At 40.9% G+C, this 72089-nt stretch overlaps 1 long non-coding RNA gene across 1 annotated transcript; it reads left to right on the plus strand.

Annotated features, from left to right (window-relative positions):
- The first annotated feature begins 13527 nt into the window (after positions 1-13527).
- LOC141571925 (uncharacterized) lies at positions 13528-59189 on the plus strand. Its single transcript, XR_012496969.1, has 3 exons — positions 13528-13650; positions 25341-25473; positions 57472-59189. It is a non-coding gene; the product is annotated as an uncharacterized LOC141571925 (long non-coding RNA).
- The last annotated feature ends 12900 nt before the right edge of the window (positions 59190-72089 follow it).

Consider the following 72089-nt stretch of genomic DNA (forward strand, 5'->3'; position numbering starts at 1 on the left):
AAAAAAGTTCTTCTGTATTCAAGGATTTTTGTCTTAGCATGTTGACTTAATGAGTTTAATAGTCAGTGTCTATAAGTTGGATGACTACTCAAAACCTCCCCATATTTTATTATTATAAAAACTGTCTTAACATAAGCAGAAGCTTAAATTTTCATTTGTTAAGGAGGATGGACAAGCAGAAATCAACCCAAATTGTATGAAATTATTCAGGTTTAAGTAAAATGCGAAGGAGCAAAGGCACAGTCTTTCACTATGACATTCGAAACTGGACTTTGCTCTGCCCAAAGGGTGCTCAGGCTGATACTTCCAGAAACCTGGGTTATGATGAAGCCCCAGCGGCCATGATTTATGGCACAGCCTTAAACACGTAGCCCAGACATATGTCTCTTCACATCTTGGCAGACTGATAAATACTACAAAGGTAATTTAGGTATTATTTAAAGTGATTAAAAAATAACTTGGAAAATTTCAAATTGGCTCTACATAGAATTTGGAATTTTCCACGCTGGTTTTCTGTGTCTTTTGTGTGCTGGAGAAGGGGCATTCCAGCCTGGGTGTGATGGAGGATGCAGCAGAAGGAAGACAGAATGGGAAGTCCTGCCGTAAAATGCCGGCAGAGCCAGTGTTTGTTCTGAAGGCCAAAAGAAACGTCCCCAGCTTTTTAAAATTGAAATGATTCTTTTCCAATCATTGAGTATCTATCAAATGCTAAAATGAGGACTCATTAGACTTTCTCAACTTTAACATTTTGGTTTTCCGATCGCTAAAGGAAGAAAAAAAGGAAAGAAAAGGATTTGTAGCAGTTTAAAAGCAACATAAAAATGGATACTATACCATTTTAGTGCTAGATTCAACCTACAAACGTTATCTTTGCCAAAAGTGCGTTTCATTATATGTCATTATGAGATGAATAAAAAGAGAGTCCTTGCCCGTCTTGGCACGGGGTGGTAGTCTGCGTGGAGGAGTAATGACACCAGTAACAGTATCAATAACAGTGAGGTCATTGAGGCCTTTCTCTATGCAACTTAAGAGTTTTACGGGTATTACTTATTTAATGCTTCCAAAGACTGGGGAAGGTAAATGTTATCATGGGGTGTGAAGAGGTACGCAGCACGGCTAATTAGTGTGTTGTTTGGTTAAAGATCAGAAGCAGGGGGTCTTGCTTGGATCAGTAACAGTGGCAGACAGGTGGAGCTCTGTGTAGATGCTTTATACCTGAAATCCTAGGTGAGGAAGCACTATGAGCTTTGAAGCACGCATTACTTGGAGGCAAACTGTGGAAGTCTTCATTCCAGGTGAAGGCTGACATTGCTGTACTGGGTGCTCAAGCATTGCAAAAGCCTTCAGATAAGAAACACGATTTTAAGTCAAAGCTATTCTCTCACAGATGCTGAGAGAGTGTATTGAAGTATTATAAAACCAACTGCTCCTATTTCAGACTGGTATTTAAAGACATATCGAAAATAACTCTGAATTATATTTTCAGTCTTGGTAATGATGGAGAATTAGTCATAAGAGTCAAATTTAAACAATAAGGAATTAATTTTCTTTCGATGCACAGATCCAAACGGGAAGGCTGGCATCGGCCTATGCTGTCAGGGATCAAAATTTGTCAGCTGGGGGTGACTTAGAAGACGTGTAGGCACATGACACTGCAGCGAAGAAATAATTACCCTTGAACCTTTCCCAGGTACCACATGTAAAACTGCAGCTACGATCAGAGTGAGCAAAACTTGATTTGACAGGAGAAATGCTTGCTGTTACTCATAACAGTACCCTGCAGCGAGCAGGACGAAGTGAGTAAGTGCCTGGAGTATTTTGCACAGGTCCTGGCCCACTGTGTGCCTTAAATTCTAAGGCGGTGTTGGTACTAGTCTACTCTGGCTTTAAACAAATAAAATAAGATGTAAAACCCCGGAAGGAAAAGAAGGAGTGCCTTGAAGACAAAGCAGTTCCTGTAGTTTTTTCCCAGGGCTGTCTAGTGGCCGTGAGACGGGGACGGGTAGGAAAGAGCACGGCTGACCTTGAGATCAGCAGCTGAGGGCCTGGGAGAACACACTGCTGCTTCCTTCTCTCATCAGACTTCTCACTTCATGGAAAGCCTTTCAACCAAGTCTTGATTCCTTCCTTTTGCAGAAATAAGTTAATTAAGCTTTTAAAAAATAGGCCAGAATTTGCTTCTTTCTTTTTTTTTTTTTTTTTTTTTGGAAGCACCTCAAGTTTAACTCCAGACCCTACCTCAGTGATCCCAAAATTTCTATCATTTGTATATTTCAGTCTTTCTCCAAATTTATTCCCATTTTCCAACTTTTTCAAATGTAGTATTTTGTACAGCTGTGTCACAACGTATAATGTCATTTGCCCTAAATAAAACCGGAAAACAAAACAAGGTAAATGAATATTTTTTCATCTCCAAATGTAAAATGTCAATATAGATACTCAAAAAAGCTGTTTCTCCTTCGACCAATCGCACTAATGAGAAGACTGTCACAAAGCCACTGTCATTTGGAACTCTCTTAACTCTGTGACCTTAAATAGTACAGAATTATCCCGGTGCCCGTGAACTCACTGGTGATCTTGGTATATCCTTCTTACTTGGTCAGTCCTTCAGAGGGCCTGTAGCGAAATTAAAATAAAACATTTATATTCTATGGCCACATTCTAAAAATAATTTTAAAACAATATACTTAAACCCTCAAACCTAGTTTAATTGTAATTTTAAAAATATAACTTCTTAAAAATAATGAATGAGTACTTTAATTATGAGTTAAATCATATTTCTAAAGGCTCACAAAACATTAAAAAAACACACCTTAAAATAATTTGTTCCAAGGGTATATGATATTGACTCAAAAATGTAGTGAGGAGAAACGAAGTTATATAAAATTTAACATTAAAATATTAGATTTCATACAGGTTATTAATATGACAATATAATTGAACATTGTATATGCATTTCATACAATTTATTATGTATTTCACAGCAAAAGTGGTCTAAATTTATAACATGCTTAATTGGTGAGAATTTCAGACTCACAAGAGATACTGAAATATCTAAAATTTGCTTGTTTAAAATGTATTCATGTGGTTCTATTTAAATTGGCACATCTTTTTCTGATGTGCATTTTATTTTTCATGAACTTTCTTTTTAGTAATTATTTTAATTTCAGATGGTGGGCTGTTTGGCATTTGCTTCTGAAAAATGAGATTCCATCCTGATCCTTCGAAGTTTTATAAAATGTTACTAAGATAATATGATAACGGATTCCATGTCCAATAGTAATATTTTGATTTTTCTTGCATTATCACTGGAAAGCAATTTTCACAATTGGTGTGTACCCATCTTAGTAATCTGCATTCCTACGTATTTCCCTTTTTTCATGATTCTTCTTTGTTTCTGTTTTTCTGTTTGACATTTCTGCTTTGAATGGTTTAAAATGGTGTCTAGTGGCCAGGTGTCACACAGCCTGTGCCATATCCATGAAAATACAGGAGAACCTCCCAGTGGTCCTGGAACAGTGCCATACAGTGTGCTGCCAGAATCTGTGAAAACTCCCACCCCCCGTCGGGCTGCTGACACCCCACTGAAGGATGTCACCCCTGGCTGACTCATGCACACCTCTTCAGAGCAGGTCCTGAGACCTGAGTCTTCTCCAGCAGAGAAGGCTTATCAGCACCAACCAGCAAACTAGATGGCTGACGCTCTAATAACAGCAACTAGGGGTTTGCAATGAGTCACCTTAGGTCATGCTCGTGACAGCAATGCCATAAAGGTGCAAATATTATTCCTGTTTTGTGGATTAAAAACCCTGAGATGTAGAACTTTAAGTGATTTTTCCAAGGTCTCAGAAGGTGGAGTTGGTAGCACTAGCCCTTAAACCACGAGTGTCATACAACTTGACTCTGGCCCCATTGTTCTCAGAAGAGCAGGTCTGGGAGGCAGCCGGACGGAGTCCTCTTTTCCTCAGACACAGAACTTACACTCAGAGTCTATCTAGATGTCAACAACGTAGGAATCCTTTCACATTCCTGCCATGTTTCCTGCTTTATTGAGGGGATTTCACCTGGGGATGTCCAGGGTCGCCTGTTCTTATGCATTGATGCTTCCAAAGGAAAGTTGGCCGTGCCTTTTCCCCAATGACTTCTTTTTTGTGTTCTCAATTTTTATACTTTTTTCTTGATTACCTGGAGCTTAACCTCAATAGGTTATCCAGGAAGGGCATCTTTATTTACTATTTCTGACCCCAAGCATATCCCAAGAAAACTTTTCAGTGACCTCACCTGTATGATAACAGAGTAGGTGAGAAACATTCCTACTTCGTGTACTTTTCATCTTGCACAGAAGTACAAGGCAGTCTTTCTTTTCCATTTGGAAAGAAGCTCAGTGTTTGTTTGTTTGTTTGTTTTTTAGGGTGTCTAACACTTGTTCCTTTACCCTTGTAAATCATAAACTATGCCAGAATGGAAGGGAATACAGCTTTCTTTTCCATTCAGATAAACATTGAACCCTAATTCCATTTTTTTCATAGTTTCTCATCTCTGAAGAATGTTCTTCCATAATTTATGTGATTATTGCTTGTGTCTAAGTCGCTCTGAATCCCCTGGGAAACCTCTTATCTTTATGTGGACTCTCCCTCCTCTTCTGTCCTGAATGGCAAGGGAGGTTTACAAGTTCTCTCACAACATCTGCTGGGTTTCCCAAAGTCTATTTTCCTCCTCACTATCTTTTAGGAGTTAATTCACATTTGGACTGTAATTCACATTTTAGTTTCTTATCTAATTTCCTTCTTCATCTTGGGTATTACTCCATACTGTTTTGACGTCTGGTTAGGCTTTGAGTATAAATAAATGAATTTTTAGTTTTCAATCTTGGTTATTTAATTTGAGTTCCTTCCAGAAGCAAATCCCGAGACCAGGATTGGTGTACAAGAAGTGGCTTTGTGAAGCGACGTGGGGAAGAGAGATGGGGTGGTGTTGGTGGTGGCGACAGCCCTGTGGGCAGCTAACCCTAGCTGCAGGCAGTGGGCCACAGGCCTGAGTTGTCACATGACAGATGAAGGACTGGGTCATTCCTCTGGAGGACTGCTCCCGGGAGAGTTGTGCCCTGGCATTTTGATCTGTCACAGAGATGGGCAAAGTGACATTAGCTTCAGAGAAGGCTGGCACAGACGGATGCCCATGCTGCTTCGGGGAGGCTGGCATGCGCTGAGATGGCAAGGGTGAGGAGGTGACAATAAATACTGCAACCCCCATCGGAAGGAAACCTCTCCACTTGGGCCCATAAGAAATTTGTGTGGAAATGCAACCCCTTCATGTAAATTTATTCTGAAGTTAAAAAGCATAATGAAATATAATTATAGTTAAGTTAAAGCTCTGAAAATAATGGGGTTCATTACTGATGTTACTCTTCTTTTTCCTGTATATCCCACTGGGCGTATATTACATTTTAAAAGCATCATATACATAATGAAAGTGCACATACCAGTGAATTTCTATCAATTAGACACACCCGTGTGACTTGCGTCCAGATAAGTAAAATGACCATTAGCTGAATTCCAGAAACTTCTCTGTCCTCCCTTCCACACCCTACCTCCCTTCTCCAGGGGCAACTAGCATGATTCTTACTCCTGTCAGCATAGATTAGTCATGCCTGGTTGACATTACTTTCTATCAATAGTCATACAGTAAGTACTCTTTGGTGCCTGGCTTCTTTCTCTGACGTCATGTTTTATTCATACAGTTGCAAGTAGTTGCATATTGTTTATTTCCAATCCTGCATAATGTTCCAATAAATGTATACATCACAATTGCTTTACCTATTCTATGGTTGATGACCCCTTGGACAGTTGCCAGTTTGGGGCTATTATGAGAGGTATTGCTATGAACATTCTAGTTCATGACTTTTGGTGAATGTAATGTGTGCATGTGTTTCTGCTGGATACAGAGAACCTTGGAGTAGAAGTGCTGGGTTATTATGTACTTGTGAGTGTACACGAAAATGCTGGGTGCTCCAAAGGCTGTGCCAGCTTACTCTCTCACAAGTGGTGTACGGGAGTTCCAGTCACTTCACATCTTTGCCAACTCTATTATTTATACCGTTTCATCTTAACCATTCTGTTGGGTATGTAGTGGGAATGCATTATGGCTTTAATTGTCATTTCCAAGCTGACTGAGAAGCTGAACATCTTTTCATTTGCTTATTGGTCTTTTAACTATCGTTTTCTGTGCAGAATTTGTTCAATGCTCTTATGCAGCTTTTTTTTTTGGTGGGGGGGGTGGGGAGCTGCATGCATTTTTAATTTTTTAAATTAATTTGTAGTTCTTTATATGTTCTGGAGGCCAGTCCTTTGCCAGACATATGGCTGGTGACTATGACTTGCCTTTCACTCTCTTAGTGGTGTCTTTTGTGGAACAGAGCTTCTTAATTTTAACATAGAACAATTTATCAATTTTTCTTCTATTGTTAGTACTTATTTGTATACTTTTGAAGAAATTTTTTCTTAGTTCAAGGTCACAAAAACCTCCCTCTATATTTTCATCTGGCAGCTTTATTGTTTACCTTCCCCAATCAGATCTGAAATCTATCAGCATTTGATTTTTGTGTATGTGTTCAAATATATTTGTTTGCCATGTGGATAGCCCATCGACCCGGCACTATTTGCTAAAGAGACCATTCCTCCCCTCGAGGCACAAAGAGGTGCCTTTTTTTTGAAATCAGACACCTGTGCATAACATCTGTTTCTAAATTCTAGTCTGTTCCATTATTCAATTTGTCTATCTAACCTTTCCGAATTAAAAATGAATTTCTCTTTGTTGTCCCACTCATTGCACATATACTAGGCTGGGGAGAAAGAGGAATTTCCTGGAATTGAAAAGGAATGGAAGTGAACTTGAGGTCTGTTGGTGGTGCTTTGCATATTCTGAAAAAAATGAAAATATTTTGGTTTTAAGAAATGAGCATCTGGTGACAATTTCAGAATGACAATAAAGAAGTGCGTAGAGGGATGCATCTGTTTGTCTGTCTGTATATGTATTTTGGAAAGAGAACTGGTATCAGTTCAGGAAGGAGTATGACTTTTCCTCAGATTACATCGGTTTCTTCTCTAGTCTAGGACAGTTAGATGTCGTTATTCGTCTAGCTGATGGATAGCAGTAATTGAAAGAACATACGCTCTGGTTAAATTTTAGCAAATATATACCAGTCCTGATTACAGCAGGGAAATAAAAAACAGTACAGCCAGGGCCTGTGTTTGCTGTCGGGGGTGGGGGAGGGGAGACATCATTTGGGGCAATATAAGAGTTCATAAAATTTTTATCCAAACTGCTAAAAATTTCCTCCCAAATGTCCATCTTAACTTAATGACCCGGCTGAAGGCATCGCTTATCGTATGTTTTGTTTGACTAAAAGCAATGCAGAAATTCCTAAGGAGAAAGGTTAGAACTTTCTCAAAGTAGTCACTGAGAGTGTAGAAAATTCTGAGTCTACTATATATGGCTTTTAAATGGCATTTTCATAAATTGATTTGCTTATTTAAAAATAAATGTAAAACATAGGATTCTTACTTTACAGCCTGTGAACCTGTTCTGTCGATTTAATTAGATCTGGTATCGCTGATCATTTGGCAAACAGTGATCATTTGGAGGAAGGTTAAGCTGTTAGGACTATGATTATTTTTATAGAAAGCTATACCACTCCAGCAGGCTCTTTATCCGTCTATCTCCACATGTATGTATGTATGTGATATATGTTGGGTTTTTTCGATGGAGTCGGGAAATGGAAAAGGAGCTAGGGGCTGTAAGAAGGCTGAGCAGAACCTTTGTGTTTCGGGTTCTGACCCCGGAGCAGATAAGTAGATGCTGGGAGCTACGTAAGGAGCGCAGGGCTGAGCGGAACCGGAAGCCTTTCGACCTCATTTTTAACCGAGGCTCTGCACAGAATGCATGGGGCGCATGTTTTCTTCTGGAAGATGGAGCCTGGGGTGAGTGCAGTGGTGCGGGAGGGGTCTCCATCAGGAGCTGGGTAACCGCTGGGTGACCGGCAGTGACAGTCGCCCCTTGGTAGGGAAGACCTGGTGCACACATGGTTTCCGAAAAGCCTCTGCTCCGGTGCTAACCGGTAACGAGTGGATATGTAGAAAACAGTTCAGCACAGGGAGACACTTGCATGCTCCTTCTCTTAAGAAGTCTTATAGTCCTTTCTGCCTTCGACACAGGAGAGAGGAAACCAAGAAAACCCGGCCTGTGCATGTCCAAGCCATCTTCCCAGGGGGGGTGCAGGGTGCGTTGTCCAGGTCCCGGTCCCTTTGGAGGTCGGAGGGTCTCCCGGGTTTCTCTAACTCAGAAGGAAGGATGCCACGCAGTCTCCTTCGAGGACACAGATAACAAGCCGGAGGGGACCTGGACAGCTTGAGGCCGCCAAATCATCTCATCAGTTTCCGCATTCTACATTTGTAAAAAAGATGGGAAACTGTGGAGATTGATAACCAGGGCACTGGCGGTGGCTCGGGGCAAAGTGAGCGCTCCCGTTGACGAGACCCTCACTGCACAGTTACGGCCTGGGGTTTCGTGTGCGTTGCTTTCCGCCCAGGCCGCCTTCTCCACCCGCACACCGGGCGAGGCGATCCCATTCCGGGTCCGCCCCTTCTCTGTGAGCCATAAAGAAGCCACGGGAGGTGGGCAGAGCCGCTGCTCGGCCTGGCACAGTGCAGGGGACAAAGGAGGCGGCTGTTTCTGTAGCCCAGTCGGATAATTCAAGCAAGAAGGCACTGAATTGAGAAAGGGGGCTTTGATGGCACTTCCTGCCTGTGGCGCCCGGCCCGGCCCCGGGACAGGGGACAGATGGATGGTTTGCTGGGCTCTGAGAACAGGACGCCCTGGTGCCAAATTGCCTGCCACGGTTTGGAGATGCTGCCAGAGCCCTGTCCCCTTCATAATAGGGATGTTTGTCTTTGGGAAACACTTTTAAGTTCTACTGCTGGGGTTTCCAGGGCATGAGAATTTCCAGTCCTGGAAAAGGAATAAAACATACAGTCCTTTTCTTTGCGAGGCTGGCTGCCCCCAGCGCAGTGTGGCTTTGTTCTAGCTCAGAGGTTGTCTTTGATCCAAGCCCACGGGACAAAAGCTGATTATCTCACCTTTAAATAGAGGGGTTTCAGCAGACACAGGGAAGCCTTAGGGGGAGAGGGGGGGCAGCCAGGGTGACCCTCCAAGTGTCCCGGGGCACCCAGCCAGGGAGGAAGCCCGGGAAAGAACGTCCTGGCACACAGAGGGCCCACACTGAAGACATTCTCCACAGCTGCGTGTATTTGTAGACAAGGAGATGAATTAAACCGCCGGATTAACTCACTTGTGAGGAGCAATGCCTCTCGCTCCACTAATGGCTTCTGTGTTCTGCGTTGGTAACGTCCTCCAGACAGTCAGGTGTGCTCGAGGTGTTTTTCTCCCCTGGAATCACAGTCTGCCGCCGAATGGTGCACTTTCTGTCACGAATGAGCATGCGAGACTGGGTGTGGTTCTCAGCAAATCAGAAGGATGCCATGTCACCAAAAGAGAGGGCCCACCGACCCTTAGGGTGAGGCGGGAACCCCAGGGCACCTGCCCTGCGGCAATACAACTTGACGGTTTCTCTGACTTCAATCTTGGACCTCATTTTATTAGTCAAACCATTAAAAGAAAACTTTGTTTTGTGTTATTGAGAAAGTCAGGTTTTCTATCTGGAAAATGAAATCAGCAAACTTCTTACTTAGAAAGATTAGACTATCCTGTAGATATCGATAGGTATATAGACATAGATAATAGATATAGATAAGTATATAGATATAGATAGGTAGGTAGGTAGATGTACTTGGCTTCCGAGTTATGATTGAAAATATATAAAATTTTCCTATGTGTATTTGAATAATAATAATGGTTCACCGCTCATTGAGAATTATATCTTAGGCATAGTGCTAGTTCCTTTAACTGCATCTTCTCCTTTCGTCTGCGAAGCATTCCTAACAGGGAGGTACTATAAACCTCATTTTATAGGTAAGGATTTGAAGCTCTGAAAGTCTATATACCCTACCCATGTCCATACAGTAAGTTGTGGTCTTGAGATTCAAATCCGAAGAGTCCAAAGCCTGCCCCCATTCTCAACGTACTGTAATGACAGTAAGAATCCCGGTACCTCATTGCACCCACTGTTTGCATGACTTGCCTCTGTGAGGGGTCCATACATGTCCACAATAGCAGGCACAATTCTAAAAGTCCATAATGTTTTTTCCTGCCAGTATTGCAGCAAAAAACACGATGCATCTCTAGCTTGGCCCAAGAGTGCAATTTCCACACAGTGATGGGGAACCAACAGGCTGTGTACATCACCTAAGCAAACAGAGAGGGGTGAGGACTTTTCCTGTACACACATGGCACCTAAAGTGGTCTTGAGGAATCTCTGTCTTCGGTAATCAAGCCCCTTCTTCTGAAATTACAGGCTTTGTGCCCACAGTGGGTAGATCACTAATAAACGTGAAAGTGTCAACTTTGAAGCATGGATACTTGGTACAGTGATTTAAAAACTGACAAGTAAAGCAATCCAAAATCACTCAGCAATTTCAGAAAACATCCATGTGTGATGATACACGGAAATGTGATGAGCTCAGCTCTCTGACGACACATTGCAGTAAATAGAGGAAAACTCTTGTGAGGTTTAAACAGTTTTTTGACATTTTCAGCGTTTTCTTGAGTGACTGTACCATCAAACTGGGTAATCATGTTTTGTTTATTTTATGGACAAGGCATTAAATTCAAATAACATCTTGGATAAGATCTACTCGATTCACATCTTAATGTGGGAAGATCTCATTATCTAGGCTCACCTTTCTAATGTAGATGAATGACCCCAACCTTAGTGGCAGGTTAGAAACAGATTCAGTTGGTTCTCTCACCTCAAAATATCCTGTGTCAAAGTTACTTTTGATCTTATGTATTTCTCATCGCTGGACACTTTCAAAAAAGGACCTGAAAAATATTAGTGTGTGTGTGTACATTTCCCAAAGTAATAAAATTGATAAACAGTTCCTGTTCAGCCCCAGGCCATAATTTAATGTTTCACTGTTGATTACGGACATTACACTTTCAGTAAAACTTGTACTTGTGTCACACAGTGTACAAATGGTGTTTCCAGGCTCTGCCAGAAATTCTTGCAAACCCCGACTTGCACAGAATCTCATATTGGGTTGTCCGTAATTCACACCCTTGTTTCTTTGGTAGATGGTTATGGGTTTTCAAGAAGTCAAATCTGGATGGTAGTAGGAAGTCTTTATTTGCCATTAATTTGAAAGGAGATTATATCACTCCACTTTCTTCTTTCAACTTCAGATAAGCATTTTCCAGCATTTTTATAAGTGCAAAGGGTATCTTCTTAATGGAAGGTCTACAATTCTTACAGGCATTTTACATGAGCAGAAGATTTTATTTTTATTGTTTTAATTGTCATACTCCTGGTTCCTCTCTATTTGAGGTTAGGGTCTACCATTTCTAAGAGCGTAATGTTCTAGCAGATAAAATTGAAAGGCACTATTTTTAAAAATAATAAGTAGAATTTTTTAATCTGAATGAATTAAAATAATTTGGGTTTAAAAAAAGTTAAAAATTATAACTTAAACCTCATATTCTAATATTAGCATTAGTAGTATCTTAGATGACCTGCACATGTTTTTCATTACATATACAAAATAAAACCCTGTTAAATTCCTTAGGTCTATTCCATTCCACACTTAGCACATGGTAATAATTTTGTACCTAAAATTGCTCACTCCACATATTACCAATAACAACATGACAATTTTGAATAAAAAGAATGTAGTTTTTCGTTTTATATATCAAATTTTCAGAGGGCCTTTTAGGGTAAGTTCTGGAAGGGTTCATACAAGGGTGAATGGTAATCCTCTGCCTTACAAATCCTGAAAGTACACTGGGGTGAGGAGCAAATGAAAACAGGAAGAGAAATGAGTGAATGTAGATTGAGCGTAATAATTGCTATTTTGAATGATTCCAGGTATAAACCTGGGTCATGCCTTATCTTTTCATTCATTCATTCGTTCATTCATTCATTTATTCATTTCTTCATCCCACACCTATTGATGCCTGCCTGTGGGATGCCAAGCACAGGTCTCAGTGTCGGTACCCAGCGTTAGTCAGAATGTGAGGTTAAGGGCACAACCCTCAGATGGCCACGTCCCGCCAGGATTTCTGATCCCAAATGCAGGCAGTTCGTGTCCAACTGAAAAATTACAGGGAAGTGTCCACATAAATCCACCCTCACTTCTGACACCAATGGCAAGTTTGAGGGTTTCCCAAAACTACTCTCAGGTTCAATAATTTGGTAGAAAGAGTCAGAGAACTCACTAAAACCTGTTATGCTCATGGTTATGCTTATTACAGGGAAAGGATATATTATAATCAGCCCAGGGAAGGAACACAGGCGACAGAGTTGGGGAGGGTTCTAGACACAAAGCTAACATTGTTGTCAGGCTGCATAAACGTCCTGGCATGGAAGTGTCACAATACACATGGAGTGTTGCCAACCGGGAAGATTTCCTGAGCTTGGGGGTCTAGTTTTTAATAGGCACGATGTAGGCACGATTGATTGATTGCCCACATGGTTAAACTCTGTCTCTAGCATCCCCCGTCCCTGGAGGTGGCCTGAGGGCCCACCCTGAATCACCTTACTAGCTTAGACTATCAGGTGTGATATTAAGAGTCCACCAGAAATGACTAAGACATGCCTATCATTTGAGGAATTGGAAGGGTTGAGATTACTTCCAAGGAACTGGGCAGTAAGGCCAGACCTCTCTTTGGGCCAAAGTGCTTACCACTTAGCTGTGGAAACAGCAGTAACAAATCAAAGTCTCAGCCCACATGTGGTTCATACTGTGCGGGGGAGGGAAATTCCCCCTCTTCTTCCTCTAACTTCTTTTGGTTGGTCTAATAATCAAGTCGACATGAGACATTAACAAGAGAAAATAACCAAATTTAATTACATATGTACATACAGGTGTTTCATAAGACAGTCTTCAGGGAGGGGATGATATATAAACAACTAAGTACCTGATGGGGGTGAGGGAAAGGGCCAGGTGGACATCAAGCCCCATGGGAAAAGCATTCCAGGCAGAGGACAGCAAGTGCAAAAGCCCTGAGCCAGACACATGGCTGAGATGTTCTGGAGCAGTACGGCAGATGCGCCATGAGCGAGGGGTGGAAAACCAGGCCTGATGTGAAGAAATGGGCTTCCTGGGGCCTCGTGTGCTACTTCATTTGACTTTGGATCTAAGTGATGCAGAAAACGACCAGAGGTGGTTTGGCACACTCTAAATTCCAGGGGATCGTGACCCCTTTGGAACTCTGTTGAAAATAGACTGACAGGAAGCCGGGGTCACCCCAGGGCCCCCACTGAGGTGGACATTGCAATCCCCAGATGAGAAGTTCTGAGCTCTTGGACTAAAGAGGAAGGAGTGAAGGGGGTGAGAACTGGCCAGATTCTGAGTGTTTTGCATGTAAAACTGCCTGGGCTTTCTGATGAACAGGCTGAGGCAGAAGTCAGTGTTGGCATCGACGTTTCAGTCTGAGAACCTGAGAGGCAAGGATTGCTGGGCGCTGAGGTGCTGAGAACTGGTGAGAAGTGGGTTTGGGGGGGCAGTGAGAACCTCTATTCAGGGTCGGGAAAGTCTGAGTGGAGCTGAGGGGTGCTGGGCACTTGGATTTTAAGAAGATTGGAAAAAAATCCAGACTGAACTTCAACGTAGATGGTACTTAAAGCCAGGAGACTGGAAGAGATCAGTGAGGGGCTGAGAGCAGATAGAAGAGCGCCAGACACTGAGCCCCACGGTCCCCACATGTCAGGTTCTGGGAAAAGAGGATGAGCTAGCAAAGCAGTCCAAGAAACAGTAGCCAGAATGGTAGGAGGGGACGCAAGAGGTTGTGGTGTGCTGAAAGCCAAGTGAAGAATGTATTTCAAGGGACGCCAGTGCCTTGACAAAGCAGTTTTGGTGGCATGATATAAGGGCTAAAGTTTGCTTGGGGTGAGTATTGCTTGGGAGAGGAATAGGAGACCAGAGACAGACAGTTCTTTTAGGTCTGCTGGCTGTAAGTGGAAGAGAGAATAGTGCAGCAGCTGCATATGTAGGGGTCGAGAGAAATTTGAAGAGAGGAAAAATAGCAGCATTTTATATATATATTTTTTGGGAAAATGCAGCAACATGGGGTGACTTGTTGGAGCAAATGTCCTTGCTTCAGTGAGAGGGGGTGAATCCACTGCTTAGATGCTGGGGTCCCCCTTTGCTAGCAGTGAAGCCATTTCTCATCCATAAGAACAGCCGGAAAGACAATGTAAATAGCATAGAAGGTATGATTGCAGCAAATACATATGGTGTGGGCTGTGTGCCAGACACTGTTTGTATGCTTTACATGTATTAGCTCCTTTAATTCTCAACAATTATCCAAAAAGGTAGATATTGTTATCCCTGTTTTACAAATGAGAGTTAGGTACAGACTCATTTGACCGAGACTTCCCCATCTAGTGGAGGCAAGATTTGAATAGGCAGTTATGCTTGAGTCTAGACCTCTAAACCTCTGCAACTGCTGCCTATGAAGAGAGGTGGGCAGATGTGAGGGTGGGGGCATGTGGAAGGCTTCCTCTAGTAAATTCTGTACTTTAACTGAAATAAGAATCAGACTATTGGATGAGAGGGAGGGTGGGAGAGCAGGTGAAGGAGATTTGAGGGGAGAGAATAAAGTATGAATGTTAACCTGGAACAGTGGGAAGAGAATGGGTGGGGGATACAATATCTTTGCCAGCTATTATTAAGGGGCCACCTGAGGTTGATGATCATGGCTTTGACATATCAGTCAGCATGGAGATGTTCAACTGCAGGAGTGCAGGTGCAGTAGGGACAATTGGGCTTAATCACAGTTTTGGTTTAATCTAGAGTTGAAGGAAATTGAGGGTGAATTCAAGGGAGTGATTATAATAATTGCTTATGGAATTAAACCTGTGTAAGTAAGCATGCAGGGTGTGGAGACAGAGCCAGGAGTGCAGTTTCCAGGCTCTCGGCCTCACATGGAAAGGTGCTGGCTCAGGTAGTAAATGGCCGTCAGCTGTGATTGGATGGCCATCAGCTGTGGCTAGTTGGCCGTCAGCTGTATCCAGTGAGCCATTGGCCACTAATATAACTGCTGTGGCTACGCTAACAGAAAAATGGGGGCTAGCAAGAAGATGGTGGCTGAGCTAGCAAGAGCGGATTGCAGTCAGCAAGTGAGGTGGGTTGGCAGAGAAGTGGACGGCAGATTGCGGATCGTGTGGCTCCTGCTTCCTGTGTCTCCAACCCAGCTGCCAGCAAGACTATAGTGGTATGACTCCCCTACCTATGGCTCAGTGGGTGTTCTTTTTTGGCCTCACCATGTCCTGCGTTCTTATGTGGGGAGCGGGACCAGAGACCCTACAAGCCGCCTCACACAACACAGGGACATGAGACAGAAGAAAGACAGGATCTTTGGATTGTAGGTCCTCGTTGGTGAAAACTAACACACCATCTAGCTGGTATTCCCTTTAGTGTAGAGATTGATCTGAAAAACTAGAGGGTGGGAAGTGGAGAGCAGGATGCTTCAAAGTCAGATTGTAGGATGGTTGCTGTTGCAGTCATGAAAATATCTGTGGTTTGGCAAAGCGAACTAGTTAGCCAAAGAGCAACAATGAAGGTCATTGGAGAAGGGAGTCAGGGAAAGGAGAGGATGAGCTATTGCAAGGATGGATCATCTAAGTGATTATCGAAATCACCAAGAATCACAGCAGGAGCAGCTCCAGGGGAGTGGAAGAGACAGGAGCCAAGTTTTCAAGGAAAGGGAGGGTGTGTCCCTGGGGTGTGATAGATGACTGCCGCAGACGTGAGAGGTGGTGTCCTCTGATAACTCGAGATCCAAAAGCTGGACCCTGGGGATCAGAAGTCACATTTTTCATCTTGGTGCAGCTCCTCTGTAGCCTTTATCTGGTAAAATCCAACTCAGCTAGAAAGGGAAAGTTCTTTACCTGGGTTTGCAGACCTCTTGGGACAGGGCAGTTTTACAGGAGTCTGCTCAATACAATTTGACTCTGCTTTCCATACTGATTAAGTGTTGTAGTCACATATGATTTCCTCTCCCAATTCTACCATCGTTTCTGTCACCGGACCCACTAAGAGAGCTTCTTTTTCAAAACTTTTTCATGGCATCTTTCTAGAATACTCCATTACCACATTAGTCACAATTGTCTGTATAGGGATAGTCCTATAAGGAAACTATGATTAGGTACATGTAGTAAGGAATAAACACCAGCAGTTAATTTTCCAATATAAGCCATAAGAATAAATCATATTATCTGAGAATTAGAGCACAGGTTAATATATAGATGGCAGATAGGTTTCATTTTGTATAATTGCTCATTGATAGTGTCTGTTGAGCACTGTGTTGAAAAAGAGTCTAAAGTCAAGTCTGACCTCAACGGGATTGTGCTATGATGGATGAGCAATGACCATTATGAGCAACTTTATCTAGTCTAATCCAAGGCTCATTTTGGACTGGGTGAACTAAAGAGGAAATTGAAGAGAAAACTGACCCAAAGACATTAAGAGAACTGCCAAAGTCACACTATAAGTTAGTGGTTTAGTCAGGACAAAGGTCTGCCCAGAGCTTTATAAGAGTCATAAGGCCGCATATTCTCAAAGCCATGTCAGTGAACAAAAGAAATTATAGTATAAGTAACCTTACATGTGATCAGAGGAACTGTACTTCTCCCCATGTTCTGCCACTATTTAAGATGCATGACAATTCAGGGTTAATCTCACAGAATTTAAGTTTTCACATCGATAAAATGAGACATTTGTGCTAGGTCACCTCTGTGATAATTTCCAGCTCTAAAAAAAGTAAACCAAAACAAAGCAAACGGGCAAACCATTCAATGAATTCATCAAGGACGCCACTGTTGAATGAATTCAAAGAGAGTCTGGAGGCTTTGCTGGAAATAAATAATAGGAATTTAGTTCTTCAAGGGTCTTGGAGTTTGCAGATTGGGAACACAGGGAGGCAAACACCCAGAAGTGTTCTTAAGAAGAAAGAAAAGTTAAAAGTTCTTTTAGTAAAAAGTATATTCTTGACAATTATCTCAGCCATAGGACTGGTCCAGGATAGGTATCAGTCCAATGTCAGGCAGATCGATGTCAGGTGGTCTGGAAGATGGGTGCTGTTGGTCTGGATAATAAATGTCAGATGGATGTATATGTGAGTCCTTCCAGAGGTAATTAGAGGGTTACGTGGCTGTCGAGATGTAGTTCCAGTTATGGAGACAGGACTGGAAAGTTCAAAAAATTTGTTTCCAGGCTAGTCAGAACAGGAATCGAGTCTTTCTTCTTGACTCAACGTTCGCAATGTTAATAATTTTAGCCGCTTGGTTACTATGATTCTGTTTTACATATTCTCTATCTTTACTCTTTACTCAGGTTATATTCTAAGGCGAAGGTAGATTTGTTCCTTCCCATGCCCCCATTACCTATAGATCAATATGATCATGTTGCTTAGTTTTTCTGTCCCACTTTTCTGTTTTCTAGAATTAAAAATGATTATGGAGAGGTCCAGGGGTGGAGAGCAAAGGGAACTTCCTCTGAGACCACACTGTTTAAGAAACTTTCGGGCCAGTCCAGTGGCTCAGCTGGTTGGAGCGCTGTGCTCCTAACACTGAGGTCACTGGTTCAATTCTGACATGGGCCAATGAGCTGTGCCCTCTACAGCTAAGATTGTGAACAACAGCTCTCCCTGGAACTGGGCTGCTGTGAGCAGCCAGAGGTTGGCGTGAGCTGCTGCAGGCTGCTGAGTGCTGCCATGGGCTACTGTGTGCCACCATGAGCGGCCGGTGGCCACCGTGAGCAGCCTCAGCCAGGAGGAATGCAAGGCTCATAACACCAGCATGGGCCAGGGAGCTGTGTCCTACACAACTAGACTGAGAAACAATGGCTTGAACCAGGGTGGAGTGGGGTGAAGGCGGAAGAAGGGGGGGAAAAAAAGAAACTTTCATTTTGTATTGCATTTAATCATCTCAGTGAAATCGACATTATAGATATTATTATCCCTGTCTTACATATGATGTTACAGAGCCTGATAGAGGCCAGATGGCTTTTGTAAGGATACAATACTGGAAAATGATAGAGCATAGAGTAAGTTTCAACTCTGATCTCTGATTGCAATAGGAAATATTCTTTCTATGGTATTGTGATGTTCACCAAAACATGAGCTGTCACCCTGAAAGACCTGAGTTCCAAAGCTGTTAGGGTAACTCTAGAAAATTGTGTTATTTCCCCCTTAAATTACAAGTTCAGCCTTGCGTCATGTCCTTAGGTGATTTCCCATGACTGCGTTGTATTTTGCATACTGAAATGGAAGAATTTGTAACACCCGTCACTGAAATGCAATTCCTCTTCATATGAGAATGGCTACTGCTCTAATTATCACGTTTAAGACTTTTTAGGTAGGCCTTGAGCTTTTGCAAGTCACTGTGTGCAAACATTTTCTAAGCAGACTCCTGGAGAGTGCAGCCATTAGCTCCTGCACCATGCCAGGGTCTTTTGAAGCTCTCCTGCAGGAAACTCTGAGCGTGACTCAGTGAGCAAATGCAAATGGCATTTGCTGCAAAACTGCAGAGTTCTTCTGGGGTTCCTCGGGCTATCACAAAACAACTTTGGATTTAAGCAAAGTAAGTTGTAAGTTGTAGCTGAATGGCTGTTTATCTCTCCACACTTTGGTTTGCTCCATCCAGCAGGACAGATCTTTGACGTCCTCATTTCCTCCCATTAAGAAAATCATTGAGGCTAATTTTATTCTTACACGTAAACTGCATTGCTGTTTGGTTCTCTCTCTGAGCTCTGGGACACAGGTAGTGCTAGGAGCTTCTGAGGCCGTGAACAAGACATTCTCTGACGCTCAGTGAAAGACTGCGATGGGACTGAGCTGAGGAAGAAGATTGTAAGGAGCTCCACCCCAAAGCTGAGCTTCCGAGAAATCTAATTTTAAGTATTATTTCTGGGTTCCACTTTTCAGAATTGGTCTCTGGTTTCAGTCTTCTTAACATATATGCTAGAATATAGAGGCATAGACCTTAGGAGATGCAAGTTATTTATTTTTTTAATTCATTTATTATTTTTAGATTCCACATGTAAGTGAAATCGTATGGTACTTGTCTTTCTCAGGCTATTTCACTTAGCATAATACCCTGTAGATCCATCTATGTTATCGCAAATGGTAAGACAAAACAGAAGCAGACTCATAGATACAGAGAGCAAACTGATGGTTTGCAGAGGGAAGGAGGGTTGGGGTGAAGGAGGAGGGATTAAGAAATACAAATTGGTAGTTACAAAATAGTCATGGGGATGTAAAGAACAGCATAGGGAATATAGTCAACTATACTGCAACAACTATGTATAGTGCCAAGTGGGTACTAGGCTTATTGGGGACTGCATAAATTATATAAATGTCTAACCACTATGCTGCACACCTGAAACTAATGCAAAATGATATTGAATGTCAACTGTAATTGAAAAAAGAATTAAAAGAAGAGAGATGCTGGTTATATATAGTTTTGTCAATTTCATTTCTTAATTTACAAATGATTTAAAAAGACAATTTAGGTGATACACACAAACTTTGTTTAACACCTCATGAAGCGGGCAGTTTCCATTTTCAAGAGTTTGGAGAACTGCAAAGCAAGGGAAAAGGGCTACAAGCTTTTGTGGAAAGAGGCAAGCACAGGACAAGGGAGAAGTAGTGTGGTTTTTGGTCAAAGGGGAAATTTACGGGGATATAAAAATGATCTAAGTTTCGGTTTGCTGACATGGCACCGTGGGCGGGAGCGGCTCCATCTTGGGCTTAGAAATTTATATCAGCATTAACTGTCATACCACAAAGTAGTATACCTTCAAATGCCAGAAAGACCACAACTCTTTATTTACCTGGCTTCGGGGGGCATGTGATGCTCACACCTCAAAACAAACACCTAATCAACATCATCTGAGCAGAACTGAGAGGTAAATCCTCTGTGAGAATGTGCTGGAAACACCGCATCTACTTGGAAATGTAGTTCACCCTTGTATGGAAGGCCTGTGCTGTGCCCCACGCTCTCAGGTGCTGAAGAAATCTTTTCAGGAGATTTCATAGCAGGCCCTGGCCAATTAGTTAGTACTTTGGGGAAAAACAAGTGGGTCGTTTTTGGCCCTTGGACAATGCATACAGAGCATTTTAGTGCAGTGTCTGGCACCAGGTAAACACTTCATGCTAACTACTATTTTTTCATGTGGTCAATGTTTTTTGGTCCCACTGCATTCTCTGGGTGACACTACACCTGTGGGGGAAACAGAAAGAAAAGTTGTGTGGCTGCCTTTGAGGAGCCCATACCTTAATTTCTCTCTCAGCAATGAGCAGTGTTTCACGCTCCTATGTATGGAGGATACATCAATGCTAGAAAGTGGATAAATGACGAAATGAATTGACCTCTGGCCCCCACTCCTACAGGCCACTCCCAGCCTGCCTGAAAAGTCTGCACATTCGGGTGTGTTCCTTGAGCACCCGCCCCACCCGCACATCTTGATCACGGATGAATGGCTCATCGCACATGCCATACAGCACTGTTTCTCCAGCCAGCGTAGGCTAGAGTGAAGCAGTTGTGGGCTGTGAACAAACTATTAAACACCGGGCCATCAGTCCCTGTGCGGGGTTGCTGAGTGTTCTGGCTTGTGGCTGCTTCTGCTGCTTTTTCTGTGCTTTCAGAACAAAACCTAGTTTGCTGCCAATACCTTCCCTAGTGAAAGTCCGTGCCAGGTCTCTCCGCCCATGCTCTCATTTCTCAGGTGGACTAACAGTCACTGCCCTGTCCTTACTGTGTCCCGGTCCCTCTTGGGGCCCCTGGACACTGGCCCACCTGAGTGGGTGCCCTCTACAGCTCTCCACAGCACTCCCAACTATGTTGCTTTTGCTTCTTATTGTCGCTAAATTCAGGAGAATTTGCTTTTGGGTTTAACAACAAATTCCAACTTTGCATTCTGTTTAGAGCCAGGCCAATGACCAAAGCAGAGTGCAGAGGGAAGGCAAAGCCAGTGGCTTGCTGCTCCACACCTTTGTTCTCAGAAATTTCACTTTCCTGCTGAAAATTTCATCTAGTGCTCCCTGAGCCACGGGGCTATCGGGGAGCAGCTCTTCCCTGATGACACATGACCGTGAACTGCGTGTGAGGAGTGTGTTGACTGGGAAAAGTTCTTGAGATTTGGGGGTGGAAAGGTGCAGGCAACCTAGCTTTTAGCCACAACAAGGGTGTGTGCCCACCCATAGCAGGAGCCACCTTGATGCTATTAAAAATGCAGAGCCTCAGGCCTCGACCTAGACAGACTGAGTGAGAATCTGCATGCTATCGGGGGTCCATGCACGTTGAACTTGACAAGCACTGAGTCATCTTTCACTGGTAGCCGAGGAGGAACCTAGCAGCCTTTACAGCTTCGAGATTATTTTCTAAAATGTCCTTTTTCTTTGTCTCTGTGTGTGTGCCATTACCCATTACAGGAGTCCCGCCTATCTGTGGTTTTGCTTTCTGAGGTTTCAGTTAACTAAGGTCAGTGGTCTTCCAAAAATATTAAATGGAAATTAATAAATTTTAAATTGTGTACCATTCTGAGTAGCATGACAAAATGTGACAGCATCCTGCTCCATCCTGCCTGGGATGTGAATCACCCCTGTGTCCAGCATCTCAATGCTACATATGACCCCCACCTGTTGGTCACTTAGTGGTTATCTCCTTTATCAGATTGACTGTTGGGTATACAGGGCTCATGTTCAAGTCCCCCTGATTTTACTTCATAATGACCTCAAAGCCATTCACATACTTTTTATTATAGTATATTGTTATAATTGTTCTATTTTATTATTGGTTATTGTTCATCTCTGACTGTTCCTAATTTAGAAATTAAACTTTATTATAGGTATGTATATGTAGGACAAAACATAGTATTACAGGGTTTGGTACTATCTGTGGTTTTGGCCATCCACTAGGGGTCTTGGAACGTATCCCCCAAAGATGGGGGTGGGGGTGACTGTACTATCATTATATACATGTTGTGAAAAACTGAAGTTTGCCAGCAAAATTCACCGAATCCCATGGAGGAAAGGTCTGCATCTAAAAATAGTAAATATCAAGTACAAGTCTCATTAAAAATTGGCATCTCTCATAAGTGCCCTGAGGAAGTTCACCTCTAATACCACAAACAAGATGAAGCAGATTGATTCTCTGCCTCCACAAAGCAGGACTCACAGGAGATGGTTAGTTCTTCTCAAGTGCTGCCCTAGGGGCGTCCAATGGACTCGCAGAAAGGGGGAGGCTCCAGACAGCATCCAGACATCTGAGGAGGCGACTTTGATAAGAACCACAGATATTTTCCAGGTGCTGCTGGTGAGGCAGCTCCCGGACAAGGTAGGAGCATGACAGGTTCTGCACAGAAACAAAATGGTTCGAGTTTTGGGATCCGGCAAGAAATACCAACCCTGGCTTCACCGAAGAGAGCACTGGAACACAGGCTGTCTGGGTCCTGATGGATGTGTGAGCAGAAGAAGGTCATTTTGTTGTATCATCTGAGCACAGGATCCCTTCTCCCAGGCCAGCACTGCATCCTTGGCAAGACCCAGAAACACCGGGAAGCCCGTGACGTGACTTGCTTTATCTCCTTCCAGAAGATAAAAACGGGGGCTAGTCCTTCAGCAGCACTGCCATCTGGAATCTCGATTCATTAACCTCAGACCCCAATCCCGGAGGCCACTTTGCCCTTGTAACCAGGGGAAGGAAGTTCCCTTTGCTTACCTAATATTCCCTATGGCTTCAAGCAAATAAGTCATTCTTCATGGTTGGTCTTAAACTTGGCTTAGTGTTTTTCTGATTTATATAGAACTTCCCGTGTTTCCCCTTGAGGTGACTGTACTTTGGAGCTGTGTGAAGTGATCCATATCTACGCTGTTTCTAATGCATTTCTAAAACCATTTATACGCTGATTGGGGAGGAAAGGTGGTCTATAAGTGCCTGGAAATAATAATGATTGTGATGCTTATGAGTGATGAAAGATAACTAGCATCCCAGCGGGGAGAGCGCTGCCTGCTCACAGATGCTTTTTCTCCTTCTCTCAAGTGCTTTCGGACCAACTGATACTTAATAACAAAACTCCCTCTGGAAAGCTTGACATCTGATTGCTAAAACTAATCAGCATAGGAAAACCATGCGAGTCTAAACGGGATTGCAATTAATGTTACAGTTGTGTATGTGTGATGTACTTGTTTTAAAATAGCGATTGTTTTAATGCCTGTGGATGTGAGTTTGGAGTGCGTTCTGATTACGTCCTAATTGTGACTACAGTTCCATTTAGACCTTTAGGAAGAGAGGCCATTGTGCACGTGGCTCTTACAAGGAACACTTATGGTATCACAGGCATTTAAAAAGATTTTCGCTTCCTTTCTGAAACGTCACTCTTCTGGTATTCACTTTGCTTTCCGGTACAGCTGGGGGTCAAAACCAGGTTGAAGCAGAAGGCTTGAAAGTGGATAGGATTGCAGGGCGGGGACCTATGATCTCCGGTCATTTTGCCAATCGTTTGTGCACTTGGGGGAGAGCTCGTCCTCTCCTATGGGTCCTTCATTCTGCGTCTCCCCTATCACTTCCCTTCATGCATAGGCCCTCTCTCTTCGTGGGGGTGGAACGTTGTAGGGGGGAGGGATGGCTGGTGCACACATATTGCTGAAATCTCATTGGAACAACTCAGAGGAAGTGATGTGAAAAGAACAGACGTGCTTCGATGTTATAAGTAGGACGGTGTAGTTTTCTTTGTCTACAGCCCCATAATATATGACTTTTATTCTTACAACCTGTTAGCCAAAAATATGCGTTGTTCAAGGCAATGAGTTTTTCTAAGTTATATTTTTACCACTGTATGTTATATTTGTGTGTACATATTTCACAAAATTTATAATCTTCCATAAATATTTTATCCAGTATCCATTAAACCAGAATACATATCCTCCTCATTGTGGCTTCAAAGAAACCACTTTTGAGTTTTATAAATAAAATGTATTCCTAAGGCTCTAGTGTACACACACACACACACACACACACCCCAATATCGTTCTTATACTTTTTAGCTATAAATAAAGCAGAATTCAGCATTTGGGATTTTATTACATTACAGGCATTTGAAAATTTCACATAGTGTTTGCATGCTGCTGCCTTCTCAAGGAAACATAACTACAATATAGAAAGCTGGCAGCCATAGGAAATATCTCCCTCCACCCTTAACCTTTGTGAAACTCATGAGCTCATCCCTTTCTTTCCTTCTTTAACAACAGCTATTGCATATCTCTGTCCTTTCTACTCCAACAACTGAAATCATGAACAGCAATGCCCTGATTTTTTACTGTGTCATTGGCTGTCAGATTGACTAAAGTAAAAGAATAGCTATTCATTTTCTGTTCTATCCATATGGGTACCACCGCTCACAGCAACATCCTGTGTCACAGAAGGAAGAAACATGGGATGGGTCTACATAGATGGTGAGGAAAGTGGCTCCCCCTACAGAGTGTAAGGCAGTTGATGTTTCCTGAGCATTCCTTATGCTCAGAATATTTATGCAGTGAGGTTTTAGTGAGTCATTTCATTTTAAATGTCATTATTATTATTTAAAAATTAATACAAGTTCATGGGAAAAAACTCAAACAGTACAAAAGACAGACAATGGAGTGTCACCCTCCCTGTCACTCCCAGATCTTTTCCCCAGAGGAGTGTTGCTATCTTTTCCATGTGTCCTTCCAGGGGTGGTTCAGGGTATGCAAGTGGGTATATGGCTTAGTGTGCAGTGCAGGAGGATGCATTTCTGTGCCCCCCCACTTTTTTAACCTCAAAGGTAGCAAACCGACATACATTTTTCTGAACCTCACTCTTTTCACTTAATGATATTATCTTGGACATTGCTTCCTGCTCATCTATAGAGCTCCTCCATTACTTTTGGTGGTTATATAATCCTCATGGTTTATTTAATGATTGGTCAGGAAAGCAGCTCCAACCTAAGTGGTCCAGAAGAATTGGACTCTGCTGTCTGGGGGTCGGTTAAGCAGCCTCTGTGAGTCTGTGGATTCCCCAAATGGTGCGTGGTCTGAAGTCAGCAGGGTTGGTGCTTGGACATAAAGGAGGGGGCCAAGGACAAACTGCAACTGTGAGGAGAAAGTGAAACCGTGTCTTTCTTTCACTGCCTCTCTCGTTGACCATTCAGGAGATCTGCATGGTAAGCTGGAACCCCGGACCATGGTGTTGGACTCGCACCTGGCCAGGTCGTAGAGGATCTGCGAGAGGCCGTGCAGCAGGAGCTACAGGAGCTGCACACCTGGCTGCTGCCGTGCCCACAGGTGAGTGAGATGCAGGAGCACCGGCCGGACGCCCACCTAATTCAGTAAGTGCTGTCCCTCTGCCCTGTCACCCTGCACATTTCTCCCGGTGAGCCCTAATCCAGAGACATGCTAGGGAGGCATCAGGAAACCTGGTCCCAGCCCAGGTGGGCTCTGGGCTCCAAGCTCTACAGTCGTCCCACATTGATGGACACGGAGGGTGTTTCCCATCTTTTGAGGATGCTGTAATGCATAGCTCTGTACTGGCGTCTTTGTTCACTTGTGTTAGGAGAGCTAGAAAATTAGTTCCTGGAAGTGGAACTGCTGGCCCAGAGGGTGTGGGCATTTTTAATTTTATTAGGTATTGTTTAATTTTGCTCCGAAGAGGTTGTGCCAATTTATATTCCTGCCAATGATGTATGAGAATTCATATTTCCCGACATCCTCATCAACAGAATGTATTATCCTAGTTTTTGACCATTTTCATTTCATTACATAAAAAAACATATCTCACTGTGGTTTTAATTTGCGTTTCTTTTTTTTCACTTGATGTGTGGTTAAGCATCTTTGAAATTGTTAAGCCCATTTGCATGTTTTTCCATTCTTACTGACCTACATTCAGCCGTTTTAATATTGGATTCATTTCTACCTTTTAACATTGACTTATAAGAGCTCATATTATTTATATTTATATATATGTATGTTTTAGATATATGTTATATATGTTTATTATAATATATATTCGTGTTTATTGTATATATATATGGCAAACATTTCCTCCAATTTGTCTTTTCCATTTTATCTATGCAAATATCTACTTTTATAATGCTGTGCTTATATTTTGATTATATGGAGTTTGAGTTTCCTGTTTTAGAAAGGATTATCTCTTTTGTTTTTCACAAAAATTCTGAAAGATGGGTAATATGGTTCCTAGTCTACCCGTGAGAAACCTAAGGTTTATAGAAAGTAAATAAGTGGCATAAAGTCAGAGTAAGTGATTGAATCCATCTGGATTCCCACAAGAAGAATATCGCACAATCAGATTTGGTATTTGAGGAATGATTAGCGAAGGGGCTATTTTCAAACTTGGAGAGAGTGTTGGAAAATCACAAGGAATAGACTATTCCCCAGGACTAGTGACAGTGGGGAGAGCCATAATCACCCCAGGACCAGGCTGGAGGTGCAAACGGAAAGAGTGGTTATTAGAACCTGGAGGGAGGGAGATAATGAGGGGAAGTGGGCCACACACAGAGGAGCTGTCCTCTTCAGCGGAGGGACATAGACAGCCTGTGGGCAGCCCTGCCACTCTGTGAGGAGCGGGAGAAATAAATACCCTTACATCTTTTCTTCCCTCCAGCAGACCCCAAGGAGAAGCCAAGGGCACACATATTATTTGAGATTTAGTTGGCAAAAAATAATATTTACTTTCTTCTTATGACTTTAGATGAAATAAAATTACCTGACCCTTCAGGGTTGTGACAGGAAGAGGAGATCAATGAAATTCACTGGGCACATATAAAAATCTCTGGTCAGTGCCATCATATATGAAGAAAAAACACAGAGCTCAAAGTGAAGATGAAATTAACATACTGCTTAGTCACTAGAGTCAATGCACTTGAGTGGGTGGGAGGTGCCATTTTTAATGGCAGTAGATATGTCACTAGAATTGTGACATATTCCCCCTACCTAAGTTCGTTTCAGAGAAAGTTGCCTGTCACCAACTTTCATTGCACAGTAGAGCCACAGGAAACTAGTCATTCAAAGGTAAACTCTGAAGCTTAATCTAAGTTAAAAAAAACAATGAGGATGGCAGAAATCAGATACTAGAATATGGGCATGATCCAGACAAAAGCATGTTTGAATGATGTAATCCAGCTGTACAAAACTCCCCTTAGATTCTGAAAACTTATCTTCTCTCTAGCTCTGGGACTTGTGTGCTTGGTGAAATTGTGCAAGGAGAACCAGGAAGTAGGAAGACATTTTAAGAAACTTTTGAATTAGTCCAATGAGAGTAAAAATGCTGAGCCAGGAGCAATAGAGAAAAAAAATAGGGTAGAGTTGAGGATCATTAGAAAGAATCAATTTTCAAGATTTACAAAAATCTGAGATAAAAGGTAGTGTAACATTATCTGACATTTTAGGCTTTCATGATGGAGAACAATGCAACAATGAACATTAAGCAGAATATGGACTCCTGAGGATGTCCTTGGGACTTGAGGGGAAGACAGATAATGAGTCCAGTTTACAGATTCTTAGGTTGAGGCAGTTGTGGATAATGTTTGTAGAAGTATCCTTTAGGAAGCTGGTATATAAACTGGGTGTTTGGATACTGGAGACATAGATGTTTGAAGACATGTTTTCTTCATGGAGTGGATCATTAAAATTTTGGTAGTGTGGTAAGTAAGCTTGTTTTTAAAGAGAAAAAAAACACCTGAGGATGGAACCTTGGAAAAACTCATTCATTTGAGAAACACATAAACGTACCTCACCAAATGGTAGGCACTCAGCTAAGTGTTAGAAAATCTACATTTCTTAGATGTAGAGTGAGGAAGAGGACTCAGCATATGGGGTAGGAGAAAGCCAGAGCGAAACAGACACCCTTGTGGTATCACTTCATCTGGGGAAATGTGCTGTCTTTCAAGGTATTGGTTCATTTCATCTAAGTTATACCAAATTTGTGGCGGTAAAGTTTCCCTTCTTTATTTTCCTTTTAGTGACTATTGGGTCTGTAGTTATGGACCCTGTTTCATTTCTAATGTTAGTCATTTGTGTCTTCCTTCTTTTTTCCTTTGTTCACCTAGATAGAGGCTTCTTATTTTATTGATCTTTTTTCAAGAAACAGCTTTTGGTTTCATTGATTTTCTTTATTGTTTTCCTGTTTTCATTTTATTGATTTCTACTCTAATTTTTATTATTTATTTTCTTTGGCTTACTTTGGGTTTAATTTGCTCTTCTTTTTCTAGTTTCCTAAGGTGGAAGTTTACATTATTGATTTAAGATCTTTCTTCTTCTCTAATATATGCATTCGATGTTATTAATATCCCTCTAAGCACTGTTTTTGCTGCGTATCACAAATTTTGACATGATGTATTTCCATTTTTATTTACTTCAAAATAGTTTTTAATTTCTCTTGGGTGCATTGTGGTATCAAATGCCAAATCTGGAGTCGTGACGTTGGCGTAAAGGTTGGCTCTGTGACTTACTAACTCTATGGCTCCTCCCACAATCGCAATCATCACAGTCACATATCCCAAAGCACTGCCCTACCAGCACCAAGGCAACCTCCAAACTGCCCCCTGTGTGCCACACACTGTGCTACTGATACTTCATACTTGCCCCACACATGTCTCATTCCATCTCTTTGCAGTAGATATAATTACCTCTACTCTACATGCAGTAACTTACCCAAGAGCATAGCTACTGGGAGATGAAGTTAGGAATTGAATGCATGTTTGACTCTCTGGAACATCCGATTCTTTTGTTGTTGTTTGTTTGGTTGGTTGGTTGGTTGGTGAAGTGGAGGTAATAACTGTGTTCCCATTTTGCAAATTTCATGGCTAAGCCCTCTATCTCTGATCCCATTTCTTGCATCTTCTCAAAGGATCTGAGTCTCTGGATCAATCTTATGTTCCCCTGTCTTTGTAACAAGCAGCTTTGAACCCCCCTTAGTCACCACATTCTCTCAAACATCTGCTCTATCTCTTTCTTCCTCGTCACAGGCAGAAGCCTCAAAAGAGCTGTTTCCACCTCTTATTTCCACTTTCCCCTTCCTCAGTCTCTGCCTATGCCAGAGTGTAGCTTTGCTTTCACCAACTAATTTACCATAAATTGTCTTTTCTTGATTTCAGTGGTTAGTCTTCAAAGTTCATGGTATTCATCTTCCCGGTAGCTTAGCCACAGTGGGATATTTTTCCTATTTGATACTATAGTTTCCCTTGACACTATGGCACAGCTGTTTGCTTCTCATTGTCCTTTTCCAGCTTCTCCATCTGACCCCCTCAACTATGACGTTGTTACGCAGGTCCTCATGTCTCCCCTGTTTATATATATGTGCTTGGCGGTCCCATCCCTCTTATGGTTTTAGTCACCTCCAGTGCCCAGCACTCCCGAGCCCACACATGTACCCTGAGCTGCTCCTCTGCACCTCACACCAGACCAGACGATCGCCCGGCACCCATGTCTACTTGAATGCCTCAGAGGCATCTCAAATCTGCCTGACAAAATGGAATCCATTGATTCTCCCTAAAAGTGTTTCTCCCTTGGTGTCCTTTACATACATATATTCCAAGGAAGGGAGAAAGTCACTTATATCTCTGAGACTAAATCAAGGAAGATATCAACCTTGAGGTTTTATCTGGCAATCATAATTTACGAAGCAGCAAGTTGATGAAGCAACAACAAAAATATATTCATTGAGCCTGGACTTCATGCTTCTGACTGCCATTTCATGGTTAATAATAATAATAATAATCATAATCATATTACTGGTAACTTTAATTCTTTTTTTATTTCAACAATTTGAATTTCCCTTATAATGACATAAAGCAGAAAATTCAGGACAAAGCTGTTGTGAAAGCATGTCAAGATTGCCTCAGATTTGGGAGCTACAGACTGACCTGTGTTTTTGGCATAGGATGCTCATAAAGGAATTTTTATTTGATGATGAAACTCTTACAAATACATTTTGTAGTTTAGGGAGTTGCGTGTTAGAGGAAATAAAAATAGGAAGGGGTAAATGTTGAAATGAATCTGAATTTTATCTTTCTTTTCTGCAGAAGGGTGAATTTTTAATAAGATTGTTCTTTTTTTTTTGGAGAGACTAACTAATTATTTCCAAACTCTTGTTCATTCAAACCTCTTAGGCTCTGATATTCTATTGCAACTATGTTGGTATATGGGAATAGTTTATCAACTTTCATTTACAGTTAATAAAGTTGTTTGTGTAGGAATAGCTCCAGATAAAATTGGCAAGGGAAGTTTCTCAGGTTAAATTTACTTAGAAATACTGCCTGTTAGAAAACATATCAGAAATGTGTTCAGTGAAAGCTTGCTTTTCTTTTCTTTTTCTTCCATCAAAAAAAAAAAAAAAAAAAAAAAAAAAAAAGGACATTGTAGGGCCAAGCACATTCTATCAATTCATCCATTTACTAGAGTGGTTGATTATATTGATTTTTTTGTCCTACAAATTTCAATAGAAATAATATATATTTTTAACGTAGTGCTTCACAGTTCCGGCACTGTTCTTAGAATCCAGCGTCTTCCTTTTATCTCCTTGACATGTGTCAGCTACAGCTGTATTAAAACTCAACATTAATCTTTCTGAATTCAATTCTCTTGACGAATTTCTTCTTCCTCCACGCCTGGAATTCTGACTTCAAAAGAAGTTTTTCATACACACGAGAGATAAATGCCAGGAGAATTGAAGTAAGGATTGGGTCAAATAACATTGGAAGCCCTTTCTTCTTGCATTTTGAGATGTGAAATGTAAACCCAAACTAAATGGTAAAGGAAGCCCAGCTCTTATTCTATTCTCTGTAGGTTCTACGCAAAGAAATTGTGTCTCTTAAAAAGAAGAGTTCATAAACTGTCTGACTTTGCTGTGATATCCAATTTCTTCCAATAGCTATCCTGCAAATGGAAAATGTTGCAGATTACATATTGTAGACTGTGCCAGACTGGTGGTTACATTGTCAGGATATTACACGAAGCATAAAATCTGGGAATCTCAGTCTTAGGAAGAGAAGATATTTATAGTATCTGGGGCCACTGACCATTAGAGGGAAGTGTGAGGGAGAAAGCTATTAGTGCAAACGAGAGCATTTTAGGGACACTCTGCTTTCCTTCCTAAGTGTGTGGCCTTTCTATGCTGCACAGACAGAGCACACACACAGATGCGTGCATGCAAGAAAATGGAAGTGCACACATGGGGGAAAAATCTAAACTGAAAAAAAAAAAAACCTGGTGAAGTTTTTCTTTTTTTTTCCCTGCTAACATCACATAGTGCTTGAAAGCTCAGGTGGCATGCTCAGGTGGAGACAGCAGGCATCTCTGCAGTGGAGACGGTCTGCTTTAAGAAAAGGGCTGTCACCCTCTCGTAGGCGCCTAGCACAGTGAACAGTATTTTGTTCAGATTCTTGTAACTAGAAGGCTGCTGAGCAGCTGTCATCTGACCACAGAAGGGGGAGACACACAGGGGTGGAGCGCAGCGCAATCGGAGAACAGGATATGGTCAGAAGCAGACTTTCAGAAGCTTGGGCTGGTTACTGAAATTTGGGCCTGGGACCTTGATCCCACCAAGAGAAGAGCTAATGGTCACGATGTTGGGCAGCTGTCTGGAAGCAGCTGGCCAAGCAGTTTACCTCATCAGCCAGATACGGGCTGTGTCCTTCCTGAGTGGAGGCGCGATGGTCTTGGCAGCAGAATGAGGCACAGCATGTAAATTTGAACTTTTTGAGTTTAATTCCACTAAAATTACAATAAGATATTGGGTCAATATAACGACTCACTGACCAACGTAAACTGTGATTGCAGCTTCCATTTCAATGGAATTGAACCCTTTTTTTGTGTGACAGGTCCAAAACTCATGCCCAGCATGCTTCCTTTTAACTCACCTCTATTGTTCATAAAATCCAAGTTATTCCACTTTCCACCTCATGCTTTCAGGTAATGGGTAAGCAGGTAGGCTTTTAATGTCCACCAGGCGTGGACTCAGTCCTGCTCTTGAAACAAACGAATATTTGTGACCCCCTCTGTGCCTGAGTTTATTCACTTACTAAATGGGTAAACTACCCCTTTTGTACCATTTTCCTCCCCCTGAGGACTATGGATGCTGAAGAAGTGGCCTGGACAGCATGAGATGCTCAGTGGCTAAGAGCTGGTGTTACTGTTGTTTCCATTGTTGCCAGGCTAATGTGGCCCGCTAGCGAGGACATGTGAATGCCCTTAATCTGAGGGAGCCTGGGTGGGCTCCGCCGTGTTCTGTGGGATGAAGGGGACCCTTTGCCCAAAGCTAAGGCTCTGAAGAGAGGCCTCAGAGAGGAGATGAAAGAGGTTGAGAGGTCATCCCTGATCCACCTGACATGCCTCTTTGGTCTACTCCTTTTGGCGGGTCTTTCCTTCTCTGTTTGTTTTGTATTCCTTCTCTTCAAAATGCAGTTCAAGCGGAAACTTTGAGAACTTCGCTCTTCCGGCTGCTCCCTTTCCTGGGGGTATTTTCAGTGAACCAGCACCTGCAGCTACCAGCTCAGGTGAGATAGCTGTCTGGGTGCCCAGCAGGATGGGAAAGGGACCCTACGGCTCCCCACTCCCGAGCCCCCCCACACACACACACCGTCAATGTAGCACGCATGGGTCAGGAAATAGGGCTATCTTCTTTAGAAAGGGCCTGTCTAATTATTATCCCTCTGGTCAAGAGATTCTAGTGGCCGTCTAAGGATCGGAAATTAAAAGCCTTGATTGTGATGTGAAGAGGAAAAGGCAAGACACAGCGTGTGGAGCTCTTCTCGAGGTGTGGGAGCACAAATGCTTGTTAGGAGGGACCAGCATCTGGGTTGCCACTTTGAAACCATGGCAAGGATGGCCATGATCAAGACGAGATACAGAGGCATTTGATTTCTATGGAGGGGACAGGAAAGTATGCAGCCCAGGCCCCTGCCCGGGTCCCTGTGTATCACCCAGAGGCCGTCTTAGGATTTGTGAGGATATGACTTATTTGCTTATTACTCACAATTTAAGCTAAATTTCTTCAGTGTGGCCTAAGTGCCACTCAGGGCCACTGACGAAAATGCACATTCCTGGCTCCATCCCCAAGCTCCGGAATGAGTATGTGCAGGGCAGAGTCCTGGAAACGAGCATTTTGATGTGCCCTCCGGGCGATGGTCCGTGATGCAAGTGTGGGCTGCTTTAGCCCAGACCTCACCTTCGCCAGCCAGCTGGCTGGGGCCCCTCCACACAGGCTGTGCTCCTCACTCTCCCAGCTGTGGATTCTCTCTTCTCAATGTCTCTGATGCCATCACTGCCTTTACACGCGCTTGCCATGAACTTGGTTTTGCTGTCATCGACTCACATTTGGATTATCATAATGATTCTGTAACCATCTTCTTCACTTTAGTATGACTCCTTCTGACTCATTTTGCACATTAATGCTAATTTTATTCAAATCACTCCCTTCCTTTAAAACTCTGCAGTGATGACATGTTTTTTACTAATTTATAAATCTAAGTGCCTCAGCCTGAGAGCTGAGGCCCTCTTCAATCTGACCTGAGTTTAGACTTCTTTATTCCTTTCTCTGATTATTTCTCTGTGCTAAATCAGCTGATATTCCCCCCCTCTCTTTATCTAAGGTGACATTCACATTTTATTCATCATTTATATTGCTTCTCGCCCCAATTAGAATTCCATCCCTTTCTTCTCAATGTGGCGTAATCATTAAATACCCAACTAATAACACCATACACATCTCAGGTCACTGCAGTCAAACACAAAACACACAAAATGGTTGCCCTGCTCTGGCTGTCCCTAGTGCAGGTTCTGTAACGAATCTTCAGGCTGTCATGTATCGGGGAGGTCTCTCCCTGCCTAAACCGTAGCATCTTGGCAGCAGAACTGTGTGCTGTGGGTCAACAACGACTAGCTGAGTTTGGGGGTTCCTGAGGGGGCCGCATTCTCTGCTCTGAGCTCTTCTCCATGACAGCAATGTCCTCTCCCCAGGTTATGAAATGGTTTAGTATCAGATAAAGTCTCCTGACCTTGGTCCCATGCGCTTTCCTCTTACTTATTACGTGCCTGAAGTCACAACAAAGGAGGTCCAGTTACAGCACATTAGGTGAGCCTGGGAGGTCGTTCTTGGCGATCCTGAGAAATTCTCTTCAGCTGTCCCTGTGGCCAGCTCTCTGCTCAGTGTCCCCACAGAGAATGCTATATGCCCATTCTGACTTTCTGTTCATGCACCATGCCTCGAGCACCAGCACTGGCGAAGCCCAAGGAAGTTTCTGTGGGAAACACGAGATGAACGAGATGTGGAGCTTGTCCTCATGGAACTAAGAGTGTGATGGAAGGGAGAAAAGATGGGTATGATGAACTCTCAGCAAGCCTGGCCACATCGGGCCCAGCGCACCTCCCAGAACAGTCTCCTTACCAAGCAAGGAAGATCTGCTGATCTGACCGGGCAGAAGCTTACATGCCAATGGTGCCCAGTCCAAGTGTGGGAGAGTCATGGAGGCTCAGCTCTCCTGTCCTTGGACTTCCGGCTCAGACCCATCTGCTGGGCACACCTCGGAGGCTAGGATGGCTGGTCATCTCTCCTCTCCTCGTCTCTCCATCTACTTCATCCTAAATAACAGAGTGGGTGGGCTTTGCGCCTTCCACTTTCTCCTACTGCAGTCCAGAGACTGTGAGATTTAGGCTCTGGGGACTGGGGCAGAGGTCATGCTAGTCCTCGTGAGTGAGCTCCACTCCACTAGCAGTGTTTTCAGTGGATCCGCTCCGCTCTGGAGCAGTGAAGTGTTGATAATGACTAATACAATGGCACTTCTCCCATGATGCTGGTTCTTGCTCACACTTCTTTGACAATCATGGGGTAGAGGTGATCATTGGGAGAAGTCGAGAAACCCTTGGTTCTTGAAGGTTGGCTAGAATTCTAATTGGGGCAAGAAGCAATATAAATGAATAAAATGTGAATGTCACATTAGATAAAGAGAGAGAATGGGGGAATATCAGCTGGGGTAGCACAGAGAAATGATCAGAGAAAGGAATAAAGAAGTCTAAACTCAGGTCAGATTGAAAAGGGCCTCAGCTCTCAGGCTGAGTCACTTGAAGTCTGGCTAGGGCCACCGACAGTGTAATCTAACCCTTATTAGAAAATACAGTTTCGTGGAGAAATTACAATGAAAAAGAACCAATACACTTTGTCTTGCCTGTAGTTTACAGTTTATAAAGTACTTCCACACGCATAAGAATCAAAGGAAATTGATGTAGAGGTGACTATTTTTCCAGTGGCATAAATATGATACACATTAGTTCCCTTTATCAGTTTGAGGGCATTTGATGAACTATAAAAAAAGTCAGAAAACATTTAATGGTTTTAGAAGTGTCTGCAATTGGACCCCAAATGAATGTTTTACACACACACACACACACACACGTGTATGTAACAGACTTGTACATTCTCATGAAAGTAAAATCATTAGATTAATTTTGTCCAAATTTGTGTACCCTAAGCATACCGATGCCTCTGACGATGAAATGGGACAGTTAAGGGTCACATTTAAGAGTGTGAAACATTTCCTCCTTTGTTTTTCCCAATTCAGATGATTTGTAAACTTGCATCTGATATAACTTTAGTCAAGTGCAGCAGACATGTCATCTTCCCTGTGACGTGCGGCTGGTGTCCCTGGGGAAGGAGCTTTGTTAACTGATGAAGACGTCAAATTATTCCACAAGTGTCAACAGCTGCATATTTATCACTGCCCCATAGGCCCTCGCAGACTGAAGGCTTTCACTGTTTCTTCGCAGCAAAGACACTTAATTAATGAGTGGGTCTAATCGGGCTGTCTTATTATTTACAAGGTTACCAGTGAAGCTTAGCTCAACCGATGTGCAAACAAACCAGCCTTGAGGAAGCTTTAATTAATAATTCTGAGCCAGGCGTTCTGAGAGGCCCCATCACCACGCTCTCAGGTGATTTACAGCGTCTCTTTTGCCGTGTTCTCATGTCCCTGCATGCAAATGAGTGACCACCCCAGCAGATCTTCCTGTTTCAACTGCACTGGGCCTTGTTTATGACAGAAACACTCTTATCTTTGCATAGGACTTAATGGAGATGGATGCCTGAATGGGAAAATTCCTCGTCTCTTTCTTGAATGTGGTGCTATTCAAAAGCATTTCCATACATTTGCTGAGCACCAGCTATGCTAAAATATTGAGGGGATGCATTCACCTTAGTAAACCTAAAATGCATGAACCTTAATATTGCCCCTTTGGGGTTCACTCTAGTTGGGATTCAAGTATGATAATACAAGCTGAAATTATGCTCAGTGTTAACCCAGAAGTAGAAAGTCCACTGGAAGAATAAGAGATAAATTTCTGCTATTGGGGTTCGGAGACAATTTAGAGTGTGTGTAGCACTAATTAGCATAGTGAAGAATAAAGGAAGGCAATTCGAATTGTTTGAGAGAAAGACAATTCTGAGAACAATTTAGAGGATGTATTGGAAGAGCATGAGGCTGGATCAGTTAGAAGACCTTTGCGATTGATTGGTGTAAGGATTCATGATCTGGGTATAAAATAAAGTCCGAGCACTGGAAATAGAACAGAAAAATTATATTTAAGAGATTTCCTGGAGGCAGAATCAAGAGATTTCACAAGGGATTGGATGTGGGGGGTGGAGGAGAGAGCAAGACCTTGATGGATTGGGAAGGTGTGCCCTCACTAACTCAAAGTAGTCTCCATGTTTTTCTACCTACAACTTTTTGAATATACTACTTTATTGCCTTCTTGCATTTAGTGCAGCCAAGGGCAATTGTCAAACAGGTTTTTCTGTTCTTTTGTAAGTGTATGTGTATGTATGTGTGTGTGTGTGTATGTGTGTGTGTGTGTGTGTGTGTGCATATATATGTACATATATATAGTGTGTATATACAATTGTCTGTCCATCTATCACATCCATCTATAGACTGATCAATTGATCAATCTGTATCTATGAAGTCTCACAATTAAGTTCGCAAACTTATTGCAATGCTGTTGCTAACCTTTTTTGATATCGAAGGGATTATTCATGATGAATTTGTACCAACTGGACAGGTAACCAAGTTTACCTTTTGGAAGTGCTGAAAAGTCTGAGTGAAAAAGTTAGATGACCTGAACTTTTCATTAACAATTCATGGTTCTTACATCACAACAATGCACGAGCTCGCACAACACTGTGTATGAGGGAGTTTTTGGCCAATAAACAAATAATTGTATTGGAACACCTTCCCTACTCACCTGATCTGGCCCCTAATGACTTCTTTCTTTACCCGAAGATAAAGGAAATATTGAAAGGAAGACATTTAGATGGCATTCAGGACATTAAGGGTAATATGATGCTCTGATGGCCATTCCAGGAAAAGAGTTCCAAAATTGCTTTGAAGAGTGGACTAGATGCTGGCATTGGTGCATAGCTTCCCAAGGGGAGTACTGTGAAGGTGACCCTAGTGACATTCAACAATGATGTATTACCACTTTTTCTAGGATGAGTTCATGAACTTAATTGTCAGACCTCATATGTCTGTCTCTATCATCATCATCATCATCATCAATCTATTATTACTTATCTGATTTTCTTCCAGACACCTTCAAATTTTAAAAAATCCTATTACTCTTAAATTTCAATGTAATATCTCAATGTGAACCTTTACTGGCCGTCCTGTTTTGAACTTGACAAGTGTTGAAGTCTAAATTTTTATTTTTAATTCTGAGAAAAACTTTAGTCATTTTTTTCATATATATTTCCTTCCTCTATTTTTCTCTCCTCAGCTCTTATTATCTTAATGTGGCAAACCTATTTCTATCCTCCACATGTCTTAGCTTTTCTCCATGGTCCTCTACACCCTGGTACAGTTTTTTCATCTGATATTCAGTCCTCTGGTTCATTATCGGTTCTCCCCATCTGCTACTTTCCCCCTCAATATGTTCTCTATTTGGCTTATTATATTTTTCATACCAGTTATTTTCCCATGCAGTCTCTTATTTCTGTTTTATAATATAACTTTTCATTTATGCCTTTGAGGATATTTATTATCTTATTTTAAATTCTTTTTTTAATTAAAGTTTATTGGGGTGACAGTTGTTAGTAAACTTATATAGATTTCAGTTGTATAATTCTATAATACATCATCTATATATCACATTGTGTGTTCACCACTCAGAGTCACTTCTCTTTCCATCACCGTATATCGAATCCCTTTTACCCTCATCTACCACACCCCCTCCACCCTCTGGTAACCACTAAACTATTGTCTGTGTCTATGAGATTTTGTTTCTTCATTTCTTTGTCTTGTTCTTTTGTTGTTTTCAGTTTTATATACTATATATCAGTGAAATCACATGGTTCTTGACTTTTTCTGTCTGATTTATTTCGCTTAGCATAATAATCTCAAGATCCATCCATGTTGTTGCAAATGGTACTATTTCATCTTTTCTTATGGCCAAATACTATTCCATTGTGTATATACACCGTGTTTCCCTGAAAATAAGACCTAGCCAGACAACCAGCTCTAATGCATCTTTTGGAGCAAAAATTAATATAAGATCCAGTCTTATATTATATAACAGTGAGTCTTATGTTATAGTAAAATAAGATTGGGTCTTATATTAATTTTTGCTCCAAAAGACGCTTTAGAGCTGATTGTCTGGCTAGGTCTTATTTTTGGGGAAACACTACACCACAACGTCCTTATCCAATCATCTATCGGAGGATGCTTTGGTTGTTTTGTTTCCATGTCTTGGCCATCGTAAATAAAGCTGCAATGAACATTGGAGCACATTTATTTTAAATTCTTGATATATCTCTTCCATGAGTCCTACTTCAGGTGGTGTTTGGTGTTTGTTGTGTTATCTTTCCTTTACAGTGGTTGCAAGAACTCAGACTTTCCTTTAGAGAAGTTGCAGAAACAACCTCTGTTTTTCTGGGTGGAATTTCCCAAGGAATTCCAAACTCCCCAATGTAAAAATGTTTCACTTCAGAACTAGAGCATTATGTTGCCTCAAACTCTACCCTCCATTTCTCTCAGGCCCTGGAAGCCGTGGGCATACAGAGACCACTTTCTTTATGGAGTAATTTTGGGAACTGGTATCAAAAGCTATTGACACCAACTGTTCAATTTACACAGGAAGAGAAGGGTATATGAGGGAATGGATTTTCTGTTTTATCTATTATTTATGTCTCAATTTGAGTCTGTCTACTTTATAATAACTAGATAGTACCCCAAGTTTCTGGCCCAAAATTGGCATACTTACCTATTCGAAATGCCTTAATGTTTGCTTTAAAAAAAAAAAATGTCACGAAGACACATGAAGTGAAAAGTGCCATTTCAAATTGAAATTCCAGAATTCTCATTATAAATGAATTCCTCAAGTATTTGGATGGATTTCTGATTTTGAAACCTGTTAATCCCTCTGACTGCATTAAACTGTAGATATAATCCCTTTTTAAAATATAAATACGTGAAAAATGCAATGAAAACAGTTTGAGTTCTGTTGCATACTTGTTGAGTTGATGTCTGCCTGTGGAACTGTGCAGACTGACTTCTGATGGCTATGACTAGAAACGGACAACTGTCAATATCAGCTGCTAACTATGTCATTACCCAACTTCTCACAGATCTGCTGATCCCTTTTACACTTGTTACTAGTTGCTGAACGCAGCTTTAAGTAGGGGTAATTCAGATTTGTTATGATTTTAGCACTTAATTCCCTAATTTATTCTCAAAAAAATCATTAAATGTTTAATATTAGGTCAGAATCTATAGAAAGAATTATGCAGAGTTGGTTCACACTTTGTAGTAGCTTATGATTTTAAGGAAATTTTGACAGTGACACAGCAGATATACAGAAGAAGGTACAATCCTTGTTTTCTAAGTGATACTCTTCGGGTTCTGGGACATTCACATACTAATATAGAAGAGTAATGCGTTTGTGACAGTTAGCTCACAGCTAGCTCTCCAACAGGTATTTTAGACCATGCAGCAGTCGCTGATTATTTTAATCAGTTATAGAAGTTATGGTTTCACTATACGGTACTATGTCTTGTTTTTTAAAAGTTTCCTAGAGTTGTCACATCCAACTGTTTTTTGAAGTTTGAGATAATTGGCGTCAAGGTAGGCAGAACGATTTTGTTTCAGTGTGGCTTACCTTTGATTTTGAGTTTAAAAAACTTACCATCATCTTCAGCTTTGGAGATTATATGCTTTCATTCTTTGTAGATTGTAGGAAACTTTAAATCTTCCTTCTTCCCTAGTCCTTGAGAAATTCCTTAGTGAGATATATTTTTTTCCTTTTAATTGTGGTTCACCAACTTTTTCCTTTGAAATCTGAAACTTGGGGATACTTAAAAAATGTACAGTGTAAATGTACAGAAGTCATTTGCTTGTAAACCAGATTCCCCGCTTCATAGCTGAACCACTGAACACCCGCCGTGCCTTCCCTCCACTCCGGCCCCAGCAGTCTCATTCCTATGTGTGCCATGCTTTGTGTGGGCATCCGCACATCCACTTCCCTCTGATAGAAATAGTCTTTCTTGCCCTTTAATGTGTGAGTACTGTTCCTACGGGTCTCTGCTTAATTGTCACCGCTTAACTAGCTCTGGAACTAAATGTCCAGTGGGTTAACCTTCTTAGCTTTGTGGAAAGTGAATTCTAAGATTTGGTTATGATGTGAAACCATTTTCCCTCCAAGTCACCCAATGCACCTGCACCAACTTTGCACATGCCATGTTGGCCACCAAGCAAATGAAGTTTGTGCTGTAAAAGCATGAATACAGGCTTCTACCTGAAATTGGCATGTATCACGTCTAGTCACATTCCACTGGGAAAAGTAAGTTTTACAGCCACCACTAACTTCACAGGGAGGCTGTGTTGAATTGTGCTACTCATATGTGCCCCAGGAAGCAAGGGAAGCTAGAGATATTGGTGAGCGCCAGTGAAATCTACACTGGCAAGTCCCTGCGGAACAAACAGTGGAAGCCGCCACCCCCCACATCAGGCTGACAGCTGTGGGCAGATGCCATCAACTGTGAGACATACCTTGGTGACAAAGATCTTAAAATTTGAAAGATGAAAGTGCATCTTAGAGTAACAAAATACAGTATCTGAAAACTGCATTCCTTTACTAGAAAGTGTTGAATGGAGAAAGTCAAAGGCCAGTTTCTTTAACCAGTTAAAACATTCAGATTATTTGGGAGAAGGTAGCCTTTAAAATATTTTACAACATTCTGGGATGCTTAGTGATCTTTTTTTTTTTAAAGAATCACAGATACCTATATTTTAATATGCCTTGATAGTTTAAATAATTCACAATTATTTGATTTGGCATGCAAGTTAAGTTTTAGTTTCATTACTAACACTTGAGCTGAATTTCCAAGTGTGCTAATAATTTAACAAACTAAATGAATGCTATTTAGTTCATTAAAAAGCCTACTTGAAGCATCCCCATTTATTCTAAGTTCTAAAATTTTCAACATGGTGTGCATGTTGTATTTGCTGGTTATTACACAATTTGTTATTGCACCATGATGAGTGTGGACCAGAGCCCACCATCCCATAGTTTCTGGCACACGTGAGAATATAGTACGTGTCTGTGCATTTTTATTTAAGGACTGAAATAACAAAGAGGAGAGAAAAAGGACTAGTGGAAGAATATAGGCTTTCTAATAATGATATGATTACAAGAAGTTCAAAACTATTTATAGGAAAATACTTGGAAAAACTGTATTCCCAATCCCTATAAAAACTGAGTGATTTGGCCAGTACAAGTTGATGTATTAGTGGCCTTCAGTGTCTTAAATGATAACATGTAGCACTGTTTTGTATGTATGGACTATTTGTTGAGATGAAACATTTTTAAAAAGCTTTAAGCATCTGGATGAAACTGTTGGGTTTGAAAATTGTTGACTTAGTTCCTACCTGCATGTTTACAAATATGGAAACTGAAGCATGTGAAAGGTCCAAAACACATCTAAGGAATGAGGATTTAGAGGTCTGTGGTCCTGCTTTTTGGACCAGTGGTTTCCATGCATGCAACCTCTCTGTATGTGTGCCATGCATGCAACCTTTGTATGTGTGCCTCTCTGTATTTGTGCATTCATCAACATCTGCAGACATACATGTCTGTGTGTGTATGTACACGTGTGTGGCTTGCCTGTGTATGCATGGATGTGTACATGTGCATGCATTTGCATTATGTCCGTTGGTGTATGTGTCTGTGTGCATGCCTGTGCATGTGTACATGCATGGATGGATTATTACACATGTCTCTGCACATGCATATGCATGTATGGATGATTGCATGCATGCCTTATATGTACACATGCCTGGATGGATGTTTGCATATATGCCTGTGTATGTGTACATGCATAGAAGCATGGATACATGCATGTTTGTGCATGCATGCATTTTGCTGCTGCTTTTACAGAAACCCATGCACATGTACAAACACATGTTCCGTCTTACATATTTTTGGTTCTGTTGTAAACATCAGTTTGACCCTTGCTTAATGAACAAAATAATTGGAGCTTATGTATCTATATTAGCTACGTTTCATGGAAAAGCCCTGTGCTATAACAGCTAAATATGCAGAAAGCTTTCTTTTTTTCGTTTAGACTACAGACGTGGCTATTTTGGGCTTTAGAATGCTTTTCTATTTTCACATATTTGATCATGTATTATGTTTATAAGGATAAACACAACAGAATTTTGCTAAAAGCATATTTATTCTATTATTTCTATCACAGTGTAATATACTTTATTTTAAAATAAAAAATGCATACTCATTTAAAAATATAGAAAAACACAAAAACACAAACACATCCCCTGAGTATTTACCACCTTAGGACAGCTACCATTGCTATTTTGGCAAATATGTTTTCAGACATCTTTTTATGCACGTATGCATGCTTTTACAATTTTACCCAAATGATATTCTTCATGTATGGTCCCGTGGGTTTTGCACCTTCCTCTTCGTCTGTACTTTCTTTTGGCTCCTTCCTCTCTTCATCCACTGAGCCACTGTCCTCATCCCCTGCTCACGTCCTCCATGCAAACGTGGGAATGCGTGTCTGGCCGAGGATCAGTGCCTCACTAAAACGGGGTGCATTCCATCTCCTTTCAGAGCTCCCATTAAAGAATTTCTCACATTAACGGATGGAGATTTAGTTCTATTCTTCGAATAGCTGCATAATAGCTACATTTAGTTATTGTAGAACGGTTGCTTTGTTTTCATTTATTTCTTTTTGCAGTTACGTCAGTTTGACAGGGCAACCAGCGACATTCTTGCTTTTCAATTTAAAAGGGTCCTTTAACCTCCTCCTGTGCACCTAATCTTAACATATAGAAATATTTACTTTATCAGAGTCTAAATACTGGTGAATTAAAAGATCAAATTCCTAAGGAAAAGAGGTAGTAACCCTTAAATGCAGACCCAGCCAACCTACCTAATCGCAGACATAGCTGACTTGGAAAACAACACCAATGTTAGACTTTCACCGGAGACAAACTCACCAGCATTTTACGAATACTTCCTATTTATTCTAATAGTTTCAGCTGTCTTACCATGTAGTGAGATTAATAAACTTTTTAATGAGAAGGTATATTTCTGGGTGAAGCATTACAAGATGAACAAAGTTTATTTGTGACTGGTCGTAAGGGTTAAATTATTAAATTAGTGCAGGAGCACTCTCTCAATTTAACTACCCTCCCCCCCCACACACACACACACCGAGTTCACCCCCTTATAAAGAATTTGGCAGCAACCCTGAATCTCAGCAGCCCCCGGGTCAAAGGCAGTAAAATAATAACTTCTCTTTTTAGTGCCTTTGCAAATTCAAGGCCAGAGGCTAATGCTTTTGTGAGCACATCACTTTTTGGAGGATTGTTGCCGTGGAGCCTTCGTTTCCAGGTGACACAGAGACCCCCGGTTTGGACACAAAGATAGAATTGTGACTCATAAAATTCATAAAGAAATGCTCAAGCCTTGGAAACCTGGCAGGGATAAAAGGGAACTATTTTCCTCCTTTTTGTGACTGGATCTGTGATGGCAATAGAAGCTATATTTATAGGCACAGGTGACTTTCTTCTCTTGTTGTCGGTGGCTTTAAAAATGTTTGAGTGCTTCCCAAAATACACAACTTTTGCAAATACTTGAAATTAACATTTATGAAAATGACAAATTGCAGATTGAGTGGCAAGTCTACCAAACTGTAAAATACTTGAAAGTAAATTGCACTTAGGAAGGAAAAGGCTGGGTTTTTGTTGCTGTTGTTGTTGTTGTTGTTTTAACCTTGGGAGCGGTTTCTCAAGAATTTTAGAAATTGGAAATAATTTTCTTAAGAAAAGGAACGCCTAAGTTAAAATGAATATGGAGTGAAGCGACGTAGAATGGGACAAAAGTAGGAGAGACTTTTTCCCTCCCCTGTTGGTGCTGTACCTTTCTAGGGGCAAAATGGGACAGAAGTAGGAGAGACTTTTACCTCTATGTGGCTGAGCAATTATTAAAAGTAGACTTAGGCTCAGAAACACATCCACACAGGTGTTTTCAAATTTTACCTTGGAAATTCAGGATATTCTCTAAAGAAATGGAACAACAGGATCTAACCATAATAGCCATTACAGCATGGATGCAAGAAACACAAATAGGGTAGAAATCACACTTGCTTTTTCATAAAGAATTGCTTGCAGTGTTTCTCCAAGTGGAGAACTATTAGTTGACAGGTTGTAGGATCCAGGAAATTTTCAGGTCTGAATCAAGAGGACAAACAGAAAGGACATTAGGTGATAGTAGTGGTGACAAGTTTCACTCAGTTTATGTGCTTCCTGCTGTGATGTGGTTTGAGTGACAGAGAGCTAGAGCCCTGCGTCCACGTATCTGTGTTGCTTACAATGATTCTCTATACATTTCTTTACGTCTACATTGGGTTGAATTCCTTTCTGTATGCAATATTGTCTAAAACTATTTTCTCATCAGTCATAAACCAGAATACCAACATGCAAACATTTGCTATCTTCCACTTTTATTCTAAGAAGAAAAACATTTTCATTTGCATGACTCATTAGTCTTTGGGGAATGTTTAAAGGAAGCATTGAAAGATGGAGGCGACACCTAGTCTCTCTCCATGTTCAAATCTGAAAATCACCTCTAAAATCTAATATGCACACATATCCAGCGGTGTGATACTCGTTGATTTCTTCACACTCTCTCTATTCCAGAGGTATCAAAGGCGACTGTCCACAATTTCTCTTTGATACACTGGAGAAGTCATTTTGCCTAAAGAACGAAGGATACTCCTTCCGAATGCATTACTTATTCAATAACATGCCAGGGGAGAGGGGAAGTCAATATGGAGCTCAGCGTGAGCACAGATGGCCTTGTTCAAGTCTGAGCGTGCAACTCAACCAGCCAATCAGATCGCATTTCTGCCGCGGAAAAGACCTGGGGACTCAAAAGTGTTAATCAAAAACTGTACTCGTGAGACTGTCCTAATGTGTGTCCTGGATTCCACTTTAAGTTAGCCTGAACTGGGCAGGGAATTTGTTTTCTTAGTAATTATGGGTTTTTTATTGTGTGTTTGTACTGCCTCAATCATTCCGAATGTATAATGGATAAAGCAAATGGATTTCATCTGCAAAGAGCCTAAGTCATGTAAGCATATCTGCTTGGCTTAAACAAAATGGTAAAAATAACACTGGGGCTGGGGGGCAGGGGAAGATGGATGATGAAAATTTAATCCCTTCCAATCCATCGTGTAATGCAGTACAAAAAGCAATTCATCTACTTACCCATTTCCACATGGTTTATCTGCTAATACCTTGGTATTTAAAGAAGACTATTAGAGGCGATCAGAAGAGAGAGGGTGTAGATGACATCCCCCCTCAGTCCTGAGAAGCTCTTTGGGAAGCTGTTAGAGATGCGGGTGTAGAAAGAAACCAGGGAAGGCCCTGAGGTTTGGTGGACTGAGGCTTGAGCTTGGAGCCAGGACCCTTTGCTTTCCTCCAGCTTCCATGTCCTTAGCCGTGAGGCCTTGGCTGCACTCCCCTCCTCTGTGAGTCGGAGTAATGCTGCCAGCCCTGCCCCGCTCAGGCTGTGTTGGGAGATATCCACGCACACTCACACACACAGCTGTGGGGCAACAGAATATCTACATGACAATGATCGGTAAACTATAGGACATCCTATAAATGCAGGGGAAAGCTAGGTCCTGCCAAAGAAACAGCTTAGAAGAGCTACCGTTTCCATTTTGTTTTTTGTTTTTAAAAACTCAGGTTTCATCTTGATGCACCCACTCTGGAAATGAGACAGGAGGAAAGCCTGTGCACCCATTGTGATGGACCCTCAGTGCACATGTAGCCCACTGCTTTCAAAACGCAATGGAGGATTCGGAGGACAGAGGAGAAGCATTTACATAGGGTTCCATGTATTTCAGCTCATTATATTGCCTCCATCTTTAGCACAGCCCTGAGCACACAGCACTGAAGTGGAACTGCTCTCACACGCAACTGCTTCTAGCTTCAGTCGAGTATAGAAACGAGGCCAGCATTAGACATCATTTAATTGACTGTTAGGTTTTGCTTTAATCCAATACTTTAAACATCTTTTCTCTCGCTCATGTAATTTATGGTCAGGTCGTTTCTCTGAGGTAACTGTCACCTCCTCCACATTTGAGAAGCCGCTGGGCCGACAGAGTTTGTCCACCATCTGAATTCCAGCACGGGGCCAGACGCCCACTGGCTTCTGTGATGAGGGGAAATTAATTAGCAGGCCGTTCCTCTGCGTGTGGTTCTCACTTGGGTGATTCCACTCACAATACTCCTTCGCCTGACTGCTGTGGTTCCAGAGAGCTAGGCTCACTTACATTAACCTCCCAGAACAGACCAAATTAATGCTGCACTTAAAGCCTGTCTATTTCAATCTCAGCATCTAGAGACCAAAATAAGGCATTGATTTCCTCATTGTATTGAATTTTTTCAATTTGTCATACACAGGGGTGTGGAGACATCTTGAGAGAGAAGATTTGGAAGGCTGGCTGGGTCCTTTGGGGGAAGTGTTTTAACAATTTGCCAAAAGCCAGGCACATATAGCTCTTTGATAGCCTGTGGGTTAGGTACCTACTTTACATATTTCTTTATATTTCTTTACATATTATTTACATTTCTGAAGCACAGGTGTAGATCAAAATAAAGACTAGAAAGGATTATATAAAATCCAAGCTACCCTGTCACCTGTTTGTTTGCTAACACTGCCTTGCAGTTCAGGAAGGGAAAAACTGTGGGCTAAGCTCCTCTCTCATCTGCATCTTTCTGTGCAGGGAGGAAGTGACGGATCCTGTGCTGTTAGCAATAAGAAGGATGACGTAAACATATGCACCTAATTCAGGCTGAATCCTATAACCAGAAAAGTTCCAATTATTTTCACAAGCACATGTTTCAAATCTTCCACCCAAGGGCTGAGAGCAAATCCAATTACCTGAATCTAATTGTTAGGCATCATTTGATAAACATGATAGCAGTGTCTGCAATTGCATGATTTCAAACAATAAGCAACCTTTATTTTTACCTGTTACATTTCAGATTTTTAGGCAAATGACTTAGTCTCTAGTTCTTTCTGAAAAGACTTCAGAAAAGATGTCACATCTTTATATTAAACGACCCCTGGTGATATGTCATTGGTATGGTCATGCAGATATTCAAATTACGTACTATGGAGTCAAATCTCCCTACACTGAATTAAACTAAATGAACATGACATGAAATTCTGGGAAAGATGTCAGCTAAATGATATGTTTACAAACTCCTCTGGCTCTTCCCTTCAACCGGCAAAAATAATGTTCTCCAAAATTAATACAAAGAACTTAGAACAAAATTCTTCACTCTCAAACTGAAAACTTGAGAGCATAAAAGTTGGGTGGAGTGGACAGTGTGCTGGACACACAAGTGGTGATTGCACCATGGTTCTCAAGACCTCAATGGTTCCCCAGTTGGAGGGAGAGAAGTGGGGCCATGGATGGGGGCATCTCACGCCATTGACCTTCCCTGCACCTGTTGGCTTCAGAGACAGAAGAAGAGAACAGAGGCCGCCCATTGGCACTTAGGGCCAACAAAGGAGATACGACACAGCCAAGAAGCTCAGTCAAAGTGCTTTTTCCTCTGTGAAGAGGGGGAAGGTCTGCAGTGAGCCTTCTCTGCAGCTTCAATTAAAGGAGACTGGAGCAAGCATACACAGCCACTCACAAAAGCAAATGCCCACAAGTTTGGGGCATAACTCTAATTTGTTTCATCGCCTCAGAGTAGAGTAACCCACTCAAATATAGGGGTCTACTTTCCATGGAAGGGAGCTGACCTATGGTGCAGAGTTTTTGATAATTCTGAGGAAACCCACAGAGACAAAGCCTCTCACGCTCCACCTGTCTCCTGACCCTGGATGCTTCTCTAATCCCTTGGGCAATTAGACAGAAAACATGCAGCATCAGCATCTAAAGCGCAGAGGAAGCCCCAAAAAGTACTTTGTGAAAAGCAAGAGGAGGATTCATGAGACTTTTACTTACGTGCTGTTCAGGCAAATAGCGGGACCTCCTGGAGCTCCCCCGTCAGAGTGAGTAAACAAAACCCCCAAATAGAACACTCAGTATGGGACACGTTAAAAAATTCTACATTAGGAAGCAACAAATGAATTAGATGTACAAGTTAGAACTGACGAAGGCCTCGCCAAGGAAACAGGGAAAACGTTTGTGTACAACAGTTTGTTGTTGTTGTTGTTAATTGAAGTAACACTGGTTTATTACATTACCTACGTTTCAGGTGTGCAATATTACACATACTAGGCACATACCAACAAACACAATATTACACATACTAGGCACATACCAACAAACACCATTTTTGGTGGAGTGTTATGTATAACGGGAGGGATGAGCATGCGTGAGAGATGAGAAAATGGAGGAACAGCATGAATGGCTCAGAGAATGAACTGACGCCTCCTCTGAGAGGGAGAAGCCAGGGAAGTCCTGGGGGTGGGGTTGGGGCTGAGAGGGTGCTCAGGGCAGTCTCCCCAGGATTCTGCAGCCAGGGGCCAAAGCAGTCCCTCCCCCTTCACCGTCAGTACTCCCAAGTCCAGGCCATTACAGGGGTGAGGAGTAATGAGAAGGAGGTAAGTGCAGACTCTCTCTGGTCCTGGGCCAGATGTCTGGCACAGAGGCAAAGTGAGAAATCTAAATAATTGCCAAAGAAGGAACAATGGAAATGTCCTCAACTCGTTGAGTATGTTGAAATTCCCTCTCTAAGGAAAAATAAGAACAAAAACAAACTTAGGGCAAAAAAGGAAATACAACTGCAATAACCGATCATAAAGAAAATAATTGCAATGAGAAAAATAATAAATATAAAAGTTACAGAATATACTTGCAGCTGTACTCAGGGGAAACTAAGCAGAAAATGTATACTAATAGAAAAGGAAATCAGTGAGTTAAAAGGCAGAGGTTAGTAAAATGGATGCGTACATACAAGATTCGGTTCTTTACGGGGAACAAAAGAAAAAAATTGATAAAGTACAAGAGAGAATCACTAATGGGGGAGGCTCTGTAACATCCTAAGCTGAAATCTGAATCAAGTTTAGAAGTTTTTCAGAAAACATAAATGATCAAAATTGACTTAAGAAGAAACAGAAAATCCAAATAAGCCAAAATGCAGCTTTGAAAATAAAAAATTGTCAAGGAGCCCACATTGCAGAAAAATGTGTCAAACTCACATGGCTTCTATTTGTAGATTACATAGTTGTGCAGCTGGAAAATAAGGAATCAACTGACAACTACCAGAAAGAGCAAGAGATTTCAGTAAGATAGGGAGGTAGAAAATTAATATTAAAAAGCCAACAGTTTTCCTGTAAACACATAACCAGCTACAGAACATTATGAAAGAAATCATCCTGTTTATAATTGCAATTTAAAAAATGCTGAGAAAGTAGGAATATTTTGAAATAAAATGGTATAATACTTATTTGACAAATAAGTTCTACTTTAGAAAATCCAATGTAATCCAAATATAAAAATCAGTTAAATTTTTAAAAATTATTTATTTCATGTTTTCAGTTACAGTTGGCATTCAATATTATTTTATATTAGTTTCAAGTGTACAGCATAGTGGTTAGACATTTATATAGTTTATGCAGTGATCCCCCTGACTAGTCTAGTACCCACCTGGCACTATACATAGTAATTACAATATTATTGACTATATTCCCTGTGCTGTACTTTATATCCCATGACTATTTTGTAACTACCAATTTGTACTTCTTAATCCCTTTCCCTTTTTCACCCAGCCTCCCAACCCTCTCCCATCTGGCAACCATCAATTTGTTCTCTGTATCTATGAGTCTATTTCTGTTTTGTTTGTTCATTTATTTTGTTCTTTAGATTCCACATATAAGTGAGATGAATTTTTTTATTGGATGAAGCAATTCTCAATTTCACCTGTAAAATAAGCATACAAGAAAAACAGGCTGTTTCTTAAGAGTAATTGTTAGTGGGTGGGAATCTGGGCATATATAAAATATAGTATTTAAGACATACATAGTCTTGGAAGCACATATATTTAACAGTGTAGTTCTCCCATCGGAACTGATAGTTGAGTTTAGACACTGTCATTAACCCATCTGTGTCCATAGCTTGGTCATAAACATGATTTCAAGTTATGATAAAAGATAGATTAATAAATAGTATTGATACAACAGACTAAATTTTATTTTTCAAAGCTAGAAGCCTACCTACAGCATGATTATAACAAAATTAAACCATAGGTGGTCAAAGCTGTGGACTTAAAAAAAGAGAGAGGGAGAGAAAACTGAATTAAGAATGAAGTTTAAAAAAAATAACATAGAAGTCTTAAACCATAAGGTAAAAATAACATTGATATTTAAAATATGTAAATACTTTAAAGTTTTCTAATAGAAAATACACCATGAACAAAGTCAACAGAAATACAATTAGCATACTAATTTTTGAACATGTATGACAACCAATGAGAGCTGTAATAGTAAGGAGCTTTTACAAATTGATAACTCAGGAAGGAACATCCAAATAAAAAGGGCACTAATAAATGCCTTTCAAAAAGTTGAAAAAAGGCATTCTATTGCCTTTTATGGAAATCATATAAAAACACAGAAGTAGACTACTGTGCTGATTTGGTTGCTAAGTTTCAAACATTCACAGAAACAAATGTGCCTGAGGTTTTCGGAGACTGTACACCCTTGTACCATCCGAGTGGTTACTGCTCCACCTTCCTGAACAGATGTTGGCATCACACCTCAGAATTCAAAAGTAACATATCATTTGACCTAAAAGTCAAATTACTAGTGACGTTTTCTGAGGACAGTGAGAGGATATGCCAAAGTACTTGGGCTCAATGGTAACAGTATTGTTTACAATAGAAAAAAAATCACAACATTTAGTGAATAAATCATGGCGTACATGGAACACTGCAGCAATTAAAAATGGTGTGGCTGTATAGTCATTAACTTGAGGGATGTCTCCGAGGAGTTGAAAAGCAGAACCTGATTTGAGAACAGCAGGGGTGGGATGCCGTCAGTTCTGTACACACGCTGTGCTACTCAGGTACTGGCTGACCATTGGTCCTCTATCCGGAAGATGTGAACCACAGGAAACAGTGCCTTTTCTTTGAATTATGAGAACTCAGGTGAATTTCATCTTCTTTGTACTCCTGGTTTTGGAGACTGTTTCTTTCTTGGCTTTTTTCCTCCTCCTCTTCCTCCTCCGTTTTCCTCCTCTTCCTCTCTGCCTTCTTTTTCTTCTTTTTCTGCTAATATTAGCATGTGCCAAATCGAGGAAGGAAAAAACCTATTTTCATTTGGGGAGATAATTGAATCAGACAGTGGTTTTTAAAAATATTCAAAAAGTTTAGATACTTTCAAAGCCCTTCAAAAGGTATGCATGGAGATGTATGTGCTTGTGTACCTGAAAGAGTATTTGGGAAACTCAGCCATTAGCCAAGAGTTTTAAATCGACCAGAGACACACATTTAGAATCACATGATGTTTGGAGATTTAATCTCCAAAGATAATCAGACCTTTGCCATCCTCAATCGTACAGCTTGTCTCTTTAATGATATTTTCAAATGGCCCCATCAAGCCAGAAAGAAATATTACCACTGAGGCCAGTTAACTGCATCGTGTTATTCCCGAGGCAGTAAGCTTTGTTACCATAAAATTAAGAGCGAGAATTTACATTTAAAGTTGGGCAAATGGCTGTGAGGTTTCCAACTTTCAATCCCAGGCCCCTTCATTGGAAAACCCTGTGCTTTTGTGAGTTTCGTAATCCTGCCTTTTGAGGACAGAGTAGTCCAGACTCTAAACTTGAAAAGCCTTTTTGCAATTTCCCTGTGGCCCACGCAGTGAGTCTCACTCTTGATGGTCCCTCAGCGGCTGGTTTGCTGGGCTCCACCCACATGTTCTGATTCAGGAGGTCTGGACCGGTTCTGCCATTCTGCCTTTCTCACCAGTTCCAGAGACGACACTGCAAGTTCCGGATCACAGTATGCTAACTTATTTACCAACCTTTGCTTCCCACCTTTTTAACTGTACAGAAGATGCTCTTTAGGACTTATTAAAAGGGCTGAATCACGAAGCATATGAGGTTCTCAGAAGGAGGGTAACAAGAGTTCATCTCCATCGTCCTTTCCCAGAGTTCTGAAAGTGAGCAGAGACCACAAGGGACATTACTTAACCAAAATCTTGGCAGCACTGATGAAAATTAGACAGCTGGAATAAAAAGAACTTGCTAGACTCTGTCTCCTCTCTTTATTCCCTTCCCAGTTGGTTTTTGTGGGACTTTGTGGTGGGACCCTTGAGTATGTCTTTCTAGTTACTTGTTTTGCCCCTTGGAAGTGGGAGCAGTAAAAGAAAGTGTTGATAGCCAAAGGAGAGAGAGAAAACACAGATATTTTAAAAAGGAGTTGGGGGCGAAGACCAATTTTTCAGGTGAACTTCAAGGTTTGAAACGATAGTATTTTAATATGTAAATTAAGGAACGTAATTTCTGCGTGGACTAGCTAACGAGCTCTGTGTGTGACAACCAAAGTCACCTGACTTTTTATTCCTAAATCTGTGGGCATGCTACATGAGCGTGGGCACTTAGAGCTTCCTATCTGACAATAATCCATTCAAATAAGTACACATCCTTATTAGGAGACATTAATGTTCTTTGTGAATGGTATTCCCAGTTAAAACAGTGAGGCTTTGCATTCTATTTACTTTAGCCATGTAGTCTTATTTTCTTATCATCAAAATTTATTTGTGTGTTTTCAAGAGTGTTTCAAGTTCTCGTGAGGAATTGATTCCTATCTGATGGAGGAGTGCAAGTCGAATGGGGGACATGTTGTTTCAGTTCAGGAATATTTTTGGAAGGTGGAGTGTTGTTCTAAGTGGGGATGAGCTGATTTGGGAGGCGGCGGACTCCTCATTTCTGAATGTGGGAAGAAATCCAGCATTGGTTGTTTCCGTTGACAATTTCATGATCGGCTCATCTTGCTGTGGTTTCACGTTCTTTGGTTGTTGGAGTAATTAATGCCTGATGTAAAAGCCTAAGAGACATTTAAGGTGGGAAATATTTTTTCACATGTGTGAACTTCTGGCCACCCTCCCTTCACTGTACCTCTCACTCACATCATCTGTTGTACTGAGGTAGTGGCAGCGGCATACGGCCTGAAATAACGCTAGAGTCAAGAGAACAAGATTGAACTTTCAGTGCCCAAGATTTATGCATCAAAAATGTCTAGCTCCCAAAACATGTTTTATGAGAGGTAAAATGGAAGATATAGTTCCTGTGCTTCGGGTGGCAAACTAGCCATATGTCTGTGCGATTTACCTCCCCACAGGCGTCCCTGGTATTCGGCAAGCTTCTGGGCTAGATCTCCCCAGGGCTAGAGCAGGGCGTCAGCCACATCACAGGTACAATCATCACTGTAATTACAGTGGGAATTCCAGCCTAACAGATTGTTTTGTTTTGTTTTTTTTAAAGGGAGGGGGAGAGAGAGAGATTTAGGGGGAAAAAAGGAGCCAAGTTATATGTGTTCATCACATAATTATTCAACAATCATACATCTTGTCAAATAACAGAAATGAGAAACTGCCTCAAAAGTTCTGTATGCGTAGTACTCATGTTGAGTGAGGTGTTTTAATCCCCGTGTCAGAGACCCCCAAACAGCCGAGTTCATCCACTACTCAGGGAAGCCATCCATGTAGAAACAGAAGCAGGACGGCTTTCAGATTCCGAAATCTCCGTGATTGTATTTAGTTACCACAGGCTGGTCCACTCCTGCTTATCTTCTATTGTCTTGAAAAGGTTGTAGTCATTTTCACTTTCTGGTTCCTCATTTCTTATTATCCAGCTAAGATGTATCAGCAATGATTAATGTGTACAGGCTCTTACTATACTGACCGTAAAATAGAACTCATTTTGTTCCATTGACCAAACCACATATCTGTGGGATGCAAGAAGCAACATGTAGAAAATGTGTAACTTACTTTCATGTCTCCTTTGCTTACTTTCCTCTGGGACAGAAAGGGAAGTTGTGACTTAGTACAATTTCTATCCCATGGTCTTTTACAGGATACGATATCTTTGTTGTGAGCTAATTAATTACAGTTTTTTTGTTTGCTTCTGGATGTCCACTGCCCTAGCACACACAGACACTACTATTTGTCAAGCAAATATTCTACACTTTATTTTCAAATAAAAATTACCATTTTCAAACAGTGTATTCTTTAGAAATCATGTTCTACTCCAGAAGAGAGGTTAAATCAGTAAATCAAGTATTTTTGTCACCTCTTGCCAAAGACAGTTTCTTATAGTGGTACCTCAAGGGGAGATTCTGGGCTATTTCTAAACATTTGTTTTTGTTTTTCTGGTATAAAAATAAATAAGTTCCTGGTTTCAGCACACTCAGTTAACCATTGGGTTGTTATAATAGTTTTGTTTGCCTCTATTACTCAGTAATATTACCGTGTTTCCCCCAAAATAAGACCTAGCCAGACAATCAGCTCTAATGCATCGTTTGGAGCAAAAGTTAATATAAGACCTGGTATTATATTATATGATACCTGGTCTTGTATTATAGTAAAATAAGACCCAGTCTTATATTAATTTTTGCTCCAAAAGATGCATTAGAGCTAATTGTCTGACTAGGTCTTATTTTCGGGGAAACATGGTAGTAAGATTTCCATTTCAGTTATGATTGCAAATCACTGAAGAGGTTGTAGTGGTCGATGAAATCAGTCAAGGTAGCAACTGATTACACAGAGTATCTTCTTGGTGACTCTTCACTAATTTACTGGTCCATCTAATCTGTACCCTCTCAGGGGTATTAGAAACTTTGCTATCATTTTTTCTTTAGAGACCTATAATCTAGCTGGGGCAGCCAAACATAAACACCCTGAAGCTAAGTAAGAACACCAGATTTAAATAGAAGTTTTCGATAAAGCCTGAGGGGTCACCTGGTGGTAAGTGACTACTGTGTAATTGAACAGTGAAATGAAGTCTATGGCAGGGCATGTGATCTCACAGGGATATATGTCACCCCAATACCTGTGCAAACCGATTTGGTGGATTGTACTGGCTGGGCCGTGTTCACGTACCCTCCTGCCTCACTTATCCTGCTCCACCTTACACACCCTGTCAAAATCCCATGTTCAGTCATGGAATTCTAAGGCCTGAGATGGAGCAGGGCCAGTCTTTGTACAAACAAGTCGCTGATGTGTTCTGGTGTGCAAGAAGAAAGATCACGTGTGTCCTAAGGGACCACAAAGGAGTTAGGATGACCTGGATCTTCAGCAAACTCTTTTAAGGAAGGTAAAGTTTGAGAGGACGGAGTTTGGACATGAAAGTAGAGAGAGGAACATGCTAGAAGCACTCAGTGTGATTGGAAAGGACGACTTACCTGGGCCAGGGAGGTATCACCTTGTTAGGATGATGATTTGGAAGTGACCAATCTGCCTAGAAGTGACAACTGAGGTTGTAGGAATGAATTAGATGAACAAGGAAGAGTTGAGGCCTAACGCTTGAGAGGAGGAGGGAAAAGAGGAGAAGTGAAGGAAAAAGAAAAGGACATCTGTATATTCATTGCTAAGAGGGATCTCAAATAGATTGAAAATTGGCGATGGTTTGGCCCACATGTTATAAAAATCGATACTTTTCATTAACAAAGTGCCTTGAAATTTGATTTGATCTTATTTGCAGACAGTATTACTTTTATAGGGATATTTATGTTCCTAAGTTCAGGCATAGAAACTGCATTAATCAAAGATATTAGCTCATTTTAATTTTTCTTTGCTACATTTATGCTTGAGCCAGTGAGGCCATTTAGGGATCTATCTATCTATATAAAAATCTATATATTGAAAAACTGAAAGAGAGATGTTGTGTGGTTAAAGAAAAAGGAGTCCTTTCGGCAATTAAGTGGATGGTTGATGCCCTTAATATTCTCAGAGCAAACACGGCTATCATTATGAATCACTGTGGTTGATGACTCTAATTCTTTTTAGTGCCATTACAGCAGATGCTCACATTTCAATCCTCCACAGACAGATCAATCTTCGTCATTCCCTCATACATATTCCAGCGTCCACAGTGGAGTTTCAGCGTGCTGTCCTGGTGTGAGGTGACAGCATCACTTCTTTGTGAACTAGCAAAGCAGCTGCCTCGGAAACCAGAGGAAAAGTCGAGAAATTGCTGTTCTTTGCAAAATTGACAGTGATCACCAGTTATGTGTGCACCTGGATGTTTGGGCTGCATGGCATGGACTTGGCTACTTCTTGCTTTGTGGAGGAATGTCCTCTACGGAAGGCATGGCTGAGATCTCGGCACTAGTCTCTTTATGAACAGCACTAAAATGAAAATACCAGTAGTGCCAAGAAACAAAATCTTTCCAATATAGGTCACTGAGAATGGCTACCTGTGGGGCTCTTGGAGGAAACCATACACACACACGTACACACACACACATGCACACACACATGCACATACACACACAAACACCACACATACATGTGCACACACACGCACACACGTCCCACCCATATGTGCCTGGTTCCTGATTATGACATTATGTGAGAGTTGGGAATGAACAGTGACAGAAACTGCTTCAGGAAAAAGAAAAAAAATATTTGAGTGTCTTTCTGTGCAAACACTGCTTCTTGTATTAACTTGGATCCTTGAAGAATGGAAAGGATTTCAACTGAAGGAAATTTTGCTCTTCTTGTTTTACCCACCAGGATGGATGCCCAACAGGGACCCACGGCCAGTTGTATTAGTTTCCTGGAGCTGCTGTGAGGAAGTGCCACGGACCCGGTGGCTGAAACAACAGAAATGTCTTCTCTGGCAGCTGTGGAGGCCGGAAGTCTGAGACTAAGCTATCAGAGCTCAGTTCCTCCTGAAGCTGTAAAACAGCATCTGTCCCAGGGCTCTCCCCCAGCTTACAGTGGTTTGCTGGCCATCACTGGTGTTCCTTGGCTTCTCCTCACTCCAGTCTCTGCCTTCGTCTTCATCTGGCATTCTCTCTGTGCAAGTCTGTGTCCAAATTTCCCTTTTGCGTAGGGACAACCATATTTGAGCAGGGTCCCTCTGCTCAAATGGTCTACTCAGGTATGGTCTCCTCTTCACGAGTTCTCTCTGCAATGACCCTATTTCCAAGTACCATCACTTTCTGAAGTATCGGAGGTTAGAATTTCAACATAGGAATTTGGGGAGGGACACAATGCAGCTCATAACACTCTGTCCCTCCCCCCAAAATTCATGTCCTTCTCACATGCAAAATGCATTCACCCCATCTTAACATCCCTAAGTGTTTCCAGAGATGGCTGCACCATATCTCTCATTCTACATGCATTTTTGCCATTTGACCTTGTCATTTCCACATTGTGAGGTAGACTCATTTCACATCCTTTGATTCCAGGCTGCTCCTGAGCTATTCAAATCCACAGAATGTGGTGGGGAGGACACTCTGTAACTTCTGAGTAGGACCCTGTGAGATCTAGAGCTTCTGCCCCCACCTCTTGGAATGTCCTTTCCAGGGACCCAGCCTCCATGTTGTGAAGCTAACAATGCCACATGGAGAAGACTTCATGGAAGCTTTTACACACAGCCTTGCTGAACTGAAGCCAGGGATCCAGACTCATTGCCAGCCGTGTGGGTGAGAACATGCTGGAAACTTCAGCCATCCCAACAGTTCCTATGATAGATACTACATAAAGCAGAACTCTCTGGTCACACAAAGAATTGTAACTTATAATAAATTGTTGTTCAAGCTACAGTATTCCGAGGTGTTTGTTAAAGAGCAATAGAAAATTGAAACAAGATATGGGATTACAAAATTGTCATGGGGATGTAACGTATTGCATAGAGAATATAGTCAGTAATGTTACAACAATTATGTATGCTGTCACGTGTGTACTAGACTGATTGGGGGATCATGGCATATATTACATAAATGTCTAACCACTATGCTGTACACCTGAAACTAATAAAACAATATTGAATGTCAACTGTAATTGAAAAATAAATTATATATATATATATGTAACAGCTTAGAGCTCTATAACCAGTAAAATATCCTTTAAGATAAAAGTGAAATAAAGGTATTTTCAGACAATAACAAACAAAAAAGAAGTGGAGTGCTTCAGTTACAAAAATCCTAAACCAGATGCTGTTGGCTTCAGCGGCTAGAATGTTGAAGGGGGTGAGAAGACCGCTGGTGCGGAGTGGAAGGGCAGTGAGGAAACGGCTGGTAAAGCCTATGAAAGTGGTTACATGCGTCCTGCAAATGCAGAACATTTGGAATGTAGAAATATGAACTAGACCCAATGAATGAGTGTGTCTAGCTAAGGAGATCCAGGCAGAATGGTGGAAGTGCTGACAGGCTTCTTAAAGCGCTCAACAATAAAGTGTGAGGAAAGAATGAATTTGCAAAGGAACTGTTTGATTTTTAAGGAGAATTCTAAGGGAGTATTCCAATGTTGGTCTTACAAGATTGGAAAATAAAAATACTTCTTCTTTCTAGCCTGTCCAATTGGCAGATGTTTCTCAAAGTGAAAGGTGACTCAGGCAAAGAACAGACAGAGCTGCCAGGAACACATAACCTTAGGGTTAAGGTCAAGTCAAGGGCATGGACATAAAACCTTTTGTGAAGATCTCAAGAAGTTTTAAGTGGTGCTTATTGCTCCTACACTGGACAGAATTTCTTCTAAAAATCTTAAGGGTGTTTTCCCACAGCTCCCTGAGTCATAGCCCAGGTCTCACAGGAATATGTGGACCCAACATTTGTTCAGTAGATTGGATTTATAATTTTCTACACTGGAATCCCATCAAGTAGTTTTAGAAGTTGTATCAGTTTGGGCTGAAGGCACAAAGTACAAAATGGAGAGGTCTCCTTTTTCCCTAACATTCTGAGAGCAGTCAGAAAGCTACTGTGTTGCAAACAAAGGCCATTTCTTACAGAAAAGGAAGGGTGATTCAGAGTGGGGAGCCCAGAGCCCAGATGCTGAGTAGAACTCCCAGTGAGAAGACCTCCGATTTCTTCAGGGAAACTGAAACATGCATGGCTGGATTTCAGAACGGCTATGTACTTGCTTCCCATTTACCATATTTTGCTGTGTATAATGCACTCCCATGTATAATGCGCACCCATGTTCTGGGCCCAAACTTTCAGGGAAACAGAATCAGTATTACCCATGTATAATGCACATCCTTCTTTTTCCCTTACAAATTTGGGCAAAAAGTGAGCATTATACACGGCAAAATGTGGTACTCCTCTTTGATTTGAAGTATCTATTGTGCTTTCCTGTTCCTGTCTCCCATGTACATTGCGTCTTGAATATGACTTGTCTTTGTAATTCATGGGTCGCTACTTGAGGGGCCCCACGGAGGAGGCTTGTCGGCACCTGTGCCTGACTCAGCTTGTCAGAGCCTAATGCAGTCATGGGATGAGAGTTATGGGGTTTTGGGGGTGGTAAGTGTATTTCGAATGTCAGACGAGGCAAATAATTTGTGGCCAGAGGATGGTTTCTGGTAGATTACAGATGGCTGCTGATTCTTGTTACTCCTCTCATTTAGAATTAGGCTCTATTTTTGTCTCCTTGGACTTGGTCCTGCCTTCTGCCTGGATTTGGCCATAGAATACAGTGAAAGGACGCTGGGTAACTCTCATACTGGGTCTTCCTCTCTACCTTCCGCCTTAGCTCCTCTTAACTCTTTCATGGGATCTGGCCACAGTGTGGGCCCAGCTGGTTTAGTAGAGAGAGGGAGAGGTCCCCAACTTGCAGCTTCCCCTCCAAGGCGACACATGGGAGTGAAGCCATGTGAATGTCATTCCATGATCCTGGCCAGTTTCTCACAGGGCCAGAGAATGAATGCCAGGCTGAGCCCTGCCTGACTTCCCAAGGTGCAGTCGTGAACACATGAATGGTGGTCGGTTTAAGCTGCAAAATCTGGGGAGTAGTGTGTTCCTCAGTAATGGGTAGACCAGACAACCACTTAAGGAGACTACGCAGTGGGCTCTAATCATGGCTTGGTCGTTGCCCCGTCTGGTGATTAATTTTTTTAAAAACTTTACATATATTAAGCATGATTGAAGTGTACGTTTTAAATATGCATAATTAAAATAAAGGCAGCATGCTTACATGTAATTAAACGTGAATTCTATAGCATACATATATTGAGCTATCAAAAACTAATCAATTTCCCCAACATTTTACCTTGGTTCTGTTAAGTCTGTATGCTAACTAAAACTGTTCACTTGACTCTGCCATTTAACCATGATCATATTTAATGGAAATAGACAGATAATCAAAAGAATAATTTTAGAATGACGTATCAAGAGTGATTCATGTCATGGGAGTGACAGCCCTCTGACCGGCACTGGCATCATATCCTTTAATTTCTCCTTGTTTTTATTTATCATCCTGCTTTTTATTTACAAAACACAGTGCTATGGATGAAAGTTTTGAAAAGATCTATGAAGTACAAAGAGGAAAAAGGGAACATTTTTAAGTGAACACAAATTTAAAACACCAAACTCTTTGAAATTTCACATAGTTTTCCCCCATTCCAAATCCATAAGCTCTAAATTAGAAGCCATGCGAGACATGAGCTTCTTACTTGAGTATTTGGCTGATCACAGACTTTCTTCCTCTTTTCATGTGAGCTGATTTTCATTTAGGGAGCTGTGAGCTATACCCACCGTTATTACCAAAATGGATTTTGAGTCTGCATCTGAAGCATTACCCACTGCTTCTCTGAGGAAGATGGAATACATATTTATCAAAATGTCTTGGCTGAATAAAGGAAAGTAAAAGCTGGTAATAACAATACTGGCATAGTTCTCTCTTACTCAGGCAAGAGAATCATTCTCTCACTTCAGAATTTCCTCCCTCCATTCACAGCTGCAAGCAAAGACCCCTGCGGAAGAGCAGTCAGGCCTCAAATGAACCAGGTGCTGTAAGGAAGAGATGTCTAAGAAGGTTGTCAGAAAAGACAGGTACACCTGTGCGGCACAGCTGACAGGCTGTTGGACTTTCCATAGATAATTACATTACACGGACTCCTAAAATGTCAGACATAAAATAATAAACAGGACTCGGGATGCGGTTTTCTTTCTAATCACATAGAGCCATCTATGGAGCAAGTGTGTCCCTCTGCTTTCCGTCAGAATGGTGCCCTGCAGTCAGCAGCTCCTCACGTCACAAAATACCGCACAGGCTAGCATTTTTTCCTCTCCACAGTATTAATTAAATTACATGAAACTGGCAGTGTTTAAATTCTGGCATCTGTATTGTCTCACTTAATTACACCCCTGGACTCCTTTCAAAATTCTTTTATTTGCTGCAGGGACATCTATTGGTGAAAGGAGAAAAATCAGACAGAAGCGATCCAACGCAATTCCCGGTTCCTTATGGGCCCCACGCCCACCTGCACAGTCTGTAGGCAGGAGCATTCCCGCTCAGGTGCAGAGTGGCTGTGACTAAACGGCAGAGGAAAAATGCCACCGTGACAGGGACTCGTTGGGAATTAAGGACAGTTTAGTGTTGAGCCTCACCAATAAAACACTTTTCAACATTCTTTTAACTTCTTCTCAAACCCACACAAGACTACTTCAAAGTGGGATGCATCTTACCACGCCTGATGTTAGCACACTACATGCCAAATCCGAGTTTCCTTAAAGCCTGGGCAGGTTACAACCTTCCAGAAGCTTGCGGTGAGCATCCAGCTCAGCGTGTTGGAAGCCAAGGTCAGCTCAGGTGAGCCCGCCTTCCGGGCGAGGACAGGGCGGGGCCAAGCACACAGCACCTGCTTCAGGCAGAAGGCTCAGCTGCTCGGTGAGGAGGTGCTGCCAGAGGAGCGCAAATGTGTGAAGCCCGCAGCACTCTTTCTGACAAGTTCTTTGTCCTTTTTTTTTTTTTTTTACACTGATAGTGCAAAAGCAAAGTTGTTTCTTTCTCAGATCTATTTCTTTTATTTACCTTTTTATTTTGTCTTAATGAAGGGCTGTCATCCAGGCCAGAACTCTGACATTGGCTTTGGACTCTCTTCTCATCTCCTCCGTCCCACCCCTAATTTCAGCGTCTGCCTCTTTACGCGCCCCCATGTCAGTCACTCTCACTGCCACCGCTGTGGTTTGGACGGTTACACTCAGCTGACCTCGGCGCCTTCTCTAGATCAGGGGTCTCTTGCCTCTTTCCCCACATCCTGAACCTGCCACAATGATCTTTCTAAAATGTGCATCTTGCATGGTTACTCCTCAATAGCTCCAAATTGCCTACACAATAAAATCCAAACTGCTTAGCATAGAAATGGAGGCCCTCCCGATCCAGAACGTGATTCCCTCATCAACCTCATTTCTCTCTCTATTAAATTGTTCACTGTTGTTGAACCATTGAAATGGGATCTATAGACTCAAGTTTTTAAATGATACTTACATTCTACTGAGAAAACACGGTGCTAAATTTGTTGGGTATTTTCTGTAGAAAAACCCTGAAGAGAGAAGAACCTTAGGTTTGGTTAGGAAGCAAAACTTTGCTAGATATAATAGAAATGGGATGCTTTTTGAACTAAAAAGAACACATTTAACAGTTCAGATAATACTGTCATTAATCAAGCAGCTAAAAAGTTTATCCATCTTTCTTTTATTTGTTCAGCAAATAATTAATCAGTGCCAGCAATATAACAATGTATCACGCACGGGCCCCACAGAGATGAGACTCAGTTCCAGCCTTGCACGAGCTCACAGTCCAGTACAGGAAGAGACAAGGAAAAATATGTGACAGAGGGCGGTGGGTGTGGAAGAAGTCACCCGACATACCTCACTGCTTAGGTATCTTTATCTTGTAGGTAGAAAACTCAGTAGTAGAAAACTCAGGTCAATCGATCTTGAGCCAAAGGGGGGAAAAAATGGAGAGAGAGGAACCTATTGTCAACATAAAGGACAGTTTCAGGAGCAGTTCGCATTTGGTTATAGCTGAATCCATGCTCCAATCATGTTGCCAGGTATCTTTTTCCCTCTCTCAACTCCAATTATGTCAGTGTCGGCTTTCTCAGACATGGCTGATCCCTCTGTGGTGAGAAATACTGACACAAACTCCAGGCTTACATTGTACCATTTAATCAACTTTATAAAAGCGAACAAACTTATTGTCTAATAATTCTATAAAGGGGCCCCAGATGAGGCACAATTCTTGGCCTTGCTTGGGTCACACGTCCCCTCTTGATCCAAAAGCATGGCTGAGAGAACAGAAACTACTGACTGTGTCCCTCCCCCCTCTGTGTCAGGCATGGGGAGGCTTCATCTGAGCGATGCAGCCTGAAAGCAAGAGAACAGTGGGTCTCCACAGGGAAATCCCCAGAAGAAAGGAAAAGACATCTTGCAGGAAACGAGATATACTTGTTCTAGTGCTTGAGCTGAATCTTGGGAGATGAGTAGACGTTAACAAGTACTAGGAGAATCGATGAAAGCCATTCCAGGCAAAGGTAGCAGATATGCAAAATCAGAATGATCTGAAAACACACTACTTGCAGGTACCTTTCAAAACTATTTCAATATGGCAGGACACGTGCAGGTATATGGCAAGGTAAAAGACCAGATGTGTTAATTCAGATCATAGCAAGCTGGGGAGTCCTTTGAAGTTTCATTAATCTTTTGGAAAACACAAAGCATGCCAGAAATATGAATACTTTAAAATTTCAGTGATATTTGGGGAAGGTTTTGTACAGCTCTTTTCTGAGGAATGATGACCCAGGGCTTCACATGCTCTGAACCCAGTGGGGTCACCCTGGCTACACTCAGATAGACAAGACATTGGTTTCTGACCATAAGAAAACCTGGGATGAAAGCCCTACCCCAAGGGAGACCATAAACAGTCACTGACTTGTCAGATCTGTCGGACTGTGCAGGGACTGTCATCTAGCAGGTAGTGGAAGGAGTGGGAGGAGAAAAGGGATAGCAGTTATATCATCTTAATGGCAGAAAGCAGAGCCAGGAGTGACAATAATGCAGCTGCTAAAATGTGCTGTGTCTTGAACCACCATCCAGTTCTCCCGATGGGATTTTAGTTTTCAGGAGACCAGGCTGTGTGACTTTCCTGTGTGGTTCATCTGCGCAGATGACATAGTTGTTGTTTTCCCTTGTAAATCTTTACAAAGCACCATTCTTACGGTCATCCTGGAAAAACACTGTGTCTTGCTACCTCAAATTATTTAAGAACCTAACATATGACAATCCAGGGTCTTCATATCAACGTGAAGACACTGGAAAAATTCTGAAGCATAGTATTGTAAAAATGCATGTTAACTTTGTGTTTTTCAGTCAACTAAACAAAAGAATGCATCTTAAAATGGGGGCAGGGTTAAGGAGGAGGTAAACAAACATGGCCCTTCTTCTACTTGTGTGGGAAGTTTTCCTATTCTCCTTGTCACCGAAGCCTTTATTTTCAGACTCCGTACTTGGAAAATCTTTCAGTCAAAGATTTTCATAACCACCTGGTGCTTTGTGATCATGGCGGCTTATCTGGGACTTCAGTCTGCTCAGTACGTGGGTTTGCTGCTGTCATGTGGACAGCAGAGCTAAGACACATCTACGTAGAAATAAATCAGCATGTAGTCTGAAAACATCTATCAATGAAACATGGGCAAGTCACAATCTTTAAAGGCTGTCCAGGTTCTTGTGTGTCTTACAGAATTATCTATTTCAGTTTGTATTTTAGATCCGAGCCTTGCAATATTCTGTTTGCCTTTAACTAGAGAAAGGTTAACAATTCAGACATTAAATCAGTGGCTGAAAAACAGTCCTTGAAATTCATTTATATACATGTGCTTTGGGGGATGCATTTTATTGGAAATCATGATAGTTTTCAAGTTAAAAAAAATCACTGCTGTCATTAACCACACCGAATAATTGCTATTATAAAAATGTAATTTCAACACAAAAAAATCACATTTTTCTTTCCTTATTCTATAAAAGAGTTACCCAGGAACAGCACACCAGAGACACCATGGGTGGATTTCATAAACATTTCAACTTTGGGGCATATTCTGGATTTCTAATTCTGCAGCTTCTCTCCTGGCAGGTTATTATGATTAGGTTGAAACATTTACATTTATATTTGTTATCTGGAAGAGATAATTAGATATTTCCACTGCAAAATAATTTACATTAATGGGCCATAACTTTCAATATGTAGTTTTAAACTGCACATTTAAATAATATAATATCTGTCTCCCTTAATTTTACTGTAATTGTCTCCATGTGGTGGCTTTATTTTCTTTTCGAAAACACGATCGGCTAAAACAACATACTAAATGTCTTTAGTTTATTAGTGTGAAATTTTAGACTAGGTTAGCCAGCTTGTTCAGAATTTTACTCAGTTCTCAGTATGGAAAATAAAAGGGTTTTGAGCTGAAAAAAACAAAAACAAACTCTGTAGCCTAGCCAAAGATATAAGAATTAGATGTGAGACATAATTGTCCTGGGTGGGAAGGTGACAGAATGGGATATTACCATGTTTCCCTGAAAATAAGACCTAGCCAGTCCATCAGCTCTAATGCGTCTTTTGGAGCAAAAATTAATATAAGACCCAGTCTTATTTTAATGTAATATAAGACCGGGTCTTATAATATAATATAGCATAATATAATATAATATAATATAATATAATATAATATAATATAATATAATATAATATAATATAACACCGGGTCTTACTTTAACATAATATGAGACTGGGTGTAATATAATATTATATAATACTGGATCTTATTTTAATATAAGACCGGGTATAATATAATATATAATGTGATATGATATGATATAATATAAGATAGACTGGGTCTTATTTTAATATAAGATCAGGTCTTATATTAATTTTTCCTCCAAAAGATACATTACAGCTGACTGTCTGGCTAGGTCTTATTTTCGGGGAAACACGGTACAGACCTACTTAGATTTCACCTACAGACAAGCTTGGCACTAGTAGATTAAAATCATCAAAGACTTACAATTACAAGACAGACTGCACGTAATGAGGGCTTCCAGAATACATGGGATTCTCTCAGCCGGGAAACACCCACTAGGTCTGAACAATTCTTTAGTTAGGGATGGGAAGTGAGTGTCCCTGTACTCAATTGACATTGGCACAATTGGGCATGATTAACCTACTAATTTTATTTTATGCTTTCTTTTTGTAGTACTTTAGGAAATACTGAGAGATTCTCATTTCTCATGAGTTTAGATTGACAATATATGCATATACCCATGGGCAAGGGCATTTAGAAAACTAGATCAAAATATTTCAGGTTTTGGAGGCAGAAGTCATGTTTCTGAGTTCCTTAACCTCTCAGAGGTTCAGTTTCCTTATCAATAAATGAGTGGTGTCACTGGTGACATTAAACAAATATTGTATAGCACTATATATAAAAGTATAGGCACCATGGAAATGCCTAGATATCAACACTAGGAATGCAAAAAATAATAATAGCAATAATAGCTCATCTTCACAAAGGGTCTTTCCTGAATATCCAGGTTAAGATGCTAATCACCCAGATCTGTGACTTTTCCCAGAGAAGGTCCTTTGCAGCTTCTTTCCTAATTATGCTTTTTCCTAAGTGATACAAACATTCCCCAAGCAAACTTGTTTATACTACTAATTAGTCACATCTGGGATAAAGTTTTTTCCAAATATAAGAGTCAACACATAAATATCTGAATTATGAGTATGTTCTTTTTTAAATCAGACTGAAAAATGCGCTGTGAGTCTGCAGTGTATGGTTTTTGTGTTGTGTACCATTTAAAGCAAAAGGCCGCTTTTTTTTTTTTTTTTCATATTCTAAAAACCATCCAAATACAAAACCAACAATCTAATGGTACTTTTTGTTCCATTTATTTTTAGCATTCAGAAATGTCTTCACAGACCCACTGACCATCTTCCAGGTCTCTGGGTTGAATGGTGTCTTTGGCAAATGAATAGAAAACTGCCTTGAATGTGATTTTGTTTCCAGAATTTCTGTCGCATCCACATTTAATACTGAGCTAGAATAATTAATTGGATATTATTTGTCAAGTAGCTGTGCCTTTGGGCTATCTTTCTTGCAGTCAGCATGTAAGCAGCTCTCGCTGAAGCATCATTATTGGATGAAGAGGTCACTGAAATTTCTAGTCTGCTGATAAAATGGCAGTTTTGTTTGCACACACATATTTCTTCTCCATATGCAGAAGCCATAGTCACATGTCTGTAATTCAAATGCCCTTCAATTAGTCTAGTCCCATAGGATCATTCTTCAACTTAAAAGCCAATGTCTGGCATTCCGCATATACAAAGTGAGTTGAATTGCATTGCATTAGTCATAAAAGACACCATCGTAAGACAGTGGTCGTCACTAGCAAACATTCCTAGGTTTGCGTGGGCTTTAGTATATTAATGTGAGCAGTGTGTGCCCTCTTAGAAGATCTTGAACGAGTAAGCCTTCAAAGCACATTTGCTGCATGCCAGCACGCCAGCGCTACTCCAGGCGCCGGGCATATACAGGGGCCCTCGTGTCTTGGAGTTATGTTCTCGTGTAGTGAGACAGACAGTGAAGAGGTAACAAGTGACCATCTCAGATGATGAAAAGTATATGAAGAAAATAAAAAGAGTGGAATAAGGAGAGATTGAACAGTTTGGGTTAATTTGATTGTGCTCTCAGGCTCTGAGAAGATCGACGGAGGGTGGATGCAGGGCATGGTAAGGGGAGTCCCAGTGGAGTGTTCTGGGGGCAGACACCAGATGGACAGCTCTGAGGAGACTGAAACTCAGAGTAACCAGTTTTCTCCAAGTGAGGAGGGGGAGCTCGGAAGGAAATGAAGTCAGGAAAGTAAGACCTGCAGACCAGTATAAAATAAGGATTTTGTTGAATACCGCACTTCACACTGACTTGTATTTTTCACAAATTTTCGTGTATGTTTAAATCATTTTTGTTTTTTGGTTTTTTTGGTTGAATTATTTTTATGTCCCAAGAGGGTAGTTCTCTCTGTACCACTGAAGACTATGGCATAAATTAGTATTTCTCAGTATTTTTGTTTTAACAAGAAATTGTAACATAATTAATTCACTCAAAATAGAGAAAAAATTAAAGATAATGATTTATAGTAAATATCTGTATGGAAAATTACAAAATCCCTAACTTCCAGGTTGGTTAATATATAATTAACTTCAAATGAATCAATCTTATTTTTAAGTGTTACTGGACCTTGGTAAACAGAACAACCATCAAATAAGTATCAATTTGTATAATTACAGTATCACGAATATGATAGTTATTAGAAGCACAGAAACAGCAGTGAGATTTGTAGAACAAGGGCTTAAAAAACTGAATTCACAAAAACATAGGAAAAGATGTTCAAACTCACTAGTAATCAGGGAAATGGAAATCAAACCATAGTGAAAAAATATTTTACATTCAAATTCGAAAAAAGTATTACAAACAGTAACAACTATTGTGGAGGACTGTGATGGAATTTTGCCTTATTGCTTGTGAAAAATATATTTGTGTAAGTATTTTGAGGAACAATATGGTATATCTAGTAAAGTTGAAGAAATGCATATCCTTTACTTGAATCACTCTTCTCATAGGTACATGGGTGTGAACCTAGGGAGACCTGAACAAGAACCTAGGGAGACAGCCTCAGCAATTTAGAGGCAATATAAACATTTACCCACAGTGAGATGTGTTAAAAAAGATGTACTCATGCCACAGAACGTGATAGAGCAATGAAAATAAATGAATTAGCACTACATATATCAACACAGATGACTCACACACACACGACATTAAATAAACACATAGCTTCAGAAGAATACACATGGTGTGATACAAGTTATAGAAAGCTTCACAATACACAAAATAATAATGTATATATAATGTATATTGCTCAGGACTATACCTAAGTGGCATAGTGCATGGAAATTAAAACTATATTCGTTTGTCACAGGAAAGAATCAAAGTTCCAACAGAAGTTTTTGAATGTTAACTTCTGCCAATTTGTCAATGACTACCTAATTGATCTTCTTTGTACGTTCATGTTCAATAGAGTAGAGCCAGATTAGTTCATTTATCTTCATTAATAGCTGATCAAAGAAACTTTTTAGCTTTAATTCAGGAAGTTTCTTTCACTTGAAGTAAGAGATATAGCAAAAGGCTTTAACATAATGAGAAGTTTGTCAGACATTCATAAAATCTCCATTACACAATATAGTCCAGAAATTAAAATATTGTCCATGTCTTTATTTTCTCAGGGGTGATTTTTGCAATTTTTAAATGTTTCTGCAGAAAAATAAAATCCCACTAAAGAACTTTACCATGCTGTGGAAAATAATGTGGAGGTTCCTGGAAAAATTAAAAATAGAACTACTATATTATCCAGCAATTCCATTTCTGGGTATTTATCGGAAAAAAACAAAACACTTAATGTCTCCAAAATTCAGAGAAAATTATAGCATGAAAGCAAAAAGATATATGCACCCCTGTGTTCATTTCAGCATTCTACACAATAGCCAAGATATGGAAATAATCTAAGTGTCCATTGATCAATGAATGGATAAAGAAGATGTGGTATACACAGACAATGGAATATTATTCAGGCGTAAAAAGGAATGAAATCTTGCTATTGAGACAGCAAGGGTGGACCTTGAAAACATTAACCCAAGTGGAGTAAGATAAAGAAAGACAAATGTCATATGATCTCACTTATATGTAGAATCTAAAAACAACAACAACCAAGCTCATAGACACAGAAAATGGTGTTTTACAGATGTGGAGGATGGAGGGTGGGTGAAATGGGTGAAGAGGGTCACACGTTTTGACCACTTTCAGTTGTAAAACAAATAAGTCATGGGCATGTAATGTACAGCATGGTGACTATATTTAATGATACTGTATAACATATTTGGAACTTGCTAATATAGTAATTCTTAAAAGTCCTCATCACAAGAAAAAATGTGTAACTATGTATGGTGAGGGACGTCAACTAGACTTATTATGGTGATCATTTTGCAATATATGCAAATATTGAGTCATTATATTGTACACCTAAAACTATAATATAATGTTATATGTCATTTATGCCTCAATAAAAAAGAACTTTAACAAAAAATTTGTTATGAATTACTATTACTTTTTGTTAAAATTTTGTGATCATTTTCTTTTTCTCCAAAATTCAGAGAAATTGATAGAATGAAAACAAACATTTGGCATTATTTTATTACTGCTTTATAATAAGTGTCTGTTTCTTGCTGGAAACAGTAAAGGTATTCAAGCATTGCCTACTTAATTTTTTTTGGCCTTGTGAAACCAACAATTCTATGCCCACAAATTTGATAACCTAGTTGAAATGGACCATGTTTTTTGAAAAACACAATCAAAACTTACACAAGAAACAGGCAATCTAAATATACATATATCTACTAAAGAAATTGAATCAATAATTAATGACCTTCCAAAACAAAAAGCATCATCAGGCCCAGAGAAGTTCACTGGTGAATTAGGCAAATATGCAAGAAAAAAATTATACCAGTTCTCTATAATCTCTTTCAGAGGACAGAAGCAGAAGGAATACTACCAAACTTATTCTATGAGGCCAATGTCACCCTAATAACCAAAACCAGGCAACGACATCACAAGAAAATAAAACTACAGACCAATATCTCTCACAAACATAGATGCAAGCTCCTCAACAAAATGTCAGTGATGAAATAAAAAAAATACTATAAGCAATGTATATACCACAGCCAAGTAGAATTTATCTCAACTATGCAAAGCTGGCTCAACAACCAAAAATCAATTAATATACTCTATCACATCAATAGATTAAAAAAGAAAAATCACATGGTTATATTAATAGATGCAGAGAAAACATTTGACAAACTCCAACACCTATTCTTAATAGAAACTTTCAGTAAACTGGAAATAGAGGAGACCTTCCTCAGCTTGATAAAGAAGCTCTGCAGCTAACATCATACTTAATGGTGAGAAACTCAGGCTTTCCAATGAAGATCAGATACAAAGCAAGGATGTCCCCTTTCACCACTCCTTTCTCAACGTCATGCAGGAAATCCTTGCTGATGCAGTAAGGTAAATGAATGAATGAATGAATGAATGACTACAGAGCTATACAGTTTGGGGTCTAAGACATAAAACTGTCTTTGTTTGCAGATGACATGATCATCTATGTAGAAAACCTGAAAAAAACAGCACAAAACTCCTAGAACTAATTAGCAATGATAGCAAGGTTGCAGGGTACAGACTGGGAGAAAACATTTGCAAAAGATTCATCTGCTTAAGGACTATTACCTAAAATGTACAAAAATCTCCTAAA

This window comes from Rhinolophus sinicus, linkage group LG05 (genome assembly GCF_036562045.2).
Source record: "Rhinolophus sinicus isolate RSC01 linkage group LG05, ASM3656204v1, whole genome shotgun sequence".
In the NCBI taxonomy this organism is placed as follows: Eukaryota; Metazoa; Chordata; class Mammalia; order Chiroptera; family Rhinolophidae; genus Rhinolophus; species Rhinolophus sinicus.